The 72089-nt window shown below is 42.6% G+C and overlaps 1 long non-coding RNA gene across 1 annotated transcript; it reads right to left on the bottom strand.

The window, feature by feature from the left end:
* Window positions 1-16550: 16550 nt before the first annotated feature.
* On the bottom strand, window positions 16551-64029 carry LOC128414394 (uncharacterized). The gene is made up of 3 exons (XR_008330651.1): window positions 63905-64029; window positions 19443-19639; window positions 16551-16933 (listed from the first exon to the last, which is right to left on the bottom strand). It is a non-coding gene; the product is annotated as an uncharacterized LOC128414394 (long non-coding RNA).
* Between the last annotated feature and the right edge of the window lie 8060 nt (window positions 64030-72089).

The following is a 72089-nucleotide window of genomic DNA, read 5'->3' as shown; positions in this document are numbered from 1 at the left end:
CAAATCCTAGAGAACTATTACAGGAGTTACAGGGAGACCTTGATCGGTCAGCAAGCAATACAGCAAGGCGTATAAAGCTGCTAAAAGAACGCCTTGGGACAGATACCATCCCCTATGATTTGAGGCCCCTAGAGCAAAGCGAAGAGAAAGGTCACGTAGTAGCCCCTCTTAGAAGAGTATTTGATGCACTTGAGGAGCCTGTGCTGGTTAACGGGCAACCCGGACCACGGCCACCTCGAACTTCGACCCTCCAGTACATTCCATTCACAACTACGGATCTGATGAATTGGAAAACACACACCCCATCTTTCGCAGAAAAACCTCAGGCTATGATGGACTTGGTGACTTCAATAGTAAATACTCATAGTCCTACTTGGACAGATTGCCGCCAACTCCTGAATACTCTGTTCACCACTGAGGAAAGAAGAGACATAATTGAAAAGGCACAGATATATTTGCGTGAGCAGGCCAGAGTGGGAAATATTTTTAATATTGACCGTCATCTCCAGGATAACTTTCCTTTGGAAGATCCTAATTGGGATCCAAACAATGCAATTCACCTGGCCAGGCTTACCACCTACCGCCAGACGCTTGTGCAAGGTATCCGCAGGGCATGCCAGAAGCCCACTAATATGTCTAAAGTCTCAGAAGTAGAACAGAAACCAAATGAGAGTCCGGGAGACTTTTTAGAGAGGCTGCAGGAAGCCTATCGTATATGGACTCCTTTTGACCCTGAAGCCCCTGAAAACAGCAGAATGATTACTGCTACATTTGTGGCCCAGTGTGCTTCTGATATTCGTAAGAAAATTCAGAAATCAGAAGGATGGGAAGGGATGCTGATGAGCCAAATTATGGCCATTGCACGCCGAGTTTATCGGAATAGGGATGAGGCTGAGAAACAAGAGAAGAAGAAGTGGCAGAAGGAAAAGATGGTGATGCTAGCCACAGCAGTGAAGCAAGACTACCGCCCTTTAAATGGAGGGAGAGGGCGGGGAAGGAATCCACCACTGGGAAGGAATCAATGTGCGAATTGCAAGAAGGAGGGTCATTGGAAGCGGGAGTGTCCTGAACCCCTGAGGTTGGAAGAAGTACGCCCAGGCCCAGGCCCAGGCTCCGGCCCAAGAAACCAGGGACGGGGACGGGGAATGATCCGAAATGGAAGATATCAGAGACCTGGACAAGGACAGAGTAGAGACAATTTCATTGGACTGGCAGAGGAGGATTTTACCCAAGACTAGGAACGACCGGACTCCATAAAGTTAGGCTTCCAGGAGCCCACGGTCACGATTCAATTAGGGAGCCATTTAATAGACTTTATGATTGATACTGGGGCTGAATACTCAGTACTCCCAGAACTATTGCAGAAAAAGGCATCCAAAAGTGTAGTCATTAAAAGTGCCACTGGTCAGTCAGCTAAGAGGTCTTTCCTTCAACCTTTGGAATGCCAGATTGGGGGACATCGTTTAACCCATCAGTTTTTGTATATACCTGAGTGTCCAATACCTCTCTTAGGTAGAGATATGCTGTCCAAATTGCAGGCCCAAATCACCTTCACTCCTCAAGGTCCAGAAATGAAACTGCCATCAAAGGCAGCAGGAATAATTACCCTCTCAGTACCTAAGGAACAATCATGGCGCCTAATGTCAGCCCTGCAAGTCCAACCCACATTGGATACAGAATTAAACAAGCTCCTCCAAACCCTACAGGTGCCACCAGGAGTATGGGCCGAAAATAGCCCACCAGGAATGGCTAAGAATATAGCTCCAATTGTAGTAACCCTAAAACCTATGGCTACCCCTGTATCTGTAAAGCAATATCCTTTACCCCGGCGAGCAGCAGAGGGCATCCAGAAACATTTGGACCGCCTATTAAAATATGGTCTGCTTAAGCCCTGCCAATCAGAATGGAACACACCCCTTTTGCCTGTTCGGAAACCTGGGACAGATGAATACAGGCCAGTACAGGACTTGAGGCTCGTAAACCAGGCTATCGAGACCTTGCACCCAAATGTACCAAACCCATATACCCTGCTGAGTTTGATCCCACCAGAAGCAACATTTTTTACTGTATTGGATTTGAAAGATGCATTCTTCTGTTGCCGGCTGGCACCACAGAGCCAACCTATATTTGCCTTCCAGTGGGAAGACCCTTTGACAGGAACAAAAGGCCAGCTAACCTGGACAAGATTGCCCCAGGGATTCAAAAATTCCCCAACTTTATTTGGTACTGCCTTGGCGAAAGATTTAACAAGATACCCCTCAATACCTGGAGAAAAGGTGGTTCTGCAATATGTAGATGACCTTATACTAGCGGCAAAGGATTTTGATACCTGTAAAGAAGGGACAGAGGAACTGCTCCACTTGCTCTGGGAAGCTGGCTACCGAGTTTCCCAGAAAAAGGCACAGTTATGTTTAGAAAAGGTCAAATATTTGGGCTTTGACATCTCACACCAACAACGAGCATTGAGACCAGAGAGGAAAGAAGCTATTTGCCTTATTAAGGAACCTACCACAAGGAAACAACTCAGAGGATTCCTGGGAACAGCAGGGTTTTGTAGACTATGGATACCTGATTTCAGCAGTCTGGCCAAGCCCTTACATGAAAGCACTCGAGGTGCAGAAAAGGACCCATTCGTATGGGGACCTGAGCAGCAACAAGCCTTTTTAGCTATCAAACAACGACTTATGGAGGCCCCAGCCCTTGGACTGCCTAATTCGGAAAAACCCTTTCAGCTGTATGTACATGAACAGAATGGGATTGCAGCGGCAGTCCTGACCCAGAGATTAGGAAGTTGGAACCGTCCAGTAGCTTATTTGTCAAAACAATTGGACTCAGTAGCAAAAGGATGGCCTCCATGCCTAAGGGCAGTAGCGGCCACTGCAAGCCTTGTCAAAGAAGCTGATAAATTTACCTTTGGCCAGACGATGTATGTGAATGTACCTCATGCTGTTCTGACACTTATGGAATATAAGGGTAGTTATTGGCTAACAAACCCAAGGATGGCTAGATACCAAGGCCTATTGTGTGAAAATCCCAGGATTCATCTACGAGTAGTGAATATGCTCAATCCAGCAACTTTGCTGCCCCTACCAGAGGTAGATGATGAAGAATCACATGATTGTCTCCAAATAATGGATGAAGTTTATTCCAGTAGACCCGATCTGAAAGATGAACCATTGAAAAATCCAGATGTTGTATATTATACTGATGGTAGCAGTTACCTGCATGAGGGTGCCAGACGAGCAGGATATGCTGTGGTCACCAATGAGGAAGTTGTGGAAGCTGAAGCTTTGCCTGCTGGCACCTCAGCACAAAAGGCTGAACTTATAGGTTTAACTAGAGCTCTGCAATTGGCAGCCGGATGTAAGGCAAACATCTATACTGATTCTAAATATGCCTTCTTAACCCTGCATGCACATGGAGCTCTATGGAAAGAAAGAGGTCTAATAGGAGCCCACGGGAAGGCCTTGAAATATGGACCTGAAGTAGAAATCCTGTTGGAAGCAGTATGGGCTCCAGAACAGATTGCTGTAATGCACTGCAAAGGTCATGGACGTGGAAGGGATCCAATAACCAGAGGAAATCATGCTGCTGACAAAGCAGCCCGAGAGGCAGCCCAAAAGCCTGTGGGAGGATTTATAGCAGCCCTCATACCAGAGGTAGTTCCAGAAGAAGTTAAACCTCACTATACCCCAGAAGAGAGGAAGTGGGCTGAACAGGAAGGGGCGATTGTGAAGGACGGTTGGATGATCCTGCCAGACAATAGGATTTATGTACCTCATCACCTAGCAGGTACAATTGTAAGAAATTATCATGAATCTACTCACCTTGGCGGTACTGCAACCAGAGAGAGTCTCAGTCGGAAGTTGTATATTATTAACCTATCACAATTAGCAACTTGCATTTCCCAGAAATGTGTTCTTTGTGCTAAAAACAATCCCAGGCAGGGACCGGTACAACCTCCTGGAATCCAACATGTGGGATACGTCCCCATGGAAAGCCTAATTGTGGACTTCACAGAGCTGGTCCCTTCTAAGGGATTCAAGCATCTCCTTGTGTTTGTAGATACTCTTACCGGATGGGTTGAAGCTTTTCCCACCAGAACTGAAAAGGCGCGAGAGGTAACTAAGAGACTCCTCACTGAATTGATCCCAAGGTTTGGATTACCTAGATGCATTGGAAGTGATAATGGGCCAGCGTTCATTGATCAAGTAGTACAAGAAGTATGTCGAGTCCTACAAGTGAAGTGGAGACTGCATGCAGCATATAGGCCTCAGAGTTCAGGGAAAACTGAAAGAATGAATCGGACTCTGAAAACCCAATTGGCAAAATTAACCCAGGAAACAGGATTGGGATGGGTAGATGTGTTACCCATAACACTGTTTCGTGTTCGGTGCGCACCCACAAAAAGACTTAAGTTGTCACCTTTTGAGCTCCTGTATGGGAGGCCGCCCTCCTTTGTTCAGGATATTCCAGCTGACCTCAAACAAATAGGAGACTATGTGACACAGGGACAAGTGCAATCTCTCTCCCGTGTTTTTGTTTCTCTTAACAGGTGGGCCCTCGAGCGCACGCCGTGCAGCATTGCCGAGCCGATTCATCAGTTCCAGGCTGGCGATAGCGTATGGGTGAAAGAGTGGAAACGCGATCCACTTGCACCTAAGTGGCGTGGACCTTACACCATCTTGCTCTCTACTCCAACAGCGGTGAAGGTAGCTGAGGTGACCCCCTGGATTCATCACTCCCGTTTGAAGAAGTCCGAAGGCAGTTGGACGTGCAAAGGTGACCCCTCTAATCCTTTAAAACTGACTCTCTCCAAAAACCCCTGTATCTAGCCCTACGGGGAACGGGCTAGGTCACGGGCAACATCAGACGACCGGCCTGCTGCAGCCACAACCTGGAAGCTGGCTGACCTGCGCACGCCTGAAGCTTGAGGAGCGTCTGAACCAGCGATTGTGAACGGGAAGATTCTCTTATACAATTGATTGACTGCCCCCCCCTGTGGAACAATTATCAGAGATATTACTCATTGGGGATCCTTGGGACATATGTTTTGGTCTTGGTGGTTCCCCATTTCTGTCACTGGGGGAATTATATTGGGACTAATATTTTTTTGTTATCACAATAAGGTAATCTTTTGTGGAAGGAATGCATATACTAGACATCAACATGATTTTATTATTAATCCTGATCCCTTGGGAAGGGGAAGGGTCCTTGAATTTGAGCAAATTTGCTAAATATGGATTCCGCCATGACCACAATATGTGGGTAGGCTTAGCTGAGATGGTAGCCAATGTTACAAATAGGACCAATTGCCTTGTTTGCTCTCTTGGGCCAGATGATTCAGAGGGAGGTATGCCCTTATTACCAATACCATTAAATGCCATTGGTATGGTAAGCGAAATGCCACACCAAACAGAAGTACAGAATTTCCCCGGATGGAACTCAACTAAACCAATACGAGTTATACCTGTACAAGGGGAATTCTGTGTACATAAATCATCAGAGGCAGCTGATTCTACCATGATAGGCTCTTCTCATTGCCACTATACTTGGGATTATATTAAGAATAGTCAAACCTGGGCAAACGGTACTACCTATCGAACTCGGAATACCTTGCCCTGTGCACCTCCTTTTATTCATGCATGGAAAATGGTGTGGAACATAACTATGACAGAAAAAGGCAATCTAACATACTGCACTGTGAGCTCTATGCCCCTTTTGATATTTCGCCTTATGCACTCCACGTACCAAAAACCTCAGACCCGATGGTTGTGGTGGATATGTGGAGAATGGGCATACAAGAAACTCCCTTCCAAATGGAGTGGGACTTGTTTCCTGGGATGGGTATTACCACCAATGTGGATTATGCCCACTAGTTCAGCCAAGCGTACACGAAGAAACGCTGATATTTCTCATATAGCAGGAGGAAGTACCCAAAGTTGGAGCGATACTGATGATTGGCCACCAGAGCGCATTATAGCCTATTATGAACCTGCCTCCTGGAATCCTGATGAGCTCATACAAGGGGCTCGAGATCCTATTTATAATCTAAACAGAATAATTCGATTGCAAGCAGTAGTGGAACTTGTAACCAATGCAACGGCCCAGAGTTTGAGACTTATTGCACAACAGTTGGATGAAAGTAGAGCCGCCATTTTGCAGCTGAAAATGGGAATGGATTATGTACTTGCCAGGCAGGGAGGCCTATGTGGAGTCTTGAACTTGACAGGGAATGCCTGTTGCTTTAACATTTCTGATAATGGTGAGGCAATCCGTGTGTTGGCCACAAAGATGGAGAATATAGCACATGTCCCAGTACAAACATGGGAAGGATGGGATATGGGATGGCTCACCAACTGGTTACCAAATGTCGCAGGACTCAAAGGGATACTATTGTCTTGCTTGTTTTTCTTGACGGTAGTAGTAATGGTTTTGTGTATGGTGCCATGTATCATTTCATGTTTTAGAAGTACAATTAGCAAGATGATTTCAAATGAAACTTTACCTCATATCATGGCCCTATACAGAGCTTTACCTCAGGAATATGATGAAGGTCAAGCTATCAAGGACACTTGGGAAGGTCCTTGAGCTTGAAAGGGGGGAATGAGGCATCTGATCATAGCCTGCATTTTTAATCAAGGCTTATATTTTGATCAGATTCCTGTATTCCAAAAATGAGCTTAAATTCACAAATGTTTCTTTCGAGACAGGACACCAGCAGGCAAGGTCTTTGTCAGAGGCCCCTTTGGTTTATTGTGGTCATAAAACAGGCTGGGAACAAAAGGTCACACTGACCATACAAATGATAGAAGACAATCAAGGTTGCAAAAACAAATAGTGCCTCCCATTAAACTTGAGCCACATCTTCCTAAGGTTAAAAGGGCAAGAGCTAATACAAACAGCAGCTGGCCAAGGGAAGAGGCCTCTCTCTCTCTCTCTGTGAAACTGCTTTGAAGCTTCAGAGAATTTAGAAAACTTATAGAACTTAGCTTTTACTAAGTTCCTTTTTACTTAAACAAGATCTTTGCTTCTAAAAATCTATATATGTTATATGTATGAAATATTGGCTTAAATGTAATTATGCAAAGGATTTAGAAAGTAAGATTCTTATTTCATAGAATCATAGAATCATAGAAGAAGTTGGAATAGACCATGAGGGCCATTGAGTCCGGACCCCTGCCAGACAGAGAGACGCCATCGGAGCACTCCTGACATATGGTTGTCAAGCCTCTGCTTAATGACCTCCAAAGATAAAATTAGCCACCATCTGTTTTGGAGTGAATAGGGCAATAGGGCAAAAGATGAAATGTTAGTTAAGGCGCCTAGTCTAGGGCAAAAGGTTATTTGGTAATTAAGGTGCCTTGTAGAGGTTAATGGCTATTTATTTGCCAATTATAAATAGAAGGAAATATAGCTCTTTGTCTCCCATAAAAGGTAATAGGAAATGGGTGTATCTTTTATGATTGGTTCTAGCAAACAGCCAATAGGAATTTTAACCAGGCTGATTGGACAGAGGCAGCCAAAGGAGGAGCAAGGGGGCTGAGCTGAGGGAATATAAGTGCTGGCCATAAGGGCAGGAAGGCAGGCCAGAGCTTGGTAACCATATACCACTGTGCCTCTCATTTATTTGTCTGACAAATAAATTATTATTTTAATTTCTCTATTGCTGCGTTGAATATTTCATTCCAGCTAAGCGTTAACCACAAGCAGGGTGCTACAAACCCTTCTTAATCAGAATAGCTTAATCAGAATTGTTTCAATGGTGCAAGATCGTCATAGTGGAATTGCATATGTTTATGTGCTGGGTTTTTTTGCTTTTTTAAAAAAGTATCAGCGACCATTTGAGTTGCCATGCAATGTGATGCAAGCTGCAATGTGATAAAAGTGGCAAGATGCAGTCACTTGACCCATCTGGTGGCTCTGGAGGTGAAGATCTGTGGGATAAAAGGTGGGTTCAAAACCCAGCTAAGTGTGCTAATTCTGATAATAGCTTTGAATGCGTCTAGTAGAAAATGGAGGAGCTGGCAAGAATTATTTACATGTATGAATTTTTGATTTGACTGTAAAAGGGGTGTAACAATTTCTGCATTTATGCGAGCAAGAACGCTAACACTATCCCTTGGGCTTGTAATAGGGAGGGGTGGTAGAGAGGATATAAGTAGATAAAAGCCTGCAATCATAAAAGCCTGTAAAAGCCTATTTTTAAAAGCCTGTAGCCATGAGTCTTATGAAAAAATCATGAGCATTTGGACTTTCATTCTTTAAAATGTTCCTAGCCCTCAGGTTTGCACAGATAAGTTCAATGGTGTGACTGTACTAAGCTAATATGCATAATTTATTCCCATTTCAGAAAGCATGTTTTCCAGGTAGGTGGGAAGGAGAGCCCAAGAAATCCAAGGTCCACTGGTTACAGAGGACCAAATTTCTGCAGGGTTGTTTGGAGGATAAAGGGCGGGAAGGGGAAAACATAAGTTAACACTGAGCTCAGGGAGAAGGGGCAGGATAAAAGTGTAAATTAATTCAGAGAGAAAGTGATTTCTGATATGCTAGGAGAGCTTTTTAAAAAATGAAGAAGGGATGTAGCTCGGCGGTGGGGCAGCCATTTTGGACGCAGAAGGTTCAGTTCCAGAATTGCCAGGTAGGTCTGGAAGAGACTTCTGCCTGGAGATCTGCTGTTAGTCAATGCATGCAATATTGAGCTAGAAGGACCCATGCTCTGATTGAGTACAAGGCAGCTTCCTTGTTCCTAACTGCCCCACTTGTAGTCACTACATGAATTTAACTGAAACAGGCACTCTGGTTTTTATACATGCATTGAGAAGGCTTGGAAACCATGTTGGATGCCCCAACCACTTAGCCACCGTAGGTCTGCATAGCCAGCCACAGCCTTTGTTATTTTTCAAAGTCTCTAATTCTGGCTAGAGGCAATTCTTGCATTTTCTCCTTCTGCAGCAGCAGATGGAAGCTTTGCGAATGTGCGGAGGGTTGGCTCTTCTGTCTGCTGCTCACTCTGGGGGTGGGCTCATGGGGTGCGGCAGCTAACTCACCATCTATCTGGCAAGCCCCCCCTTACAGTTTATTATTTTGATTATCTGAGTTGTAGGCAATCCTGGATCCTGTGACAGAAGCTTTGTAGATAGAGTCCATGCTGTTTTAAGGTGTGTGTGCATGTGTGTGAAGATTGCTAAGTTTTGTCTTTTTGAATTGCGATCAGCTTTCAGGTAAGCATCTTGTACGTTTTATATTTTATTTCTTTGCATGAAAACTACTGTGGGCCAGACTTAGGCATGCAGGTAAAGTGCACCTGTGAATGAAAAGCAGCTCAGGGGAAGCTACAGCAGACACAGGATCATAGCAAAGGGGAGTTTAACTCTTCCTGTACCTGTCAACAAGAATCTCCACTCTGATGCTGTTATTTGCATTTCAAGTGATGTTCCCATTCATGGTTTAGAACACGGAAGGAGAATTGGTGGCCCTCTAGATGTTACTGGACCACAACTCCTATCATCCTTGATCACTGGCCATGCTGGCTGGGGCTGATGGGAGACACTGAGGGGGGATTGTTTTTGTTTGTTACTGTGTTGTACATTTTTGTGTTTTTATATTGTAAACTTTCCTGTGATCCTCTGATGAATGCTGGTATAGAAATTGGGGGGGGGGGGCTCAAGCAAAAGATTAAAAATTAAAATAGAATCTATCAACATCCAGATGACTACAAGTTCCCTCATCCGTTGTTTAGCAGTTGCTCAAACTTCACCCATGCTTCTATTTACATAATAGAAAAATTGTACACTAACTGTGTCCATTGAATTAGCACCTAATATGGCTCAAACAAATTTGGCCAATTGTGCAAAGTATAAAGAGCAATGTTTTTTTAAGGGTATGACAGGCTGTTTCCTCAGGCTAGAGCTGCCAAGTTTAGCTCACAGAACTTGTCTTCATAACCATTTTTATAGCAAGTCAAGTTGCAGCAAGAAAAATACCAATTTTGAGCCTGGGATCCTATAGCTAATCCCACTTGTTTTTCCTTAGTGGAAGCAACATATGTGCAGTATACACAGGCGTCTCCGATACTTGGAAGCCATAGCCTCAAGAGCAATAGCTATACCAGTTGCTCAAATATTCTTCTGAATGTCATCCAGACTCACCTTCTGGAAGGAAATTGATCTGGAAAAACCTCACAAGAACTGTAGTCCTTCATCATGGCGCTTTAGTACAGAAATGTGATCTGTGGGGAGTCATACACAACTTCCCTACTTTCTGTGTTTTCCAGCATGGTTCAAAGTTTTGATGGATGTCCATTTGATGCACTTTCAATTAGGAGCTTCTGTGGAGAAATGGAAAGCTGCTCAGATTAAAAGCATCTGTCTTATGCTGAGTAAGACCACCGGTCCATCTGGCTCAGTATAGTCTATGTCAGCCTCTTCCAACTTGGTGTCTTCCAATATATTTTGGACTACAACTTCCATCAGTCCTATCCAGCTTTGCTAATGGTCAGGGAAGATGGCAGCTGTAGTCCCAGACATCTGCAGGACACCAAATTGGAGAAGGCTGGTCTGCAATAGTGCTGTGCTGAAAGCTCTTCCAATTTCTCAAAGGCTTTCTTTTCATGTGGAAGAAGACTTGTGTTTTTCTGCTTCATTCTTAGGAATGTCTCCTTAATTTTGGTGAGTGTCATCCATTTGTGTTCAAGATTTTCCCTGGGCTGCCTCTGCCTGAGATATCTGTTAGAAGAAACCCTCCTTTAGAACAAACTCTGGTACACAGTGATTCCTCCCAGCATATTTTATGGTGGGGGCACAACAATTTGTGCTCTCAGTCAGTCCAAAACAACAACGCAACATTTTAAAACACTGCTGTACAAACTACTGTAGCTTTGGGGAGTCACTGTGCTTCAAAAGCACTGCTTGATCTTGTTCATTACTCATCTACTACATAATAACTAAAAATAGAATGGGTTTGCACGAGTAAAAATTTACCGACCGCTCCTGTTCCTGCTGTCCAGGGCAGAAAAATCCTGGCGGCTGTGCTGCAAAAAAACAATTCACTGAAGCAGACGGTTCCATCTCAGTGGAACTCAGCCGATTATAGGCTTGAATAACCCATGTAATAACAGCAAGTTGTATGGCAAGTCCAGAAGAGGCCAGGCAGATATCACCTTGACCTCTCCTAACTGGAATCCAATAGGCAATTATTCATCCTTCTCCGAACATCTGAAGCAATCACTTGGAGTGGGGTGGACAAATGCTGAGGTAGCATCTTGGAGCAGCAGTTGACCAGAGAGGCAAGACAGTATGTAGCTAGACAGTGGGAGGAGAAGAGGCTCCTAATTGAAAACAGGGGACACAGTTGAAATGCCAGCACAAAAGAAATGTCGCTCCTACAGTACCCAACTCAAATTACAGAGGCAGTGAACAGAAATGAGTGACAAAAATATTTTTTATCTGAGAAGTGGTGGATATGAAGACAAAATATCAAGTCTTAAAGAGAATTCATTAGTGGCTAATTGTGAATTCATTGCCTGGGGACCACAAGGAAGCAGTTTCAACATTATGCTGTTACTATTTTGCAATTGCAGACTTTCCCCACCCATAGAAGCCCTTGAATATGTGGTATGCAGATTCCAAAAAAGAACAAAATCCATTTAAAGCACTAGGAGGAAGCATAAAATATTTGTTGTATTTCTGATAGGGAATCCCTTCTAAAGACAAAAAGCATGCCATGCCTAACAGAGGCAATATGACTTGACGTAATTACATATGGCCTCCAGCAAGATGCCAACAGTTTTCACAGGTGCTCCCCATCATTATCAAAGCTGTTCAACTAAAATCACCTATTGCTGAGTCCCATTAAATGTCATCTATTTTCTAATGCTCAATTTTTACTATTATATGTTTATAAATTACAGATGTGTTATAATCGGGCAGCTATAGGAGGAAGTTCTTGTGTAGCTTTATTAATTATCATTTTATTGTTTTGTCCTTGACAGCAGCTGTAATTAATTTGTAAATCGTGCCTATTCTTGCTTAGAACTATGAATATTTTTAAGGGAAGGATTCTAGCAATGTGGGATATATTCAGTGGACCTTCAATCTGAGGCTGTCCAAAATGTTGCCTCCAAAGTTCTGAAAAAATTTGGTGGCTTTTTTGAGGGTAGGATTGCTTGTTTGTTAAATCAGAGCAACATAGGATTTAAAGCATTTAACTTCATCTTTAAAATACTCTGCTGATCTGCTTTAACAAAAACAAAACAATCCTGTTGTCTCCTGTGCTCCACATGTAACATTTTGGACATTCTCACTTCTTGCAAAACCCATGGACCTACCCCAGCAATTGGGAGCCTCTGGCCCTATTGGCTTACTTCTGCCCAACAGGCCCCTAATTGGGCATGTGTGGCTGTTTCCCCCAAGCTACACCCACCTGCTTCACCCCTGATGTTATGGCCTACCTGGAGTGAGGGGACCTCAGATTCCAGTCTGCCAGGCTGAAAAGCCCCCCACCCCCTAATCTAGAGAAACATGGAAATAGAGGGAAAGGTAGACCTATATGGTACATAAAAGTACAGAAACAATTTAGTGACACGAAACTTTGCGGGGACCCTAATTTGATTTGGCAAAGATTAATGGCATCATCCTTTGCCTTGTGAGCCAGTGTGGTGTAGTGGTTAAGAGCAGTAGCCTTGTAATCTGGGGAACCAGGTTCGCGTCTCCGCTCCTCCACATGCAGCTGCTGGGTCACACTTCTCTGAAGTCTCTCAGCCCCACTCACCTCACAGAGTGTTTGTTGTGGGGGAGGAAGGGAAAGGAGAATGTTAGCCGCTTTGAGACTCCTTAAAGGGAGTGAAAGGCGGGATATCAAATCCAAACTCTTCTTCTTCTTCTTCTTGTGGACAGGGGAGACCCCTGAATCACCCCAATTCATCTCATTTATCCCTCATACAGATCCAATGCACACTTGTAGAATTTACTAGCATTCCCCCCATAGCCACTCAAAGAATTATTTACCAAACCATCAGCGTCCTCGTTTTCAACTTTTCTTTCTTCTGTTGTTCCTAGTGCACAAGGACACCGAATGCAAATTTGGTCACCGAAAGATTTCTTCTAGCACTCAACTTTAAGACGTGGGCATTTCTCAACAACAGGTGAAATATGACATTCCATAAACAAGCATGCCCTTGCTGTGAAAGAAGTTTCAACAGATAATACGCCTTGAAAAAAGATTTCAAATGCTGCGTAGAATTTAATATCGACAAAGCAACTACTTTAGTAAGGCAGCCCGTGTTTACAACTCAATCAGATTTCGCGGAGTTCAGAGGCAAGCATCCCAGTGATTTCTATGGGAACCAAGTCAGGCATTTTCCTTGAAGGTCCAACTTTCTTAAGAATTTGAGGGCACAGTAACACTACAGAGGGATGTTAGCAGTGGAGTCTGGTCCAGGAGGGCAAGTGGAGCTCTGCCCCACCAACTACAATCGGCTCTAAGCCTGTTCCCACCTGCCTGCCTTCTTGCATAGATCCAGTCCAGAGGATGACATCCCTTGGTAGCTTCCATTTCCTCCATCTCTGTGTTTCTCCTTTAAAAACCAGGAGGGAGCTGGATTGGGGCAAAATTAGAATTAGTTGGTTCTGCAATCATTGACTCTGTCACCACCTACAAATGGGCACTAGTCACCACTGCATGCTAGCGATGAGGAACAGAAGTTGCAAGGATTATTCCTCCGCTCTTCCCCTTTAGTAGTATTGCTAAATTATAAAGAGGTGCTGACAGACAGTATTGAACAATAATTAGACTGGTGTTTCATTCTTCAGTCATTGTATTTAAAAACTTGGAAATGTTTATCCAAGGCACACAGAGGGCTAGTGGGAAATAAGTTTCCTTATTACTGCAGAAAATGGGGGGAGTAATAAGAAACCACCCGTAGGAGGAAAATGACTCCATGTGTGATTAGCTCATAAATAATTATGGATTTGTTTTATTCATTACTAATCTTTAATTTAGTTTATGAAATTTATTTATCACTTCGCGCAACTGAAATGAGTCCCAAAGGAGGTTTAGGTTATATCTACACCATATGTCTAAAGCACTCTTATAGCACTTTAACAGGCATGGGTTGTCCCAAAAGATTCATGGGAACTGTAGTTTGTTAAGGGTGCTGGGAATTATAGTTCTGTGGGAGATCTCCTGACAAGTCTCAGCACACTTAAAAGACTGTTGAAGTGGAGACTGTGGAATGCACAAAAATGTATATGTTTCCAGCAAAAGTACAATGTGGATGTGGGTTTTCAAGAAAAGTAAGATAACAAATTAATAAGATACCCAGAAAAGCAATACAAACACAGTAAAAAAAAATCTGCACACAAAATAATAAAAAACAAGAATAACCACCCTACCTAACACAGGAATGATGACTAGAAACAGCTGCTATAATTTGGACCATTAATACAGTTCAAATGCCAGAGAAAATAAAAATGTTTTTGCCTGGCGCCAGAAAGATAACAGAGTCAGCGCCAGGTGAACTTCCCAGGGGACAGCATTCCATAATGGGGGACTGCACTGCCCCAGTGAGGGCCCTTTCCCTCACTGCCACCCTCAAAACATCTTTTGGAGGAGACACAAGAGAGAAGAGCCTCAAGGGCAGGCTTCGTTTTTGTTGCTTATAACTGTTTCTCTGTATTTTGTTGCTTTGTTTTGCTTTAAAGAAAAGAGCAAATAGGAGCAGATCTAAAACCAGGCCACTATTTCAGGCCATCAGCTCATTGTCTGATCTTATGGCAAGACTTCAGGAAAGGACCAACTCTAGGAGTTTGTCATAAAGCCAGATGTTACATCTGGGAAGAGTTTGCTTACACCTTGCCATCTGGAACTTTTTAGTGCTCTTGATTGTTTGTTAGTTTGGGGCTTAAGGGGGGGGGGAGGCTCGCTCTAGTAATGATGTTTCACCAATCATGATTATGTACTCTGAATTGCACAAGGGCAGTTGTTGTAAGTACAAGAGTAAAATACAAAACAAAAACATTGATGTTGCCAATGTTGTTCCGGCTCACGTGTGGTAATCAGTGAATGAACAAATAGTTTCCATCTATAGTATGTGTGGAATGCATTTATCTCTCGTCGTAGTATTTCAATATTCTCAACATCATCAAATGACGCACACCTGTCTGTCATGCATTTGCTGCTCTTCTGAACTGTACATAGAATTGATGACCAAAAGGTTGTTCAGTGCTACACCAAGGTTAGCAGGCTAATAGCTTATAATTCTTAGGTTGCAGTAATAATAAAAATAACCCTTATGACAGGCTGAAGAAGCATTGGACTGAGTGCAGGTGCCCCTCTGCTAGGTTCTGTTGGAAGCACCAACACAAACCTCACCCTTCTGTCCACCAGAGATGTGTATTTCTGCTGGAAGAGCCCAGTAGAAGACTCTGAAATGGGGTTTTCTAAAAGGACGGGGTGTGAGGCTGAGGATCCTCTGGAGCTGAGCTGCTTTCACAGCCAGTGCCACCCAATATCAGATAGTCAAACATAGTCAGAATAAAAACATTAAATCACTGTGCAAACAAAATGCAAACAAAAACGTCTGCCTGGTGCCAAAACAATGACAAACTTGCTGCTAGGAAGGCCTCTTTGGGGAGAGTGTTCAATACATGGGGAGCTACCACAGAAAAGACCCATCTCTCACCACCACCCTCCAGACATCTCTTGGATCTCAGGTTCCATGCAAGTTCCTATAGGGAAAGATGATCCTTTAGGTGTAGGGGTCCTGGGCTGTGTAAGGAGTCAAGGGCTGCCATACCTCCCCTGCCTGGTTTTCTCCCCCATGTTTCTCTATAGCTATGTGCTTGACTGTAGGCAGAAGTATGGTCTTCAGCTTAGCATTACAGCATCCATCCAGACTGGCCATCAAGATCCACCAGCATTATTGCACAGGAATGACATCCCTACCTGCCTTCTGGCCCCTCCCCTCCAGGCACTTGGTTTGGTCAGATAGACCTCCTCTCAGTCAATGTCTTCTACTGCCCAAGGGTTCCAAGTGTCCTGGAGTCCCAATAAACAAGCTGATGGAACATTCCAGCCATTTGGAACAGCTTCACTGACAATACCAGAATCCAAAATAATCATAATAAAAGTATACAGAAGCCTTAACTCAGTGGTGAGCACATTCTTGAAGCCCCACTGGGAACTAAGCAGGAGAGGCTTGGGGTGGCGGTAGGGCAATAAATGGCTACCAGGAACCACACAGAGGATGGCTGAACTACTTATTTTTGAGCTGGCACACTTCTGCAGTGCTTAAGAGACCCCAGATCCTTCACCTTTTTTCGACAGCTTCATTATCTACTGTGTTTTAGACGGCACTTGGCAGGGTTGGAAGTTCCAGCAGCCCATCAGAGACTCCCAAAATTATTCCTGCTGAGCCCCAAAAGGTGACTAGCAAAAGCCTACATTGTGGGAGGGGGATGGGTGCTGCAAAGCAGGTGGAGGTGTGGGCATGGAGGCAGCTTAACTTGCCAGCCAGCTGTCCCTTCCTATTGGGCACTCCTGCCCCTGTATTCCCCTAGACCTCCTCCCTTGGGAGAAATCAACTTAAGTCTTCTCCCAGAAAAAGGGTATGTGGCAAATCTGTCCCAGCTACAGAGAGAAAGGAGCAGTCTCTGTTGAGATAAATGGGATGCCTTGTTCTGTCTTATCCTGACTTGCCAAATTATGGGCAACACAAAACGTGGAAAACTTTGTACACCAAGTCAAGGCTCACAGGAGGACCATTGTGGATTACTGCATATACATCAAAGGTCCGAGGTTTCCATTCCTTCTTGGAGCAGCCTTGAAGGGTAAACTTTCTGGGGACAAACCTGTTAACTGCTTGTCCATTGAAGTTATCGCATATGCTTTTCCTGCAATCTTCATATGCTAGTACAGCATTTGGATTATGAATCTGAAATGTAAATAGTCCAGCTTGAGCTGCGTTCAACTTTTTTCCGTCAAAGCACAGCCCTAATTCTATCCTTATGTTTAGAATAACTTTTGCTGAGGTCAGGAGGCTGTGTTTGAACCATAAATTGCGTCTGTTCTGAGACAGTGGGTCTGAGCTCATTTGTCATCCAGAATCTGATCTTGGGCTAATTAAAATAATCACTTCCATGTCACTAGTCAGCCCTGCAGAGCAATCCTTAATTCCACACCATCTGGCTGCAGAATGCCCTGACCATTTGGAGGCACGAGCAAAATCAGAGGCTTTGAAGTTGCATTACGCAGATGAAAAGCTGTGTTTCCTGTTAAAGGCCACTTTTACACATGACTAACCAGCAGAAAATTGGTTCAACCTGGGGGCCCTCTGTGGCAATTGGAATGCTGTTGTCTCTTGGACACTAGGCGCTCTGTGGGTAAGTGTTGGTGGACATGGATGAAACTTCCTTCCTTCCTACCTCCATCAAACAAATTGCCCACATTCAGTTCATGTTTAAAACTGAATCTATCAAATATTCATTTCCCAAAAACAAGGAGACCCAAAACACACCCAGCCTTGGAAATTCACACCAAATTTTGTGATGCAGCTCTCTGCCCAATGTTTACAAAAATGCATAAATAAGAGTGCTTTAAAATGAATATATTAGCAAAAATAACATACTTAGGAGAAGTTGCTTGCAAAAATGTGTGCACTAGTCAAAAGAGCATACAAAAATGTTTTCATTAGCAGAAAATCACACTCTAATGCTAAAGAATTAAATTGCTGCAGAGAAGTGAATTTCAAGTTGGGTAACTGGGAAAGTGAGAGAACCAAAATGGACAAGACTTTTCCATCCCAATCTTAGGCACATATATTTCCCATCCCGTTACTATGCAGACACTATACTTCTGAAGGTATATGAGAGGTTAAAGACTGCATTTTGTACTAGGCAGAAGTTATTATGCAAGATCCATATTTCTGCTGTGCCTCAGACAGTTGAGATTTCCTGGGAGTAGTCATGCTTTGATCTGGAAGTAAGGCTAATTTGCAGCCCTAGATTGGCTGAAGCAAATACTGACAAGCAGAACCATTGCAGCCTGCTGTTTCCAGCCAAATGCACAGTACTGATCATGGATGCAAATGGAGCTGGGCTAGAAAATAAAGACATCCCAGCAGATGGTTCCCGAAATATTCAGACCGCAGCATGTGCCAGTCGAGCCTTTCTGGCGGAAATAAAACTAGTCAAATTGAACATGAATCTCTAGCTATTGACCATTAGCTGTAGCATTTCCTTTTGATGGTTCCTAACGCGACTTCTCACAAATGATTACAGAACAGGGTTAGAATCTCCAACAGGGGGATATGTAAGGCATCTTAGTTGACGCTTCAAGGGCTAGAAAAAAACTGACCAGTGCCATCCTTGGCTGTATTCCTAGCCTATCATACATGGCAACATATTGTGGCCTCCTGGAGCACACTCTACTCTGCATTTTAAGTAGGTAAGAACTGAGCAATATTTCATGTCAAGATGTATTATAGGCAAAATGTCCTCCTCTGCCACTGTTTATTATCTTTGGACTGCTGTTTCTCTAATGTTCTCCGAAGCTTTTATGCAAGTTTCCCTTTGGGTGCACATGCCCCATCCCTATCTCTCCTCCTCACAGCAGAAAACTCATCAACATGCCCTCAGTCTTGTGTCCGGACCATAAAAAAGAGAAAATATCAGTGTGCATGATCAATATATTGAAGATACCTAGTGCCAAAACCACAAACTATCTCACCCAGCAGTTTCACATAAATACGGAACAGATGAGAGGACAAGATGGAGCCCTACAAGCAGTGGTGGGGAACCTCAGGCCTGGGGGCACGAATGACGCCCCATATGCCCCAAGGTGATGTGCAAAATATTAGGAAAAATAACATGCAAACTTACAATTTATATGGGGAAATGACTTGCAAAAACTCTGCATATGAAATAAAGCTGCATACAAAAATGTGTCTACAGTGGTACCTCGGGTTACATACGCTTCAGGTTACATACACTTCAGGTTACAGACTCCGCTAACCCAGAAATATTACCTCGGATTAAGAACCTCACTTCAGGATGAGAACAGAAATCGTGCTATGGCGGCACGGCGGCAGCAGGAGGCCCCATTAGCTAAAGTAGTTCTTCAGTTTCAGGTTAAGAACGGACCTCCAGAACGAATTAAGTACTTAACCCGAGGTACCACTGTATTAGGAGAATTGTGCTAAAGTACCAAAATATTTTCATAATGTCTTTTAAAAAAACAACAGATGAGAAAATGTGGGAAACTACAGCTAGCCATGGAAAACTGAGATAAACCAAAATGGATATATTTACCCATCCCTGGGTATATGCCAACACTCACTCCAGTTGCCACCAGAATTAGAAGCAGGGCTTTTGTCGGCCAGAACATGCCAGAGTGCAGTTCTGGCACCTTTTTTTTGCCTTGCTTTGTCCAAGAAGTCCACTCACCCAGCAAAGGAAGTTCCCAAGCAGCAAGGTTCTCAGCATGGCAGCCAAAGCGGTCTGGACTGGTGGGGGCGAGGTGCACACTGGCACGATGGCGGCCAAAGCAGGTGGCAGATTGAACTGCAAACCCGGCATCTTGTCACGAAATTCTGGTTTCCCTATGGCGTCAGGTTGGCGACTGAGGCGGTGAGTTCCTGCACCTTGTTTTCATAGAAAAAAGCACCGATTAGAAGTTTTCTCTACATTGAAACAAAGAAAGTGTAACAGAGTGCTAGAGAACACTTAAGGAAGTCTTCCCAACCTGATGTTTTGGACTACAACTCCTATCAGCCCCAGCCTGTCAGCAGCTGATGGGAATTGTAGTCCAAAATGTCTGGAGGGCACCTGGTTGGGGAAGGCAGACTTAAGGCAAAAGAGGCAGCGTCTGGTGGAGCTGCAAGGTAAACAAAGAGCTTTCACTTTCTTTTCCTAATGCTGGAGAAGCAAATGAACGAGAGGGTTGAGTATTAAAATGCCACTCAAGTTTAGATTTTATGCTTTCATGCTGCATCTCAATTAATCAAAAGATTTGCCATAAAACCTCAACTGGCAAGGCTGAGAGCGCAGTGGTCATAAAATATGAGCTGATTAATTTCCCCCTAATTTGTATGATAATTAAAATTCCAACTTTTAATTCTGTTAATTGTCCTCCCGCAAGGGGGTTGATTGGGCTTTGCTAAATCACGCTGTGAAAATGTGCTCCCCGCAGGTCTGTCTTTGTTTCTCTTAAAAATGTAACGCTTTCGCATAATTATTCCGTAACTTCTATAGATAAATGTGCGCTTATCTTGGCAGCCTGTTTTGGCATGACTCTAAGCCTAACTTAAGCAGCGCTCATAAATCAAACGCTGAGCATTGTTAGGCATTTCTCATTAGGACTTGACACAACCTCGGGAGTTCACTGTCCCTCTTAATGAATGGCGAAACCCGGAGGATCAGTGGCAGAGGAACTATACAAAACGCAGAATCCTCCTCAGATGAACTACAAACAAGCTGGAAAATATTGTCAGAGTGCAGGACATCACCTCTCCCCGACCCCCCCCCCCCACGCTCTGGTTTTCATCAGCACTACAGGCCTGGATGCAGCGCTGAAATCCCAGCAAATCTCACGCTGTTCATGGAAACAAGAAATAATCCCCGTGCTCTTGGGCTGAGACAAAGTAGCGATGCTTCAGAGAGCCTCCAACTAATGTTTTGCTTGCTGGTCAGATCAAAAGCTTCATTAACCCCTTGCACATTTCCCGTACAGAAGCCGAAAGCACAATGCCTGCAGGGGCCACGGTGGGCTGATCAGAGTAATTGAGGAGGCAAAGAAAAATGGGCAGGTCCTTCCTCTCTAGGGTCCTTATCTACCTCTCTCACACATTCCCCTTTTGGGAATACAGTACAAAGAACATCATAACCTGACCCACCAGTCCCTGAAAGGGCTTACAACAGTTTTGCTACATGTTATATTAACTGGGGGGGGGGTGAGTCTCCTCTCAAATCTCAGTGTGATAAATGCTCCACGCTCAAAGGATTCCTGGACTCAAGCTATTAATCCCCTAGGTTCTTGCCTCTTACATAAGGTGACCAGTCCATCTTCTTCCTGAGAAATTTCATGCCTCACCCCTGAGCTTTCCTTGAGGGGTGGAGGGCATTGTTGCCAGGTCTCTGTCACCTATCTACACAACTCACTAACCAGGACCCATCTCTCATTCACAGCGTCTCTTGCTTGACAGCATAGTGCCTCCATGCCGTCTGCTCAGAGGTTTCTGATACATAATTGTACCACATACACAGGCTAAAGTGAGGATCAAGGTTTTATGAAAGAGTTTCTGAGGAATCAAAGGTCAGAACCTTTTCTCCTTTGGCCACGTTTACTGCTTGCTCATCTAAACTAGTGGCAGGCAATTAAATTTCATCAGGGCCCCAGAAGGCATGACAGCAGCAGAAAGTAAAAAATTATTCCATTTTTAAAAAAAATAAAAAATTACTTGGTTTAGGTTTGGGGTTAACGCTGACTAAAGGAGGGAGCATTTACTAAATCTGAAGGGTGCTCTGGGCCAAGTGCTATTTAAAAATAAGTAAACCTAAGAAGTGAGAGTAGGGGCCCGGAAGCTGCCCATAAACCAGAGCTGGATTACCCAATAGGGCATGAGAAACAGCAAGGTGCTTAAAACAAATAAAATAAACTGACATCTGATTTCAAAAAAGCAACCAAGTAGTCATCTAGAAAATCTGGAAATAAGTTATTTAACTTATTTTTGCATCATTTCAAAAAATGACATTTTATTTTACGGTTTAGAAAGTCATATAATCAGATTGGGAAGGGACCACGAGGGTCGTTCAGTCCAACCCCTTGCAATATTAGTTTTGGTTTTGTTATTATAATTCATATTGTGCAGCTAAAACCACATGCATGTTTGTCTAGGTAAGATGGGATGAAGAGGGGAAATGTGCTAATCTTCAATTATAACCTGACTCTTAACAGGTGAAATTTGGTTACTGAAAAAGTTAATATTCACCACTTTCTTGCTCACTTAGGTACCAGCCACCTTCAGCATTCCAGAATGGCTTTCTCTCGTCAGGACCTCATAGCTAGGACTCTGAGAGATGGCTAGACTCTGCACAAGCTGAGATCCTGGGGACTAACAATCACAGATGCAGTCAGGGAACCTGAACAGTAGGGCTTGTGCTGACACTTTAGGTCAAAAGTTAGAAAAATCGGGTTTTGACAACAACTTTCTCATCCTCAAAGTGGGCAAAGTCAGACCAGCCCTTAAATTAAAACAAAAACAAAAAAACCCTTCCAATTTTTAATGTGTTGGGGCCAATACATGTATCATTCCACTAGCGTTGTTGCTGTTGTTGTTAAATCCTTATTCTGAATGGGTAACTTGAATTTGGGAAAAGGTTCTATTTTAGTTGAGGTTCAACAAAGGCTGCAAAAAATAATAATCCAGGTGTGCTCTACAGTAGTTCTGGGGGAAATAAGGTTCACCTTCCTTTCAGTCCAGGTTCAGGACCAGATTCAGTTTGCTTCCTTGTCACCAGTAGAATTGGAAGCCTGATCACACACAAACACGTGATCGTATTCTTTATATTATAACTCAGTTGGTGATCCAGGCTCCAAAACATCAGGTCTTCCATCTCAATCTACATAACCCACCACTTGAGTTAAAGTACATTCAGACCATGCACCTTTTTATTTAACTAGGTGCGTTCCCCCAAATTGGTGCTCTCCAGATGTTTTGGACTAGAAATCCCATCCGCCCCAGTCGGCATGGCCTATGGTCAGTGGTGATGGAACTTGTAGTCAAAAAAGTCTAGAGGATACTAAGTTGGGGAAACCTGAACTAAAACTACATTAGGTTAGAACACACACCCCTCTCAAATTTCAGATTTCTTCAAGTGAAGTTGCATGCTGTGTTAAAAAAATAATTAACAACATGTTGTTTGCTTGGTAAATAAGCTTTGGGAAGATGCACATCTTTGGTGTTTACCACTGAAGCTATTCTCCCACCTCTCCCATCAATCCCTTGACCTGACTCCAATCTTGCAGCTGTTATAATAATCTTCTAATAGCAATTAACTGGTACTTTCCACACAGAACTTCAATTAGACTTTGATAAACACTTCAGCGACGAAAAGTGTCTGTTTCAGATCCATCAACCATGCCTTAAAAAAACCAAAAACCTCACAATACCTCCAGGCCTGGCATCAATAGCCCTGGCAGTGACCCACTCCCAACTAGATAGAACTTCCAAATTTGCTGTAGTAAGAAAGCGAAACAACAGAAGCTCAAGCTGTTCATTTCCCTCTCCATTTGAAGATGTCCTCTATTGGAAGCAAGGGTGGCAACTTGAATAAAATATTGGGGCCCCAGGAAAGCCCCATCCCATGGGGTATTTTATTGGGGGGAGTTAGCGCTTACGTTTTAAAGGAGTGTCTGATATAAGTCTGGCTTGAAGATTAAGACCTACTGTATAAGGGAAAGCAGGGCCCCTAAAGTCGCTCAGTTAGCTGTCAGGCCACTTGGTCATGATCTTTCACGTTACAGTGAGATGTATTGTATTTCAACAACATATACACTTGCATGTTTACATATAAATTTGCACATGCAGATTTCATGCAAATGCATAAAACCTTTGTCTTCTTTTCTTCACAATGCATATGTGGCCAACTTCCCTAGAGAATTAATGGCTGGGGTGAAATGTGACCCAGTGGTTTTGCTCCCGGCAACCCACCTTTTCCAACTCCCTGCCTTATCAATACATTAGAATTACTCCTGCACGTCCTAATGGAATAGCTGTCCAGCCTTGCCATGCAGTGAGACAGGAAGTAGAAAAGATGTTCCATTTGTTCAAGATATTCTACACACATATTTCTGCCCAAGAGGGCAGAAATGATTCTATAAATCCTGGAATTGTAGCTTGAACGCTGCTCCACCTGTGACCCTCAAATCTACTGCAGACTCTTCCATCACTAGTAATTGGCTATAAATGAGAAAGTGCGAAGCCTGTTTCAGTTCAAGTTGTAAACAAGCTGGTATGATGGAGAAAGCATATCATATGAGCAGAACGTTTCTGCCTCCCCATTCCTGCCATACCAATGCCACAAATTTCTTTGCACAGCATTGCAAGCGCTGGCCTTCTCTAAGCAACATCCCCAAGGATCCAAAACTGACCTTTAGCACATCCCATGAAGAAGACTGCCATCTTGTACCCATATACCACACAAGATAACTTGATGTGATGGGACTTATTCCCTGTGTTTGCCCTGAGGGTCCAGCTCCCTGTTGATTCTCTCCCAACCAATAGTGGGGTGAAATGTGAAAAGCAAGGTCACTATGGAAGAAAGGAGATTACCCCACATATTCATAGGTGCCAGTGTTCAAGGCAAGGGCTGTATCCAAGTAGAGCACCCTGGGCTAAGATTATCACCAAAAGTGAACTCAGCAGAATTATGATATTCAGGCTCCAGCTATAGTCTATTATTAGGTTATCTGGCATGCAAGGAGGCAGCTGCGCAGTGAGACAACCAACTCAGAAAGCACAGCTGAATGCACAAATAGCGAGAGCCCTTTTCAGACCATTGATCTTGCAGGCCCAGCCTCACTGGTGTCTGACTCAGATACACATGGAGAGAGTGAAGGAGGAAGGAGCTGTAATTGCTCCTTTTGCAAATTTTACTTGTGCTCTGTAAGTAAGAGAGACCTTCAGAGACTTGTTAAACCCGCTCATGGAGCCTGCAGTAGCCACCGAAATGAATACAAATGGGTGGAGCAGAGGGGTTTGTAATGTTAAGAGACTCTTGCATGTCACAGTTAACCTTTGGCTGCCAGCTTGCGGATATATCATGGCTAATGAGATAGAGCTATAATAAGGAAATGTTAGAAACAAATAGTAGGCAAAATGTCTCAGGCCGAAAGCCAAGGGAGTGAGGAGGAGTTGTCCTTGGTGCACATTATCTCATCTTAAAGAATATTTACTAGAAATTTCTCAGAAACTTTTCCTTTTCCTGAGGAAATTTCTGAGATTTTTCTTTTTCTCTCATCCCTCTCCCTAGAAAAAGAAGAGCAAATTGCAGAAACTACTCTCAACAATTTCCACAGTTTTTTGTGTGTGGTGAAGCTTCCAACTTCCCTCTGCAATTCCCCAGAAAAACACTAGTTCAGGGACATCATGGAGGTTGTAGATTGGAAACCAGAATGTTAATAACAGCAGTAGCAGCAGGGGGGGAAGTCTGGTGAGATAAAGCTGTCTGGCTCCTGCCACTAATAATGCTCCGCTACACCCCTAAGAACCTGTTCTCCCACCCTGCCAAAATTGGGTGAAATGCCTTCCCAGCACCCACTTCTCTGGCCACAAATAATAAGAGAAAAAACTGGGGCCATTTGCACACAGCTCTAATATTTACCACACCAGCGTACTTAAGAGATTCCAGGCTTTTGTTAATTTTTGCTTCTGGCATTCCTTAAGTGAAGCTCAGTACATCATGACCACTTTGGATGTTGCATTTTTGCAATGCAACTAGTGAGGTGGCATCTTTATAACAGCTAAAGGTCAGATGTGACAGTGAGATGTGTCCTGAGACCTTGAGAGAAGGTGCTATTATGTATAAGGCTCAGAGCTGCTTCACATGTTCTCAGGAGCTGTCCAGTCAGGAGGTGGGATGAGATAACTATCTCAAGTGACAGATGCAGAAGAATGGTAAATTGGTGTTCTCCTGCCTGCCTGCCCTCTGCTTGCTTCATTACTGACCTTGTTATTGGCCACCGGCTGCCAACTGAGCCAGTGAGGTGAAGGTCTCTTCCGGTCTCTCCACCACCTCCTCCCCCCTCAGAGTTTCACTCTGAGGAAAGGCCAATGGGGTGCCGCTGCTGAAGGATACCATAGTCAATGGTATCAAAAGCCACTGAGAGGTTGAGGAGAATTAACAGGGACACATTTCTCCTAGCTCTCTCCCGACAGATGTCAAAATCCAGGGCAACCAAAGCGGTTTCTGCGCCAAAACTAGGCCTAAACCCCACTTAAATGGATCTAGAAAATCATTTTCCTCCAATAGCAGCTGGATCCAGTCCACAACCACACACTCAAGAACCTTACCCAAGAGGAGTAGATTGGCAACTGGCCGGTATGTAATTACTTAAATTTTCCAGGTCTGGGGAGGGCTTTACCAACCCCCCTTCAAGCATGCAGGGACTACCCACTCTCACGGGGAGGTTTTAATCACCTCCCTGGACACAACAGGACTAGACAGTGCTCTGGACACCCCTTGAGAGTCCCCTGCTGTAGCAGCGGAGTCAAGATCCCAGTGGATGCATGCGATTTTAGCATGGCCATGGAAAACTCTGATTGGGTGGCATTTCTCATCAATGATACATGGAAGCTTGGGGGACAACTTGGGGCAGGGCCAGTCCTCAGAGATGCCCCCCCCTATGATTTCCATTGTGAACCCAGAGTGCGGGTGAGGAATCTGCATATCATTAAAAATTATTCATATGCACACCCTTAAGAAATTCCACTTTACCCTCTATTTAGCACCTATCAGTGGTGGAATACTGGGGCAACATGAAGCTGTAAAGAAATGCAGAAACTTTGGTATTTTTATCACAATTTAATCCCCAATTGATAGAACTGCACTGAGTGCGTTATATTAATAATACAGTATGTGCTCTCACCGATAAGACAAGAAAATCAATTGTAATTCCTTTGGCTGTTTTCTCATATATTCTCAACTAGTTAACAGCCAATCTTTTTTTCCTTTTCTTTTTTTGTACAAAGCAGCCAATGAATATTTCATGTCAGACCACAAGTGGTAACTGTATTTGCCAGCTAATGAGATGCTATACGCATGGTCTGGGGCAGAATGGGGGCAAGGCCTGTTTCAGCTTACGTGGCCAGCAGGCTGCAAGGCGAAGGTGACAAATTTAAATTGTGAGATTAATGGATAATGTGGAACGGCAATCATTGCAACACATCCAGAGACCTTTATAAATTGACAGCTACCTTCATCTCATCCTAACAAGCTGCAACACATGAAGTTCTCAAACCATGGGACCAAACACCAGTTTCATCAGCAAATGGAAATACAGGCAGGACTGTGAGACCAGCAGTAGATCTTGTGTGTGGAGGGGAAAGAACCAGACAACTCAAATCCAATTGTTAGGTTTAATTCGTTTGATCAAGAAGTTTAAAGGCAAAGCACTCTTTTGAACAGGAACCAATTAGCTACTATTGACAGTAGTGTGAGGGAGTTCTGTGGCTGTTCAGCTGTCTGAGGAAAGATGGGTGGAATAGTCCTGGCAGGGCAAGTATAGCAGTCCTTTCCTTGCTGCCAGCATCTATTCAGAAGGAGAGGAATTGGGAATGGGAAGGATGCGTGGCAAAGGGATCCCAGGTCCTATGGAACGCTTCTTACATAAAGCTGTATATGCAAAGGCTCCACCACTACAGATTCTCACATTCATTGTGCAGATGCCAGAGGGTGAGTGCAGCCTTGCTCCCAGATCCAATATAAAGCAATCCAGGAGTATTAATGCTGTATACTAATATCATCTATCTACTAATATCAATTCGAGACTTCAAGGGCTTGCACTTCCGAAGCCAAAGCCACACACCATACACACATACTCAAATCACCAGCTTTCCATCCTTACACTATGAGTGACTATCCTAATTAAGTTCTTGCAGCTACATCTATTCTGGACAACTGGAGAATCAGGCAATGTTCTGTTGTGAGCACTGACCTTAGCCGAGACAAGGCTGGAGACATCATGAAAGCGGAGCTCAGGTGCTGTTTCAACAGCAGGCATCCTCAGACTGAGTCTTAGGCATACATAGCAGCTTAGTGGCTCTTCATTTAATAAGCTCCATCTGCTTTAGCATTGGTTGACTTTGATGGAACAGAGGAGACTGTGGTTGACCTAGGGCTTCTGAGCTTCCTCTGAACCTGAGGAAGGCTACACGATGTCTTCAGACTGGAGTGCTGGCATCACAGGTTCTTCCTTTGGAAGTGCTTCCAGTTGGTTAAGTGCTTCTGGAGCTGGCCCTGAGGGCAATTCACTTTCCTACTCTGAATTCTGAATTCTTGTCCTCATCCCCTGAAGAAGGGAAGTTTGACCCCAGGTCATGACAGGCAGCTACAAACTCCTCCTCTTTATCCCACCAGAGACTTGTGGACTCTAGCAAGCTACCTACACAAATATTAAGTAGATCTGATGTTCCCTTTTGGGAAATTCTGCTTTATGCAGTATAATTGACATCTAAGGGCAAAGATTTTATTAGATGTGTGGAGGCCTTTTACAATTCTTGATGACAGGAAGGTAATGAAACTTGGAGCACTTGCAGCAGCAGAGCTGGAAGCCTTCATCTGCCCCAGCTGCAACAAAACATGTCTCTCCCATATCGGTCTCTATAGCCACAGCAGGTGCTATAACTTTCCAACACCTTGACTTCACCCCAAAGGTGCACTCCTCCATTGTCTTCCAAGACAGATGGATGCCAGCAAAAACAGGATGTCACACCTTCCTTTACTTTGGGCTTACTGACCCAGTTGCAGGATATATGAAATGGAATAAAGTGATCATCCAGATTTCACATCCACCCACCTACACAAATATGAAGGTCTGGAAACTGAGAGAACCATGAACCACTCTCCTATTCTGATTATAATTTCTGGTGTGACATGTTCCATTTTAAACATTATTTATACTTTCTTACATTTACACCCCACTTTTCTCCCATCCTGGAATCCAAGGCAGCATCCATGTAGTTCCCTGGCAGTTCCCCACCCAGGCAATGGCCAAAACCAGATGTCCTTAGCTTCAGCCAGATGGTGGCCTCACGTTCCTTCAGACCATACCCTTGAACCTACTGGAACATTAGCTGTTTATGGGGACCTATTGCACATGCAATATAAAAGTAATTGATATCCTAATGTTATTCTGGGATTCATAATGCCTCTAGGAAATCAAGATTGAAGGTACAACCACCTTCAGAAGTAAGTAACAAACCCTTAGCAATTTAAGATGCTCAGTTAGTACAAGCTCACCTGAACCTGGGAGGTCACAAAGCACCCATCAATGTAGACCAGTAAAGTAGTTATACGCAGTGGTAGCCATTTCAAAAGTCTTTATTACAGCGATAAAAAAATGAACAAACCAGCAAACCATAACATTGCCTTTGAGGTCTGAATTTGATAACTTCCACAGAGGCTTGTGATGCTCGTAGTCAGTCATGCTACAAATCTGCCTTCCCAGGACCAAAAGAAAACTCATACTTCCCAAAATGATATATATATATATACACAACATAGCACGAGAATGACATTGTCTTCTGTGGTTATTTTGATTGTATTTAAAATCCCAGTTTGTGTGCTGGTTACTGTTAGCAAAACCCATCTGAAATGCGGATTGGAAAAGAAGGGCATGGAGTTGATAATAAAGAGGAAATGATAGCTTAGAACAGGGACAGCCAAAATGGTAACCTTCAGGTGTGCCCCAGACAACATGACGAGTGTTCAGGTATGATGGGAGGTGTAGTCCACCAATCTCTGGAGGGCATCATATTGGCTACTGGTGTTTTGAAATTATGGTTAAGATCACTTGTTCACCCAGTTCTAAATTCTATTCACTTCCAGCACGTGCTAGAAAGGGGTTCTGCTCCCATTATAGAACTCCTTAAAATAATTCTGCAACTAGTCAGGAAACTAAGGGTTTCTTACACAATCATAAAGGCAAGGAGCTATGTCCAACGGATTGCCTGACGGTGTGCCAATGACTACTGGCTAAAGCACTGTCAGAGCATTCAACTTGCAGCTGATGGTGACAATACTTGCAAAGCTTTTGGACCAACAATCAGAAAAACTGCACCACTGAAAACCTTGTCTGGAGAGCATCAGAGATCCCAGCAAGTAGATGAAGTGATGGGCAGATCACTAGCAAGAATGATACTCATGGGGAAAGTTGGTCTTCAACACAGCAATTGACAGCATCCGGACTCTGCCTACCATCAACCCTCAGGCATGTGGGGAAGCCACAGGGCAGGACAGAATCCCAACAGAAGTGCTGACAGCTGACCTCATGACACACCTCCGCAGCCTCCTCTTGCAGTGCTGTGAAACAAGATCTGTGCCACAAGATCTGTGCAACTCCAGCATTGTGACCATTAGGGACTGGCAGGGCGGTGATGAGTGTTTACCAGGGGAAGGGAGGCTGGAGTCTGACTCAGGAGACGGAGGCAGTGGTCTATGGGGACCTGTATCAGCCAGGATGCAAGAATCGGAGGCAGGGGAAGCTTGAGAGCTGGGGGAAGAGGCAGGCCAGGTAAGTGAAGGGCCGTGTGCTTCCGCACCCTCCCCTGCATCACTGTCTTCCAGGGGAAAATTGAAATGGGATGAGCAGAAGCAGCTTCCACACAGGTGTGGTCTCTGGCTATATGTGCACAGCCCATGAAGGGAAGGTAGACGGGGAGGGGTCTCCAGTTGCTGCAATTGCTCCCTAGAGCAGTTTCCCTATTCCCTGCCTCCAAATTCCCTATTCCCTGGGAATAGCTGCCTAGGTGCTAGATTGCAGTGCATAGGCCTCCAGAGCTGTAGAAGTGACTGCAATAGTTGACAATAAAGAGTTAACTCTCTACCGTGTGCATTCCTTGGTTGGTAAGCGCCCTTAACAGTGACCCTCTACAAGAACAAGCTGTAACAAGCACCATGGAATCTCTCTGCTGAGTACAGTGAGGAAAGCCTTCACCCATGTAGTTCTCAACAGATTACAGTCACTGGCTAACAGGGTCTATCCTGACTCAAAATGCAGCTTTAGAGCTCAGAGGTCAACATTCGACATGATTTTCTCACTGCACCAACAGCAGGAGAAGTGCCAAGAGCAGAGACGCCCCTTGTACATCACCTTTATAGACCCCACAAAGGCCTATGACCTCATCAACTGAAAAGGCAAGGATGAGGCACTTGTAGCCTCCAGGTGTTTTGGATCACAGTTCCTGTCAGCCCCACCCATCATGGGCAATGGTCAGAGATGACAGAAGTTATAGTTGAGCAACATCTGGAGAGCCAAAGTTTCCCCTTCCTTGTTCTATGGGATCACCAACATGGAAAACCAAAACATATACCGCATTTTTCGCTCTATAGGATGCACTTTTCCCCCTCCAAAAATGAAGGGGAAATGTGTGTGCGTCCTATGGAGCGAATGCAGGCTTTCGCTGAAGCCTGGAGAGCGAGAGGGGTCGGTGCGCACCGACCCCTCTCACTCTCCAGGCTTCACGAAGCTATCCGCAAGCCTTCGGAGTGTGGCGGGAGTGCCTGCCGGGCTCCGAAGGCTTGCAGATTGCAGCCTGCAGCTGCAGATAGATCCCGCTGGCTGTCTTGGCTTCTTTGCTTTTGGGGGCTGGGGGGGAATAATTTTTTTTCTTTATTCCCCCCCCCCTAAAAACTAGGTGCGCCCTATGGTCCGGTGCGCCCTATGGAGCGAAAAATACGGTAGGCTGGATCTAGACACATTAAAAAAAACGTTTCAGGAAATCGTATTGTAAAGCTCATAATGGGAAATCATGTCGCTGAAGGATCAAACTCTACAGCATCATCTGTTGTCACAGTGTTGTAACACATTTAAAACACTTTTTTAAAACCAATGTAGCTGAGTCCATAAAGTCACAAACCTTAGCAAAGATTAAATCTGGCACATGAGTAAATCATCTCAGGGTTGAGAGTTCAAGCCCCACCTTGGGCAAAAGATTCCTGCATTGCAGGGGTTGGACTAGATGGCACTCGGGGGTCCCTTCCAACTCTACAGTTCTATGAGTCTATGATCATTTCATCTGGGTGCTCATTCATTTTTTTCATTCAGTTCACATACGCACCCCTCATGCTTTTAAGGCTGTGCCCTGCACTGTCTAAAACCAAGTCAGTGGGTGGTGATGTAAGCAAACATGTTGTAAAGTAAGATGATGGGCTGTTTTATTTGGAAGGCAATAAAGATGTTGCTGCTGAACACCAGTAAATCAGGCTCATTTCCCCCTTGTCATTACAGGCTCCATATCACAACAGTGCTTTATAATTAAAAATTTCCATTAGATCATAAAAAATGCAACTAAGCAATTAACAGTTTTTCATTATACTTATTGTTTAATTAGCAAGTTATGAAGATTGCTTGTTAAAAGCAAGAAACCTACCTTCACGCTTGGAGCAATGAACTCTTACGATTGCATGTGGTAATACAGATACTGCTTAATCTCTGCAGGTTCTCAGTATCCATCTCTTTAAAGGGCAGAAGAGGACGCAAGGGGTGATGTGATGCTCTTGGAAGGGGATGCATTGATTAGAGAAAAGGACTGCTGGAAGCCTCTCGCCTTATACTCAAAGCTCAGTTCAGCTTGGAAGTTGGAAACTCTCCTACTAATCCGGCACACAGCACACTTCACTTACAAAGTGCTTCACTCTCTTTCTAGCATTTGCTCTCCCACTAAACCAGTGAAACAAATCACTGTGGCTATGCAAACTGGGAGTAAGTCCCATTGGAGTCAGAGAGTCCTGGATTGCACCATGAGGACCTGGGTAGAGAAGCAATGCTTTGACCAAACCTGCACAAAGAGTCCACAGCAGAGGTGGGACTTGAATGCAGGTCTTCTAAACCTACTTCCAAGGCCTATCTGCTGGACTATGCTGGCTCTCTCTCAAATACATAGGTAGGTAGATAAGTAGCCGGTGTGGTGAAATGGTTAGAGTGTGTCAGTGTTTGAAAGGGAGAAGGTTCTGACCTCCTTTGCCTGGTCCTCAGACCCTAGTTGGCACAAAGAGTCCTTAAGAAAGAGTACTTTGCAGAATGCTGCTTTTATTCTTAAAAGTCTTCTCCAACCACGACCGACAGCTTTTACAAACACCAAACGCAACCAGCTTTCTACCATCCATCCAACCAACCCACACCCACCACACTAACATTGACCACTCTATATATACAAGTACAATTTTGGTGAAAGGTTGCATGAGTCATTGTAGGCCGCTGACTCATGCTGACTTAGTTCTTTTAGCATTAAAGAAACAGCGGCCATTTTTTAGCTGTGATAGAGTGTTGGACTAGGCCATGGGTAGGCAAACTAAGGCCCGAGGCCAGATCCAGCCCAATCACCTTCTAAATCCAGCCCACAGATGGTCCAGCAATCAGTGTGTATTTACATGAGTAGAATGTGTCCTTTTATTTAAAATGCATCTCTGGGTTATTTGTGGGGCATAGGAATTTGTTCATCCCCCCAAAAAATATAGTCCAGGCCCCCACAAGGTCTGAGGGATGGTGGACCAGCCCCCTGCTGAAAAATATTGCTGACCCCTGGACTAGGACTTGGGAGTCCAGGATTTAAATCCCCACAAAGCCATGAAGCTTAATAGGTGACCTTGGGCTGGTCACTGTCTCTCAGTCTAGCCTACCTCACAGGGTTGTTGTGAGGATAAGATGAGGAGGATCACAGGGATAACCTTGAACTCCTTGGTGGAAAAGGTAATACATAAATGTAATAAATAAATAAATTTGCAGGTGTATATGATGGCATGGGTAGCTTTGATGTATCTGTCCAAGGTTCTGAGCAGAATTTCAGAAGTATAGTACAGTGGTACCTTGGGTTACAGATGCTTCAGGTTACAGATGCTTCAGGTTACAGACTCCGCTAACCCAGAAATAGTACCTTGGGTTAAGAACTTTGCTTCAGGATGAGAACAGAAATCGTGCGGTGGCTGTACGGCGGCGGCAGGAGGCCCCATTAGCTAAAGTGGTACCTCAGGTTAAGAACAGATTCAGGTTAAGAACGAACCTCCAGAACGAATTAAGTTCTTAACCTGAGGTACCACTGTAATCTGGAAGGCAAACGCAAGGCAGGGGATTTTCCACCCACCCCTACACACGCACGCTATCCATGCATTGAATACCTGCACGTATATCATATGTGCAAGTTACTGTTACTATAGTTTGGCAGATATTTAATTTACAGTTAATATCTATTTATGTTCCAAAGTCCATATTTGGGCAAAATGCATGCTATACTGTACATGTAAACAGTCAACACTGGCTATTTCCTTAACCATCACCAGGTTTACTTGACATTTCTGATTTCAGCCAAGTTCATATGTGCAGCCCGTGGGGTAAATGTATCTGTGTGATGGTAGCTGTGCATAGCAAGGCATGAAATGCTCCTTTGTAGGATGCTGACAGTTTTCAGTGCATGCAGCTATTCTTTCTTGCACTTGAAAGCCAGCCACAGAAAAAAGCTCTTAAAGTCATCTCTGTTCTTTCCACCTAAACGCAGCAACTAGGTCTTAATTTTGCATTTATACTGTGTGACAGCAGGCACAGCGCTGTGCCATCTCCCCTTGGAACATGCCTGTGCTTCAACCACCATAAATGCCACTTTAATACTTTTGAAGCCTTCCGCTGTAAATCTCCATATTAATCTCCGAGATTTACAGGAGCCCATTGTCTTGTGAAATGCACAGAATATAATATTTCATAATCCCACAACATAGTAAAGGGCACTAACTCCTAAATGATTATCTGTTAATCTTATTGTACTTTATTCCTGTCATTAGCTATTACTCTCAGCAGCCTAATGAAATAAAAAACAGAAGCAGAAATTAAGGAATGGCCGACTTGAGGCTGGAAACTTGGTATATCAAACGGTGCTCTGAATGGGCGGGGTTGGGATGGCATGGGAAGGGCAGACCAGCCGGACCCTGGAATGTAAGAACAGAAAAAGAGGCTTCCAGTAGCCTCTGATAACTGTTTTCTGGAAATGACTCTGGGGGCAGGAGCAGAACCACTGAAGCACATTGCCCCCACCTCCCTCCAGGAGGCTACTATGGCCAACTATATTGAAAGCTGCTGAGAGGTCAAGGAGAACGAGCAAGGTCACAGTCCCCCTGTCTCTTTCCTGCCAAATATCATCAACCAGGGCAACCAAGGAAGCTTCTGTGCCATGGCCAGGCCTGAAGCCGGGCTGGAATGGACCCAAGTAATCCATTTCCTCCATGCATGCATGCATGCATGCCTGAACCTCAACCACCACTACCTTCTCCTTGCCCAAAAGGGTTTGTGTCAGTCCTGATTACTGGCGTGCTAAGCTTTCATGTGAATAGACTAGCATACGTGGTGTGTGCACATGTAAATGTGACAGGATGAGCATTACGCATGGGCCACATCATGAAAGAAATCAAATCTTACAGATAAATGTCCCGTGCCTTTGATGGATGAATTGGCCTTGCATAATGCAACAGATCCAGTGGGATTTGCGTTATAAGCAAGTTTAATTTGCTGTGTGATTTATGATTAGAATTCATCTAATGTCGACCAGAAACCCCAGTATAGAATGTCTTACTGCTTGTCACAGCCTGTGATTAACCTGTGAAATGTTTTCATTTGGACCTAAATGAAGAAAGGGGCTCAGGGAGCTTTTCTTTGCCTGGAACTGATACAGAGACACTTTGTGAATAAATATTTTGGCTTTAGTAATCATCAGACATGACTTTGGGACTTCGGTTTCTCCTTACCATTGCATGATATGAAGTGGTGTGGTGGATCCAATAATAAGGTTTTGGGTGGCTGGGTTTCTAATAATACATAGCACATGTGCACACACACACACACACACACAGAGAGAGAGAGAGAGAGAGAGAGAGAGATTCATTTAAAAAGCTTACAATGGAAAATGAATTCACATATCATGCAAACATTATGGCTTTAAAGCATATTTTAAAAACTGGAAACACAATCACACAACACTTATTTGAAAAACGAAAAAGGTTTAAGGCTTTAAAACTAGTTCCCAAGATGTTATCAATGGATATTTTGCACATTCTGTTCTTCAAAGTCTACTTCTCCTCGCGCTTAAATTTAAGCAGATTCTAGAAAAGAAACTTATGTCTGCTCCATCTTGAAATCTCTTGATTTGGCAGAACTGCTCTACACATAGTCAAACTGATACATTTTCAGTTGTTCTACCTCTTTTTCACCACATGGGGCCCAACAAGCCTTAACTATGGAGGAATTACGGTGATTGTTAACCTTGGGAGCTGATATTTGAGTTTGGATATCTATGCTCTATATAAGGAATGAATGTGCAAATCTACCCCACGACTTCCAGACACAAACAAGAGTTAATACCTTCTAGGGCAGTAAGGTTCCTTTAAAAAAACAAAACCTACTGATCTAAAATTATGTGAATTTTGAATTTCTGACTGAGGCATGGGGATTCAGAATAAACTAGTTTCTGTTGAAATACCTTCCATTTCATCTAATTTTAGTTTAAAAAGATTTAAAGAGCCACCTTTATTGCTTTAAAAACTTGTGGACTGAAAATATGGTCTGAAAACCTGTAAATGGACAGAGAGGTTAATGACAGCCCAGAACATGTACCAGACAGCCCATTTTAAGAGCCAAATGCCCCCTTGTCAGTCTTCCAAATCTTGTTTCCAGTTTTAAAACATTAGCACTTCTTATCTTGCTGTTGTTAATTGTGGAGTTTAAAAGCCCCTTCCTCTGACAGAAGAACAGAGTCTTTTAAATCTAAAAAGTTTGTCATGCCATCATTGGCAGTGGATGAGAAGAGCATCAAGGTGCACCTGTTACAAGTTCTACAACTCCTCAACTAGAGGATCTTTCTTTATAAATTTCTATCTTACACAAACAGAACCCTTTTAAGTGCAGCGGAGTTTAGCAGGATTTTCAGAAAATTACTTGTCTAGCTGAAGTAACACTGCTTTGGGGGTAACATGTGCACTTTTGGTCCCCACCTTCCACTCAGCTCTAACCTGTGAGGTAACACTGACTTTCCCAGGACATACCAGAATTAGAGAAGCCACCCCAGTTTCTGATTTGATCCTCAAATGTCCCATTTTCCTCCTCCATTGCCACTTCTGAGCTCAGGGAGGAAGATGAACCAGCGCTTGTGGCCAGCATTTTCATGTGAGTCAGCTGGCTCCCGTGAGATCACGACATCCTGATTTTCATAAGAGTAATGTTGGAAGGTACGTAGATATGTTTTCAGCAAGTGACAAAATACCAGGTGCCTGTATGACTTCAACAGGAATGGTGTCCAAAATACCGGGCCTCTAACCTTGCTTCACATAGAAACTAAATGAATATAAGATAATTATGGGACAGTTAGAGGAGGGTTTCTTGGCATGATCACAGTGATCTGTGATGTGTGTGTGAAGGACAGGATGGTCCCTTCAGGTAACCTGGTCTTAGATGGTTTGGGACTTTATGCCTTAACGCTAATACCTTGAATTTAGCTTGGCAAGATACTGACAGCCAGTGCAGAGCTTTCATCACCATCGTAATATGCTGATGTGGAGCTGTTCTGACCAAAAGTCAGGCTGCAGCATTCTGCATTTTTTGACAATAGTGGATTACAAGAGCTGTTGGCCTGAGTCCATATGAGTCAGATTCATATGTGCCCACCTTTAAGTGCAGCAGAGCTGCTGAAAAGCAATTTTAATCAAAACATCAATAACTTGCTTTGTGTGTTTTCTGCAGCCTCCTATAAACATGCAGGAACATGTCTACTATCTAGAGATGAATAATTCCATGGCATTTTAATAGACATTTTCATGCATTGTAGCAATAGCGAAGGGTACCACTACCACTAAACTTTTAGTGGCAGTGGTGAATTGAACACGCCTAATTTATTTATATAGATTTTCAAAAAGATGTGAAAAGGTGCCTTCTCTTTCCACTGGGTCACCCATCCCAAAGTAATCGGCACCAGCGGGGCTGCACAAAGCTGCGTCTTTACTAGCAATCTGCGGTTAAGATGAAACCTCCCCTTATTGATCACAAGCACTTTCAATCAACTCAAATAATAAGAGGAAAGAAGGTCTGAATTTTTAATACGGCAAAATTGCCGAGGGTGAGTGCAAGGGTGTTGCTGATATAGATAGCAGCATCCACCCAAAGTAATAGTTTAATATGTTTATGGCAGCACTAATATCTAGCTGACTGCTCTTTTTTCCTTCCTGGTGCCTGGGTTCAGGGATTTACTGCTGCTATGCATGTATTGCCTTGGCTTTTCACGGTGTAAAACAGTTGCATCTCTTCAATGTTCCTAAACTGCGTGTGGTGCTTCACCCTCAACAGTACTGAGTGTCTCAGGTTGGGGGGGGGGGAGGGAGAGAAATCTAAGCTCTTAAATCTCTATGCAGGTTGGACCTCTGTGTGTGCGCACATGTATCTCATTCATGTTTCACTATAAGGGAAATGCCATTAATTAAGTACAGCATCTTAGCACTAGTGAAGAGGAGCTTTTCAGGCAAAATTGTGAGAGCCCTTGAAAAAAAATTGGCATCTGCTTTACTGCTTATGCCAATGCAAGTAAAGCCGTTATGAGAGGGTTCTTGATACAACAGGATGCAATAAAGAAAAGAAGCCAAAATGAAAAGAAAGATAAAATATTGGAAAAAATAAAAGATAGTGAGAAGAAATTGAGAGCAAAACCAAAGTCGCAAGAGATTTTGAAAGAAATAAAGCTATACCAAGTACAATATATGAAAATGATGAATCAGGAAATAGAATGGAAAATTAAACAAATGAGACAAAAGACATTTGAATCAGCTAATAAATGTGGGAAGTTGCTAGCGTGGCAAATGAAAAAAAGACAAAAATTAAATACTATTACAAACCTAGAAGTGGAAGGAAGGAACACACAGAACCCAGCCGAGATTAAAAAATGTTTCCAGAGGTACTTCAAACAATTATACACACAAGGGCCGCAGAAAGAAGTTGACATAGATCGATTTTTGAAGATAAATGGATTACAAAAAATTCCTCAAGAAAGTAAATTAATGTTGAACTGTAAAATATCTGAACAGGAAATAGAAGATGCCATTCAGAACATGCAATTGGGCAAATCTCCAGGACCAGATGGACTGACTTCAAGATATTACAGAACTTTAAAACAATGGTTAGTACAACCTTTAAAAGAAGTCTGTAATGAAATACTGGAAGGGAAAAAGGTACCAGAATCGTGGAAAGAAACATATATTACACTTATACCGAAAACAGAAACTGAAAAAACTCAGCTTAAGAACTACCGCCCCATATCACTACTTAATGTGGATTACAAAATTTTTGCAGATATTTTGGCTAAGAGATTTAAAAAAGTGTTGATGGAAGAGATTCATAAAGACCAAGCAGGCTTTCTTCCGAGTAGACATTTGTCTGATAATTTGAGGAATATAATTAACATCCTGGAAAAGTTAGAAGTGAATATTAACACCAAAGCAGTTCTAATATTTGTAGATGCGGAGAAAGCCTTTGACAATATTTCTTGGAGTTTTATGAAGAAAAATCTACAGGGGATGGGGGTGGGAGAAGGATTTGGAAACGGTATAAGTGCAATTTACTCTGAACAAAAGGCCAAGTTAATTGTTAATAATGAGGTGACGGAGGAATTTAAGATAGAGAAAGGGAAACGACAAGGTTGCCCAATTTCCCCATTGCTTTTTATATCAGTCCTGGAGGTTTTGCTGAATATGATTAGAAGAGATCAGTTAGTTAAAGGTATACAAGTCGGAGCTAAATAGTATAAATTGAGAGCATTTGCAGACGATTTAGTACTGACATTACAGGAACCAGAATCTAGTACCAAAAGAGTTTTGGAACTGATTTAAGATCTTGGTCAGGTTGCTGGATTCAAATTGAACAAACTAAAAACAAAGGTTTTGGGGAAAAATTTAACAGAGAATGAAAGAGAGAGGTTTCAGAATGAGACAGGTTTAACAGTGGTTTAAAAAGTGAAATACTTGGGGATTAACATGACAGCCAAAAACGTGAATTTATTTAAAGATAATTATGAAAAATGTTGGGCGGAAGTGAAAAAAGACTTAGAAATTTGGTCAAACTTGAAGCTTTCACTGCTAGGCCGTATAGCTGCGATAAAGATGAATGTATTGCCAAGAATGTTATTTTTGTTTCAAGTATTGCAAATTGTAGACAAGATGGACTGTTTCAAGAAGTGGCAGAGAGATATTTCTAGATTTGTCTGGCAGGGCAAGAAGCCCAGAATAAAATTTAAAATACTAACTGACGCAAAGGAAAGAGGTGGATTTGCCCTGCCAGACCTTAAACTGTATTATGAATCAGCAGCTTTCTGCTGGTTGAAAGAATGGCTACTCCTTGAGAATACAGACATTTTGGATTTGGAAGGTTTTAACAATGTATTTGGTTGGCATGCATATCTGTGGTATGATAAGGTCAAAGCACATAAAGCATTTAAAAATCATATTGTTAGGAAAGCACTATTTAATGTCTGGATAAGATATAAAGATTTATTTGAAAACAAAACCCCAAGGTGGTTATCACCAATGGAAGCAAAGGCCTTGAAAAAACTCAATATGGAGGCCAAATGGCTGAAATATTGGGAAATTTTGGAACAAGCAGGAGACAAATTGAAATTGCAGAGTTATGAAAAACTAAAGAATAAAGTGCGAGATTGGCTTCATTATTATCAAATAATGGAGGCATATAATCAGGACAAAAAAATTGGATTCCAGGTGGAAAAATCAAAATTGGAAACAGAACTGTTAGAGCCCAAAACTAAGATTTTGTCAAGGATGTATAACTTGCTGTTGAAATGGAATACTCAGGATGAAATGGTAAAATCTGCTATGATTAAGTGGGCACAAGATGTTGGACATAATATGTTCGCTGACTGGGAACAGTTATGGACCACAGGTATGAAGTTTACGGCATGCAATGCCTTAAGAGAGAATATTATGAAAATGATATACAGGTGGTACATGACCCCAGTCAAGCTGGCAAAAATTTATCACTTGCCTGATAACAAATGTTGGAAATGTAAAGAAACAGAAGGTACATTCTTTCACCTTTGGTGGACGTGCCCAAGGATTAAGGTTTTCTGGGAGATGATATATAATGAATTGAAAAAGGTATTTAAATATACCTTCTTGAAGAAACCAGAGGCCTTTCTTCTGGGCATAGTCGGCCAACAGGTGCTAAAGAAGGACAGAACTTTTTTTATGTATGCCACAACAGCAGCAAGAATACTTATCGCAAAGTATTGGAAGACACAAGACCTACCCACCCTGGAAGAATGGCAGATGAAGGTGATGGACTATATGGAATTGGCAGAAATGACCGGCAGAATCCGAGACCAGGGAGAAGAGTCGGTGGAAGAAGATTGGAAGAAATTTAAAGACTATTTACAGAAATATTGTAAAATTAATGAATGTTAGAATGATGTTGGATTAAAAGTTATGTGGTTTTTAGCTATAATGCTATAAGGAGTATGAAAAAATGGACTATTAACAAGCAAAAATCTAATGTTATATTGTTTTAAGATTAAAGATTAGGATAAGCAAAGAGGGGAAGGATTTGCTGAACTGACAAATTAAACTGGAATACAAAAAGGGAGGTTAGAGGAGGTCCGGGAATTAAGTAAATGAAAGAATGTAATGGAAAGATGGAACTGTTTTTTATTTGTATTTTTCTTTTTCTTTTTTCATTTTGTAAAACTTTAATAAATATTTTATAAAAAAAAGAAAAGAAAAAAAATTGGCATCTGAAGAATGAAAGAAGTGGTTCTGGTGATTTTAAAAAGCTGACTTTAAAAGGGTACGTTGTTTTAAAAGGGACCATAACACAAAAGGAGGAGTAAAGGAACTTTGAGGTCCTTTATGCTCTCATAGCTCCATTCGCCTTCGGCAGACTGACTCCGTCTCCCTCTCTTTCTCAGTCTGTCTTTTCTCTCATCCCATCCACCCCCCCCCTCACTGGAATGTTTCATGTGTTCCTTAGTTTTCAGATCCAATAGCCTTATAGATGTTTTGGGTTTATCTGTGAAATGCAGGACATCTCAGCTTTTCTGTTATTATTAGTACAATGAGCAGCAATCACAATTATTATTGTTTATCTCTCTCCCCATCCACCCACTCAATTTTATCCAGAGATGTAGATGAATAAGACTCTGGCCACATTTACACCGTGCATTTAAAGCACTATGACACCATTTTAAACAGTCATGGCTTCCCCCCAAAGGATTCTGGGAGCTGTAGGTTGTTAAAAGGGGGTTAAGAGCTGTTAGCAGATCTCTATTTCCCCTCATAGATCTACAATTCTTAGAGTTCCCTGAGAAGAGGGATTAATTGTTAAACCATAGAATTACAGAGTTGGAAGAGACCCCAAGGGTCATCTAGCAATGCAGGAATCTCAACTAAAGCATCCATGACAGATGACCATCCAACCGCGGCTTAAAAACCTCCAAGGAATGAGAGTCCACAACCTCCTGAGGGGGACCGTTCCACTGCCAAACAGCTCTTACTGTCAGAAAGTTCTTTCTTGTAACTTCTTGTAACTTGAAACCATTGGTTCGAGTCCTACCCTCCAGAGCAGGAGAAAACAAGCTTGTTCCCTCTTCCATGTGGCTGCCCTTTAGATATTTGAAGATAGCTACCATATTACCTCTCAGTCTCCTCTGTTCCAGGCTAAACATACCCAGATCTTTCAATTGCTCCTCACAAGGCCTGGTTTCACAAAGCTCACCTGGAGGTTGGATTATGTTGTATCTTAATGGGCACTAATTCTGATTTGTTCACGGAGAGGTTATATGCCAATGAGCATTCATCCTGATTTGCTTGTGGGTGTTTAGATGTCTTCCTGTTCATCATTCATTCAACCCACACACTTCTATGCACTTCCCTGTCACTTACCTAACTGCAAAGCAGCTTTGTTGTGCTAGAGTGACAGAGCGCTTCAATATGCTTTAATTGCACAAACCCAAATTTCCCACATGTGTTTGAATCCCTCCCTACTAGCCATTTGGAGGTGACTTTGGTTTACAATGACTCAAAAGGTTGAATTACAACCCACTTCCCTGAGCCACTTTCTGCAGAAATTAGAGATACAGAAGACCTGGAACCAAGTCAGAGGAAAGGGGACATTGTGGAAGTGGGTTGGGGAGAAAAGGAACAAGCAGGGGAAAGGTTAAGGAAGGGGTGGTTGATCACTCAGTCCACATCACATTTGTACGTGTTCAACCATAAATCTGTTCTGCTGCCATTAATCTGAAAGGTATTTTTAAAACCCACATGAAAACTTGCATTTAATGAGATATTTCCTCTCAAAATATGCATTTCTAAACTACTGTATGCATTTTTTTTACACTTTATTTGCTGGAGAACTGCATTGCAAAATTCAGAGACATGCGAATTTCAAAGGCTTGCTGTGTTGTTTTTATTTTATTATTTTTTAAATAAAATTTACACACTGTTTGATTGTAAAAAAAAAAAGTTCAGCAATGTTAAAATCAATAATAATCTAAAAACCTATCAAAATGTGCACCAGCACTCTACATCTTTGGGTAAGGTAAAGGGGACCCCTGACCATTAGGTCCAGTCATGGCCGACTCTGGGGTTGCGGCACTCATCTCGCTTTACTGGCCGAGGGAGCTGGCGTACAGCTTCCAGGGCATGTGGCCAGCATGACCAAGCCGCTTCTGGCGAACCAGAGCAGTGCAAGGAAACGCCATTTACCTTCCCGCTGGAGTGGTACCTATTTATCTACTTGCACTTTGATGTGATTTCGAACTGCTAGGTTGGCAGGAGCTGGGACCGAGCAATGGGAGCTCACCCCGTCGCAGGGATTTGAACCGCCGACCTTCTGATCGGCAAGTCCTGATCGGCATCCCACATCTTTGGGTAGGCTTGTCTAAACAAAAAGGTTTTCAGCAGCTGCTGAAAAAAATACAGTGAAGGCACCTGTCCGACATCAAGAGACAGGGAGTTCCAAAGTTTAGGTCCAAAATAAACTAGGGTATGCCAGGGTAAAGTATGCATAGATGTGCATATGTTAGTGAAAATAATATCTAAAAATGAATTGTATTAGGCAAAATTGCTTACAAAATGTGTATATGAGGAGAAATGTACACTAAAATGCTGAGGAATGTTTGTGAAGCAAAGCAAGGCTCAGGACTAACTACACTGACTGCACTGATACCAAAAGGCCTGCCTATGTTCCAAACATACAGCCCACAGAAAGTAGAATCCAAGCTTTTAAGGTAGGCCCACTTTTCAAGAGCTGTCAGGATGATGTATATGTGTACTCAGTCTGTTATGCCTCTCTCTACAGCACGAGGACACTAAATTCCTAATGAAAACGGTAACTGAGTTGGCAGTTGGGAGAAAAATACATTTGACAGAGCTTTCCCTATGTAGATAAAAAGAGGTGCTATTCTGCCTGCCGAAATCCTAATAAACATTGATTTTATAACACAGGAACTCGTCCACTGGCCAAAGCTGCCTGTAAAACTTTTATGTCACCACTATTGCTGAATCCTGTCTGGAAGTGTACATTTTATAGAGTTGATTTTTATCCCCTAAATTGCGTTCAATGAATTTTCCAGCAAGTAGACATTCCAAATTAGTTTCCCTTTTCAGCCACCTGCATTTCTGAAGGTGAAATGCCTTTGCTTCCTGCAAACTACCTGTGCTGGCAGCATTCAGGCTGCTGCCGGTGATCTATTTTACATTTGATAGCTTCTGATGCATTCCTCTGGACAGCACATGTGTTATATCCCTTTAGCTGTGATGGTATCAGGAGCCCCATTATGGTGAACAGTGTGTATACATGTGGAGAAGGTGATAAAGCCTTTTGCAGCTTAACTGGGACTCCAAAATGGGCTCCGAGAGCCAGATCAAGGGTTTCTAGGTTACTGGCAGGTTCTTGTGCATTTCCTCCGATAACTCAGTTGGTGAGAGTGTACTGCTGATAACACCAAGGTCACAGGTTTGATTCCCCCGATGGGAAAGCTGCATATTCCTGCATGACAGGGGGTTGGACTAGATTATTCTTTGGGTTCCCTTCCAACTCGACCATTCTATGATTCTATCTATGATTCTATGATTCTATGATTCCATGACTATTACCCAAGGCGTGATGTGACAGGACATCTACCCAAGGAAGCGTTGCATGCAAAAGCCTGCTGTTAGAACGGCAGAAAGTGCAAATGTGCTGACCTCATTCTGTGCCACGTCCCCATTCATATTTAATCCGTGATGGATCCTCACAGATTAATAATTGATGCAGCTGATTGAGCTTTGTCTTTTTGTTTTTGATGCCTGGCTAGATCAAACGCATGAATTTCATTCTGAAGTGCGCAGACTGTTGACAAATAAAATGGAGAGTTTGTTTTAAAGTTAAATTGCAACCATTTATATGAAAATGCCTTAGGTTGCTCGTGCCCCCCTCCCCTCTTCTGCACAACTATATTTTATAGCGCATCCATATTTTATGCAAATATTGGTTGCAGACATACCGCAGAAAGCCATACATACATTACAAACATAGATTTCTTATGAAACAAACATGAATTGCCTGGCATCTGAGCGACAGTAATGCCTGATTAGCTGCTGTACTATTTAATATTTGATGTATGCTTCATGATTATTCAAAAACAGTGCAAGGAAAACTCAGGATGGTCCGCTGAAGCTACTACGTCTTCTAGCCGAATCACTCAAAACTCAGGACACATCCCCTTCGCCAGCATTTAGAAGCAAAGTTGCTTTAGTGAGGCTGCCAGGAAATAGCAGAGCCAGCCTGTTTACTCACAGCTTGGGTAGCAAACTGTAGCAATTGAGAATCATCCAAATTCAGCAGCAGGAAGCAGTTGTGCCTAAGGAATAATCTAGGGAAAGGTTCCCTAATACTTTCCAAATATCTGCAAATATTGCAGTGTTTACATATCTTCTGTTATGTCTGAAAATTACCCTTTGCAAATCCAGAGTTTCCATAGAGTTAGACTTTAAAAATAAGACTGTACTGGTGATGTGAATTATTATTATTATTATTATTATCATCATCATCATCATCATCATCATCTGGGCAGCTGTGCGCATTACTTTTCTTAAAGAGTATTAAACTTCTGCGGTACAACACATAAGCTGTATCTACACATGTACAAGTGTCTGTGTGAAAGGGTTACACTTGTTGATATGTACAGCTCTGCTTTATGTGAACATGAGTACACAGATTACACACTTGTCAAATGCAACATGTGAACACACTTCTGTACAACACCAGTTCACCTATCTTTCTCCAGCATCCCTATCCAGGGTCATATCCACACTATATATTTAGAGCACTATAGTACCACTTTTGGCAGTCAAAGTGTAGCTCCCAACATTCTCTGTGGCTGTTAAAGTAGCACAACAGTATTTTAACTGTACCGTGTGGATGGGACCCAGGTTGGACATAGACCAACATAAGCTCAGAGCTCATGCCACTTGATGAAGCAGGAGGAAGGCTGGGCTGAGAAATGGAAAGCATATATAGACCTTTCATTCTTCATACCAAATAGATGTAGTAAGTGCCCATGTGGCAACAGAAGAGGGAGGGAGTACAGCCTTGGTAAACATATGAGCAGCAGTGGATTGGGATATCGTGACATCGTCCTGGTGGTGGCGCCACACTTGTTGGGATGGAGTGGTGATGACAAAGTCAGGGGAGCTGGCAATCCTGCAGGTATGCATATACAGTGGTACCTCAGGTTACATACGTTTCAGGTTACATACGCTTCAGGTTACAGACTCTGTTAACCCAGAAATATTACCTTGGGTTAAGAACTTTGCTTCAGGATGAGAACAGAAATCATGCAGTGGCGGCACAGCGGCAGCAGGAGGCCCCATTAGCTAAAGTGGTGCTTCAGGTTAAGAACAGTTTCAGGTTAAGAACAGACCTCCAGAACGAATTAAGTTCTTAACCCGAGGTACCACTGTACCTGCAAAGCTCTGCAACCAACCCAGAGCTCCCTGACCTTGCTGCTGCCACCTTACCCAATTCCCATCTCAAGGAGCCCAGCACTGCTGTCTGGGGGAGAATGCCACTGCCTCTGTCCTTCCTCATATGTCACCACTGCAAACGAGGATCTGCCTCTATGAATCACAGCGCCTGTGAGAGGAAAGCCCATGTCTCTGCTTTGTTTTGTTTTAATTATTATACATTGGCAGGCTGGAGGAAATTTGCCTTGAGCTATAAGCTCAGGATGTGATGCCACAATTACTGTACTGATTCACTACAAAGTGAACTGAAGAGTCCCTCAGGGAGATACACCAGGGAGCTGCAATGTCCCTTGTCTGCCTGTCACACATTTGCCCAGTGTTTGGAGATGTGTGTTTACATGGATGAGGAAGGGATATGAGTTCACCATTGGGCTGGGGGCAGGGGAATTAGAATCGGTTTGCATTTTAGGACAAACTAATGTGCAGTTCTCAATCAGTGTACAAGCTGAAACACAGCCACCCTTTGAAATGTGCATTTCTCTGAATTTTGCAATGTATTCCTCCGGCCAGGTAATGTGCACAAAAATGCATTTACTAGGGTAAAGTGTTCACATGAATGTCTATGTTTCTGAAGGTAGCATTAGAAATGCATTTTCTTTGGGAACTTGCTTTGCAAAATTGTGTACTTTGCAGTCGAAATCTTGATTTTTAATGAGGACTTTAAAAAATCACAAACTGATATTGAAATGAGGAGCACTGAAAAATGAGGAACTGAGAGAAACCAAAACTGAGTCACCCATCCCTAGTTCACAGTATTCTGGCTAGTGATGGGATTTTCTGATAATCCTGATGTCAAAGTACACCTGATACCTTCAGTATACAGCTTTTGACAAATGCTGAAGACATACCTCTTTACCCTGGCTTCTGACATTCGAGATGCGTATTTTTAGGTCTTACCTTATTTCTGCAATTGTTAGTTGCTTTAAACTGTTTTTAATATTGTATTTTAATTGTTGTAACCCACCCAGGGACCTTGGGTGAATGACAGGTAAATTATTACACTTCTTATATGCATTTCTGTGCACATAATATTAGACCCATACTCATATATACCCCACATTTCCTGCATAGAAACAGAAGCAGACAACAATGCATATCACTGCATAAAAATATTAATACTCATAAATTATGTTGTAGAAATACAGTGCAGCATGCGGCTTAACTCTGCTTTACAGAATAAAAGTGATATATGCAGTTTTGCATATAATTTTGGTATGATTAATTAAAAAAAAATACACCCAACATAGAAAGAGTTTCTCAGACATAAGTGGTCACTCAGCACAAGAGACAATTCAATGCGAGCAAATTCAGTTGGGTCAGAACTGCCAGATTCCACATAGAAATCTGTTTAAAATGGTTCCCTCATCTATCCCTAACTGGATCTCTGAAAGGCTGTTGCCTGTGCCACCATTGCAGATGTTAAGTGTAATTTGTTTGGGGTAGGTTGTTTTATTACGCATTTAACTTAGGTGCAATGCCCCTGGTGTAAAGGTAAATACCATTAAGAAACACAGAAGTGCCAGCAAAAGCCTCTTCGGGTTACATGGGAATTGCTGTGCTTCTTCCTTAAGTTTTATATAAGTACAGATAGGCTTGGCTGATACCATTAAGGGTCATTATGTGGAAACAGATTGGAGTCAAACAATTTGTTGCCTTGTTTTGCCTATTCCATAGATTGTGTTGATATAGCTGCAATAACAGCACTGTTTACTTTAGCAGATCATTACTGAGGCCTATCATGAAATGCTTTGGCCCTTTAAACTTTATTACCAATTTATATTACTTACATTATTTTGTGGGGCAGTCATTCCCCAAAGTGTTATATTCCCATTAATTTCTTTTGTCTAATGCATGCTTTACATTGCAAAACATGAAGCAACGGTCATATTTCTACTTTATGGTTGCTCATTCTTCAACTCCTGGTGCAGCAGATTAAACGGAGACCTCTCTGTTCATTTTGGAACCGAGTCTCTCTCCACGGTGAATTGCAGTTGCCAAAGTCTGTGGATTTCAGAGAGTCTACTGTTGTTCAAGGACACAGGCGCATGCTTCATATGAATACGCTGCAGGAAGATGCTCTCAATTTGAAAAAAAGGCAGGTAACCTAAGCTGTGACTTCCATTCCTTTTGCTCTTTCAACTGATGATATTCCACAGCTACATGTGAAGATTGTAGGGCAAGAACAAGCTAAGCTGGGCTCCTGCAGGCCAACACCAATGGCGTGATGCAAGCACTGGCACAGTACCTCCACCTGACAAATGTGCAGGTGGGCAGAAATGCTACCAGGAAGATCTCTGCCAGAAGCAATCAGTGGAAGACCCTGGAATAGGAGGGTTCTGGGAACTGGGATCAGAAGGGGATAAGATGGCCTGGGATCTATTAGATCCTCAATTGGTTTTTACTTCCATCATGGGATAGTATAGACCAGCACTTGATCACTGTGTTAGCTCCAGGCTGGCATAACAATTTATTGAGATATTCCCCAATTTACTTGTGAAATAATAATAATAATAATAATAATAATAATAATAATAATATCTTACTTTATCAGGGAGCGATCAACCTAACTTTTGCAAATACAAGAGACTCTCTTTCCTGACTTGCTAATTATTCAAAGTTTTTTTGATGCATCTCATACCATGCTGGTAGACAAATGCAACCTGCAACAAATAGTTGCAAGTATGAGATGTTTCTGTTCAGGGTTCCAGGCAGTCAGGCAGCAAGACATATCCTCCTCCAGGGCTGCACAGACACCATACATTTAAAGCACATTCTCCCCCCCCAAAAAAATTTCTGGGAACTGTTATTCCTTAGGGTGTTCGGAATTGTATCTCTGTGAGAAGTAAACTACAGATCCCAGGATTCTTTGGTTAGGGGAATGTGCTATATTTATATTTATATTTATTATTTATATTATTTATATTCCACCCTTCATCCAAAGATCACAGGGCGGTTAACAACATAAAAATACATAATATACATACATATTATGTTATACATAATATAACAACAACAACAGCCTATAACCCCCCTCCCACAAACATATTTAAAAGGCCAAAGGCCTGGGATAAGAGGATTTTTTTTGCCTGGGACCTAAAGATATGTAATGAAAGCACTGGGCGAGTCTCTCTAGGGAGAGCACCCCACAGGTGGGGAGCCACCACAGAAAAGGCTCGTTCTCATGCTGCAATGAGCTTCTTATTCGGACATTGTTCCTTTCACTTCAGACCAGGAGGTCAGAAAATATGGCATGCAGCCCAGTCATTTGAGAGCCACAATCTCCCCTCAAGTGCTTAGACTCAGCAGAAGCCTTTTAAGTCCACTCCAGCACATAGAAATGTGCAAAAATAACTTCCCCCACAACACAGAGCAGATGTCTTGCCATAGTTTCATCTACTGTTTCATCAATAAATTTTACAGATATCTTGGATAATGAATTCCAGAGGAGTAATCTGCTTGCTAGCACAGGACTCTGAGGAATATCTTTGTGCAATGAAATCTGCCCCACCCCCACGCACCCTGAGGAACATCTCTGTGAGGCTTGGGATGCACTGGGCCTGCTACTGTTGACAGTAAACTTCCTTTCACTTTGCGTTTGACTAATTTATTTTGTTTTGCATTGTGGACCCTCCTCACTTGATTAAAAATCCGTCCGTCTGCCCTGTATGTGTCTGCATAAACTTTTTGGCCTGTTTGAAAATGTTGTGCCACATGTCTGAGAGTAAGACTGCCTTTTGCTTAGAGACTAATGCTTCCTCCATTCTTGTCCTCCACACATAAATTCTGCCGCAGGAAAACCATCACGGAGCCAGCCTTATCAAACAGAAGCAGAGACCCTTTGGTAGCAAGCCTCTCTCTCCATTTCAGAGATTCCACTTGGCTCTTCTGTAGCTGCCTTGGATATTAAAAAATGAAAGCCACTAATAATTTTAAGCTCTTTAATGCATCCTACAGCATTGTGAGCAATAGAAAATTTCCCCTAAAAAGAAGGGGGAAGTGGAGAGGAAACCATGAAGGCAGCCTTTTCATCTTCTAAACTGATTTTATTACGGCAGTAACAAGAGCAATTTCAGTTAAAAGGCTCTTGTCAGGCAACAGTAACTGTAGATTATGGCTGCCTGAGAAACAGTCTCAGCCAAACACAAATTTTGGGATTACTGTTTTTTGGGATATATTTTTTTAGAGCATTTACTGTGGAAAGAAAAAAAGGGGGGTAGATACTTTCCACTGAATATAGCCAGATTTTTATCTTAATGTATAACAAAGTCAGTTAATTAAACCACAGGTGGTCAAGGCTACCAGAACTTATTTTTGATAACAGCAAAGAGATTTCAGATCTCTCTCTCTCGCTCTCTCTCTACCTTGTTCTCAACTCCCTGCCCCAGTACGTTATCAGCCATGCTGTTAAAAAGCTGGCATCCTCCAAGGGAAAATAGATGCAACAACATGACCTTAGCTGAGCTCATGTTCAGGAAACCTGAGCAGTCACAGAACTTCCAGTTTCTCCTCCAGAGCAATGGCAGCCCAATTAGAAGCCATGTTAGGTGTAAGAAGCCAGGCAGAGGGCAATGCGATGGCATCTCATGTATCCCAGTTCCAAACACAGGAGCTTTTCCAAAAGGGGGCTGTCAGGTGCATTCTTCTGCCTTAGCTCTAAGGCTGAAGAATTTACATTTTGAATATCAAAGTTGATTTATACAGCTATGTAACTATAATACTTATCACTGTGGAAAAAAAGATAGAGACTTCACTTTGATTTTATTCGGACCCATAAATCATTCTTCCATTTCCCCCCGAAGCCATTTTGATCATATTTCCTACCCAAATACCTATCTGACATATTAATGTGCAGCTTTGCTCTACCACAACAGTAAAGATGCAGGAGGCATATGCACAAGCAGTTTTTATGTCTCCCCCGCCTCCTTTCTTCACCCCCCTCAACCTTCCTCTTTTTTTCTTTTTTGCTAAGTGGATGGGAAATTAGACATCTTGTCTAGGTTATGCGGTGGTAAACATTATCAAGTCACTTTGTGGGGTCTCTCCCCAAACAAAGGATTTTGAAGATAAATATATATATTTTTAATGAGGGCTATAGAGATTTCCAGTTCCGGAAGGATAGTGGGGAAGAATCTGTAACTCTGGCAGAGCACATATGTTGCATGCAGAAGACTCAGACTCAAAGCCAGGGGGCAGGTTGGGGTGAGAAAGGCTGATATTCAAGCAATCCATGTCTGCATCTGGAATGGAAGATTGAGTTTGGGAGAAGATAGCAAACATTCAGATGAGCTGTTTTGGGTGCTATGCAGGTTTCAGGTTGTAGCGAATTTCCTGGGAGGGAGAAACACAATCAGTTCATTAAGTTAGCTTCATAGCTGAGTGTGTCTTTGGCTTCCCACCTTGAAATCCAACTCTTCTGTCATTGTATCTTATAAGGAGAAGGATGGTTGGAAGTGGCTCTCTTGGCTGTGAGTCCTGGAAGACCTGCTCCCTGCCTTGCAGGCATTTTTCCCACCTGGCTTGGGAGGGTGGGACCTTGACTGACTCCAGCTACGAAAAGCTGAAGCGACTGAACAGACTTTTGGGTTGGGGTCTAGTTTAGGGGGGGGTTATTGCTGTTGTTATTGCCATAATTGTTGAAGATGTTTAAAATTGGCGCAGGCTGGGTGCAGGCAGTTAGTGACTGTGCCATGTGCCAGCCCCTCTTCAACTTGGGAATTGCAGTTGTCCTATCAGACAGTCCTTGGGTCTGCAGCTGCAGTTGCTGAATGCCAAGTTAGCTCTGAGTAGGACCTCCCTCATCTATGATCTGATTATGGATGAGGAGGCCAATCTGGTCGGTATCACTGAGATCTGGGTAGGTGAGCAGGGTGGAGTTGGTCTCTCTCAGCTGTGTCCTCCTGAGTACTCAGTGCATCATCAGGGCAGACTTGAGAGTTGCTGTGGTCTACAGAAATTCCATCTCTCTCTCTCTCTCTCTCTCTCTCTCTCTCTCTCTCTCTCTCTCTCTCTCTCCAGGTTCTCTGTACAGTTTGGGGCTTTACAGTGTTTGTTCCTGGCACCGCCCAGCAGTTTCCCTGCCTGAGCTGACAAAGCTAGTCTCAGAGATGGTGTTGAGGGCTCCCAGACTGCTGATCTGGGAGGGACTTCAACATTCATGCTGATGTGACTGACTGTGGGGTGGTTCAGGACTTCATGGCTGCCATGATGACCACGAGGCTGTCCTAACATGTCACTGACCCAATGCATGTGGCAGGCCACACTCTGGACCTTGTTTCTCAACTGGGCAGGAACAGCATGAACTGAAATGATGACCCTAAGATTCACCAGGTTCTCAGTAAAATCTCTACTCATGAGCAGTCCTTTGTTCCTTGAAGCCTCCCTCCCAGGCTACAAAATGCCCACTATCATGCAAATTTCCAAGATGGGAACTGTTATTATAGACTCCCCTTGTCAATCATTTCCCCCTCCCCTCAGGTTACGGGATCAAGGAAGGTTGGAGCCTTTAAATTTCCCACCCCCAGAAAGAGATCTGCCATTCTGCAGATAAGCCATGGAAGATACCTATGCTTGAGGCACTTGCCAACACTTCAAATTAACCCTATATTCTCCACATGAACAAACCAGAAAACTATGCATCCCCTTGCCAGATGCAGCAAGACATACAGGTAGGACATACTTTTCCATACGATGCACAGATATGTAACCAAGCAGTTCAGTTCCTTCACAATCTCATACAGAAAATGCATTCTTCTCTGTATAAGAAATGTCATATCAGTAGTGTTTGATCTGTGATGTCCACCATACAAGCCATCACTTGATACTGCACTCACCAAATGATGATTTGGATGCCCTGGGTATTTGCACAAAGAAGCTGAGAGATAACATGAGAGATAACATGTGTGCCTACACAGAGGCCTCTTCTCTACTCCAATGTGTCTACCACCTCTATTAAACTCTGTGAGCGTGAGAGGCCACGAGTGCCAGTGATAGCCAGCAAGCTAGGCCTGCTTGCAAATAGATTTGAAAATGTGTGCAAGCCCATTTTCAAAATTCACAGAAGTGCCTTTGAAAAATGTGACCTGCATTATCATTTTCCATTATTACCCTCTATGACCCTCACGGGTATAGACTGAAGGACATGCAAAGTCTGAGAAGACAGAGTCTGAATGTCTAAGCAAGTTGCAGGTGCTTTTAAAGTAACTTTCAAAAAGCTAAATACAATTCTCTGATGTTTAGTTTTAAAGAAGTGTTCCCTTGCATGACTAGTTTTATGCGGGAGAGAATTTTTAATGCTGAGTTATAAACCCCCAGAGGAGTGTTGCTAATAAAAATGCTGACAGACCCTTAACTACAGCAGCATGCATGGATGGGGCTGCGGTAACAAAGGGGGGAATAGAGCAGTCATCTCTAACTATTCTTTCTTTCTGGTATATTGCATCTTTGAGAGAAACAGACCACGGGCTGAATATTGTGGTTCCTTCCTGCACTTCCAAATCTAGCTCTGAAAATTCTGGCAGCCAAACTAAAATCAGTACTGATTTTGATGCATCATTATGGACCAATAATTTTTTACCGATGTCAGGTCAAGAATACAGGTGTTTGCAAATTTACCCAGGGGTCTCAAAACCTGCAAACTACAAGGTCAGATGCTGACCTGAACATCTGTACTATGTAAACAGTACACATGTTCTATCAGTTGTACACATAGTGCTCCTGGCCAGGACCAGCCCTATTGTTGGGCATAGTGATACACAGAGGGCAGATGCGGGAAGAAATCATTTCGTTTCCCTCTGCTGGAGGGCAAAGATATGTGCTACACCTGCTAAACTGGCCTGCTGCCCTCAGGTGGCCATAGCAGATTATGCTGGTGCTTATGCTGTCGTGAACTAAACAAGGTCAATGCAACTTTTTATACTGTCATGATACGAAAAATTGCCTATGTCATTAATATGTACTATTCTGTATGCTCTTAGAGTACAAAAATAGCAATTACAGTGATGGCAACCAAAAGGAAGCTTCTTTGGGAATAAGCTTGCTTGTTCAGCAGGAAATCACAAACAGGCTACAGCAAGCGGAGTTGACTCAGATAAGTGTTTCCACTGAGAATAGCTAATCGGGCCAAATTAGCTATTATGGCATAACTGCTGTATGACTAATTTGCACAGTCCACAGTGGCTGATGATTATCTAATACAGCTCTTCTACCACATGCGTGGAAGTCTAATGGGGAAACCAGCTGCATCACGAGACGTTCAAGATTAACAAAGACTGCAAGAGTGTTGATAGTTGTTCAATGTGGTGCAGCTCCCTCCAAAATAGGAACAGAGGGGTAAGTTACCTATCTGGCAATTTATCAAGTGCACCCATTTCTTTGCCACTTGAAAAGCCCCGTTGACCAGCAAGCTGCTTTCTTGCCCTCATCTATCAGAAAGCACCCAGTGGATCTCATCTTGTATTTTGAGGGAGAAATCTTGCTTGGGCCTCTTCAAGATGTTACTGTTAAGCATTAAGTAAAAATGCATTTGAGGATGTTTGTGATAGCTCTGCCCCACCATGGCTATTGCCACCATCCTCCCAAGTATTGGAAGGCAATGTTATGAGACCTGTGCAGTCATGGGACCTGCATATTCGAGGGTCTAGACCACAGATGGAGAACCTTTGGCCCTCCTGGTGTTTGTTGGATTGGATTACATCTCCCCTCATGTCTGAGTGATGGCCATGCTGGCTGGGGTTAGTGGGAATTCAAGTCCAGCAACATCTGGAGAACTACAGCTCCCCCTTGTCCTGGCCTAAACTATAGTTATAACTAACCATAGTTTCTCCAGGTTTGGATATAGCAAATAACTGTGATTAGTTGAGAATTAGTGCAAAAGCTTCTAATCTCCTTGTGACTGTGTCAAAAGCCCATGGTGAACCTGGACTCATTCCAATAGATTATTGTTAAGCTATTGTTTAGCACTGCATCCAAGTACAACCAATGTGTCTGAAGCAAAGTGATTGGTGCCTATGTTTGTAACAGTCACTCAGCATGCATAAGCAGTCAGTTGCCACCATTATAGGTGTCCATGATCCTAAAGCATCATCACAAATAATAGAATCTGCAAGTATTCCCCACCATCACTAGCTCTCTCACGCTCTGTGTGTGCTGTAAATAATGACAGAATTCTCTTCTAGGCAGATTTTGGGTGAGGATCAGAAGATCTAGGCTGATATTCTCACTCTGCTATAGATTTGCTATCCATCCAGTTCATACATGAGATAACAGAGTAATTGGATTTGAACCAACGGACTGAAGTCAATGGGCCTCATCAGCTTAAATCCAAGTATTTCACTTCAGGTGGTTTATGGATTGCAGCCTTTGGACAAAATAGTGCTTCAGTTCATCAGCTCTCCATTCTGCCTCCAGAGCACATTTAGTGGGAAAACATTAAATTATATAGCATTCAGATTGGAGTACAGAGGGCCCTTCCTTGTGTTGTACCCATTACTTGAGGGCATCTCAGGGAGAACGGAAATGGTTTCAACTCAGATTTATTCCATCCCTATCTCACAATATGAAGGCATGTTGTGCTGAGCAAGTGGTGCTTAAGGGTGTGTTGGCAGGACCTTTCAAGAACAGCTGTTATTTCATCCCTTGTGGTACCTCTGCAGGTTTCGCTTCTAGGTTTTATTTGCAAACTGTCACTTAAAGATGTGGCACTTGAAAAGAGATCTTTTAGGTAGCCTAGAGGGAAGGGATGCAGCTTAGCGGGAGAGCATGCGCTAGACATGCAAATGGTCCCAGGTTCAGTCCATGGCATGTCCAGATAGGGCTGAGAAAATTCCCCTCTGAACCCCTGAAGAGCTGCTGCCAAGTCAGTGTGGGGCAAGACGGAGCAGTGCTCTGACTCTGCATAAGGCACTTTCTTATGTAACCACACCAACTCGGTGCTTGGACTACAATCCCCATCACCCTTTGCACTGGCTGGGGCTGCTGGGAGTTGTAGACCAAAACTTCTGGAGGGCATCAGGTTGGGGAAGGCTGCTGTAAAAGCCTGATGCAATGGAGAAAAGGATAGGAAATAAAAACAGGAGGTCATCAGCTATCTGTGCAGCATGGCAGCAATGTCTTAGTAGAGGAATGATGTAGCTGGAGGAGGAAGTTAATAAAAATTTCTCACTCGCAGCCTCAGTATATTGCTTTGCGTATTGTGAAAGATGCTGACAGCTGAATTCTGGTGACCATGATACATGTTTTTCCAGGCAAGGGGAAGTGAAATGTTAAAAGGCCTCTTTTTCTTATTATCACTCAGCAGATAGATAACCGTAGCAATTAAAGTCTGGCAAGGCAATAGCCTTGGATGAATCTCATCTAAGCAACATTAAAGCAGAGCGATGCTGAGAGGCTACTAAGAGCACATTTGCACTGGCCGTTTTTCAGGGGTCAGATGTTCATCTGACCTCCACAGTCCACACCGCACCTGCGTCTGCACTGCAGACTGAGGTAAGGAGAGTTACAGCGCAGTCTCCACAAGGTCGGAAAATGAGGTTTTCCTAGGAAGAAACTTCCCACTGCTATGCGGTGAGATTTAAGGAAGTAATCATAACAAAGCTAACCATTCTGTGCTTGCTGTTGCAAAAACTGGCAGAGGCCTCAGGGCACAGCCTGTGTTCTTCTGCAAGGTTATTTTTTTATCCTTCCACAGCTGTGGATGCTCTGTACTTCTGATATTACTGACCTTACCTGTACCTTTTCCACTTTTATTACACACTTTTTAAAAAAACAAAAAAAACACCGAATGAGCAGAACAGCACACATTACTCAAAGTGTGGATGTTCTATCAAGTTATATAGAAATAGCACATAGAAATACTACCCTTGTCCTGTATGCATTCCCTCATCATTCCAATGGTCTCTAATATAGGGTTGCCATATTTCAAAAGGTAAAATTCCTAAGACCTACAAAGTTGTTGAGCTTTCTTTTAGGGAGACCCCAAAATTGTTGAGCTTTTTTATAAACATGCCAAAATTATTGAGCTTTTTTGGGGAACAAACCCAAATTGTTGAGCTTTGTGGTTTTAATCTTTTGGAGCTGTTTACACTGCTTTTTCCATTGCACTGCCATACCTATGGGTTTCCCCTGACAATTCGGCAAAATTCATCCCTGGTGCCATTTTAACACCCAAAAGCGTATCAGGATATTCCTGATATATGGCAAGCCTGCTCTAATACATTGAGATTTTGATAACTGCAGTATGTCTCACCAGTACTTACAATGTATAATCCACAAGAATTCCAAGATTCCTTTTTAAACCATACTTATTATTTCCTATTTTCATTTGTAAAGAATATTAACACATTGGAGAACATTAGTACCAAAATGGCCCAGATTTACCAAATGATTTTATCCCATTCTCAAGAACAAAATATATCCCAAGCACACTCAAGTACCTGTGAGAGTCACCTTGGAGTAGATGTGAGGAGAGAAGGGCAAAAGAAGAATCTGAGGCCTGCTTCTGACCAGCTTCAGAAACAAAGAATTTGTTCCCTCATAAGGTTCTCCTTTGTACGTATTCCAAAGCTCTTCTGTGTGATCTGGAATGACACCTGTCTACTCTAAGCCTGTTTGGAGCAAGTTGCTTTCAGAAAGGCTGCTTAAATGGATTGTTGAATATGCCAAGTCTGTGGCACGCAATGATATGATGAAGCCATATGCTAATTGTGTGCAAAATTCTAATGCTGGGTAAGTACAACTCTAACCGCATGAAGCAGCAAACATCTACAACTTCTGAGATAATGAACATGAAGCACTTTGGCCACTCAGACACTCAAAACAAACTATGTAATTGTTTAGTAGCAGTGGTGGTGGCAGCAGTAGTTTCAATAGTGGTGACCTAACTACATGTTTACCAAGAGCAGCCCTATTTTGTTGCCTGTTGCTGGCAAATCACTGTCACTAATTTTCCTTTCTGGGATCCCTTTTCATATTTTAATCATATTTGTGTGAGCAGCGAGTGCTATCATTTTTCAAGTTTTAGTTCCCCTTCCAGCTTCTAGAAGAGGACAGCCATGTCTCCTACTTTAGGATAGTCCTCTTTCTGAAGATAGCATTTATTTGAAGAGTTGTCCAGTCCAGTTGTCCTGGTCCAGAAACTGCCACAGGTAAAAGGCATTCCTGGCCAAAGAGGTCACCTGGGCCTCTAGTGACAAAAAGCTGCAGTCACACAACATCTGGAGGACCACAGGTTCTCCATCCCTCACCCAGAGTAAGGATGGATGGATCAGCCTATTTCTAGTCCATCCTTGAACCCTCCAGTTGTATCTTTGGCTACCTGTACTTATAGTCTGACCTGAACCATTGCAAGCCCTGGACAAAGCCTTCTTTCTTCCTCAAACATAAGAGTCTCTGTGGTTGTGTTTGAGAGGGGAGCCAGATCAGTCTACAGTACACATTTTAACACCTTTTTGTATTTTTTAAAATCATGAACTGCATTACACAGTTCAGAGAACTGCAAAGTCCAAAGGTAATTATGATCCTATCTGTATATTATTAGTTTGGGAGGAGCAAATCAGGTTGGTCCACTTACACATGTAGACCAAATGAGATTCTCCTCCATCCACAAACCTGCATTCCCCAACTCATTTAATCCAATAGGACAAACAGGCCTTCTCCAGAGTAAGAGGGTTATGGAGAGCAGCCTCAGATCAGATTCTGACTTAGGGGAGCAATTTATGAAAGTGCATATTTCCTCTCCATTTTTCAAACATTACCCCTGTTCAGTAAAAAGAAATATGTTTGTTTACTTCAGCTCTTCCCCCCCTTGTTCCCCCCCCAAAGCAGATTTAATGAAGCAAACTAGGAGGAGGGGCCCTAAACCTTCATAAGGATCAAAGGAACAGGCAGACCAGCAATTGATCTGACAAGGTGATTAAGAGCCAAGCAGCCGTGACAAATAGCCCTTCAGAGGAAGTTAGCCTTTGTGGGAGTGACTCGATATGACCCCAAGGTAGGATAATTATGTTAAAAAGTCAAGAATTGCCCAGCACACATTTGAACATTTCCATTTCCTTACTTTCCTGAACATAATTAAATAGCTCTATCAGATCAAAATCTCCATTTGGAAATGAAATTAAGTCTTTACTACTATGTAAAGTTTGTGGGAAATGTGATAATATGAAATCTGTGCCAAAGGAGACAGGCTTGCTGTGCCAAGGTATTAAAAGACCAGGGTCTAGACAGTTTTTGCTGCTGGTCCAATAAAAGAGATCCCCTGACTTATTCTGTAGGACTTTACAGAATATGCTGGCCTATTAAAGCTTACATTTAGGCAAATTCAATCTGGGATCCCAAGAGCACATTCCTGGGGTGGGGAGTAGTTTCACTACAAATGGTTTTGAAAAAATAAATGGGTTAAGTCCTAGTACTAAGGTTGAACAAATAGGCAAGTAAAACTTGGACTGCAATCATATATGCATTTACCTGATAATAAGCCCCACTGAACACAATGGAACTTCTGTGTACTCATACATATATATTGTGCTGCATAACAGCTAAAAGTTGCTGACATGCATGACCAAAGGGGGAGGGAAAGTTTGCTGCAGACAGTCTCTTAGGATTTAGTGAATTCCAGACCATTCCTTGGAACCTTCCTTTGTGATCTTTGCTCTTCCCCACTTGTCTGCTCTCTCACACTCTCTCAGTCACTGCTTATCCTCTCCTCTTCCTGCCTTCCCTTCCTCTGCTCTCTTCCCACCACTGATTTTTATTATTATTAATATAGCACCATCAATGAATATGACACTTTACCAAATAACATAAATAAAAGACAGGTCCCGATCCTAACTCCTGAGAAGGGGTAGCATAATTCCACACACACCCTCCATGGTTTCTTACAGAGAAAAATGGGGAGGGGAAATGATCAAAAGAATCCATCCCCCTAAGTAGGCCATTTCTAAGTAGAGAGTTTCTGGAAATAGGGGTGGCATCTGCTGGTAGTCATTATTTTGACTGGCTAAGCAAAGGAAATGGGCAGAAGCATCTAGGAACCCACTCAGTCAGTGGAAACATTAATAATGACTGTGTGACAAGTGAAAGACTGGATCTGGGAAGGTTTATGTCCCACTTTGCCCAATGGAGGAGCATCCACTGTACTTTGATGGTAAGAACCAATAGCCACCACACATGAGATCAGAGTTTGCCTGCAGCTCCCATTCAACAGCACCAGCACCACACCTGCTTCTGGCTCCTTCTTAGGTGGCTCTCGGTGCTTCTAAGTTGTTTCCTTGCGCACCTTCCCCATCACCATGCCCATGGGCCCATGAGATCAACAGGGCCCTTTGGCTTTTCTCCTCTCTACTCTCTAGGACCAAACAAGTGTGAAGGCAAGTTCTCTTGTGGGTTTGGTTCCCATGCTGCCACCTGGAAAAGGCTCAAAGGTGCTAGCATTTCCGGCCTGCAAGTTTTCCTACAGTGCTGAAACGCCTTTCCTTTGTTCAAGGAGTGGGCTTGGGGATTGGTCTGAGAGATCTAACAAGGCAGAGACAAGCAGCAGACAAGCAATGTGTATGCACATGTGTGTGTGTGTGTGTGTGTGTGTGTGTGTGTGTGTGTGAGAGAGAGAGAGAGAGAGAGAGAGAGAGAGAGAGAGAGAGAATTGGTTTTTAAAACTGTGTAGTAGTTTTTTCTCCACCTGCCCCCTTTTCTGCATTTTCAGAAATCATTTGAGCAGTGTTCTTTGGCAATCCTCACCTCACCCCCATGAAAAAGATCATATTAAGAGATTATTCTCTGCACAAGGTCATCTTCTGTTATTATTCTACCCCTCTTCCCAAACTGCTTAATGAGGTTCCTTCCTCATTCTGGTTAAATTGGCTGACATAGCCTGGCGAACAACCAATATATTCTGTGTTTCTAAAAGCGATTTCCCCCACCCCCAGAAGTGATTAAAATATTTATATCTAAGAATACTTGAGGCTGTTGCATAATTTCATTGACTCTAACAATGTGGTTTTGTGGAGAGAAATATCTGCAGATGAAAGCTGGCTGTACACACCTGACTCAGGCATTTGGCATGGATTTCCTTTAAATACAGTGGTACCTCGGGTTACAGAGGCTTCAGGTTACAGACTCTGCTAACACAGAAATAGTACCTCGGGTTAAGAACTTTGCTTCAGGATGAGAACAGAAATTGCACGGCTGCGGCACAGCAGCAGTGGGAGGCCCCATTAGCTAAAGTGGTACTTAAGGTTAAGAACAGTTTCAGGTTAAGAATGGACCGCCAGAACGAATTAAGTTCTTAACCTGAGGTACTACTGTATACAGTGCCTGTTTTGAAAGCTTAAAGAATTTGTGGATGTGGGGGTACCAATCTATTCAACTCAAATGGGATTGAAATGGAGGGCAACCAAATGCTTTATCCACAAACCAGTTAAGCTTCACTGCTCAGATTTTATAGCATCATCCTAACCATATTTACTCAGAAGTGCTATTGAATTCCCACAGGCATCTGGTTGGCCACTGCGAGAACAGGATGCTGGACTAGATGGGCCATTGACCTGACCCAACATGCTCTTCTTATGTTCTTAATGAGGCTTACTGGCAGAATAATTCAATTGGAGTTTGAAGGGACTAATTTATTTGAAATTTTCTGACTCCCAATAGTGTAAGAATATGATCAATGAAAAAAATCTCCCTCTGGTCCAGCTTTATATTGCTGAAATATAAAGCTTTGGCTGGCTGGGAGTAGATTTCTGTGTGGAAAGACTATGCTCTATTCACGTCCTGCTATCCAAATGCACATTATACGAAAATTCACTTATCCAAACACAAGTAGTTAATACCCAAACCTTGCTATGCACACCACACATTCAGATATCCAAACAGCCAAACCTGTATACAAATAAGCAGCCTTAAACAAGCCTTACTTTTTGTGTTTTTTGGATTCATGGTAGCCGTTTTGCCAGAAACCATGACGGGAGGGAGAGCAAGGGAGGAAGGGGAGAGATTGAACAAACAAGAAGGTATTTTTTTCCTCCTTTGTTTGCCTTTTTGCAATGTTTCAAAAGGCTTTCCTGGTTTTTTCATCATTTGGGGGCCAAAATTCCATGGTCAGGAACTCATTACAAAATTCTCCATATGAATCAATGGAAATAGTTGACTCATTATGCAAACTCTCACCTAACAAATGAGAATGCATTGTGTTCAGAATAAATTCCTGGGCCAAGGTTTCTTTAATTCCTATGAAATACACCATTAAAGGTGAATAGTTTTGTTATGACAGAGATTTTCATGGACTCAGGCCTACTGATAAGACACATGAAATCTTGGTTCATAAGTATACAAGTGAGAATAAGGTGGGTGTTGAATGGCAATGAGAGTCAAAAATATAGTCAGTGAGAATGATAGCTTAAATCCATGTTCAGTGTGCACCCCTTTTACAGTTGCTGGCTGGTAATGATTGCTGAAGACAAGAGGGATGAATGTGCTTTGAGAAGGAAAGGGAAGGGTAAGGCACCAATTGATACCCTGTACCCATGGGTTCCTATTAACCTGGAGGCAGCCCTGAAAGCAAGAATTGCCTAGTTTTCTCTCTGGACTCAGTGAGGTTACCAATTGCATTGTTCACGCCTTAAGCAAAGTACTTAAACATTTAGGTCTTTGTGGGCAACTGCTGTATGGTTTCTGTATTATTAAGATTCCAACTAAAGTATGTATAATATTTACTGTAATATATAATTATAGCATTTTTAATATGGGATCTAGCTGATGGTGCCAGGCAGAGAGGGAAGCAGAATTCCCTCTGTTTGATTCCCAGATGTGTTGCAGCTGGACTATATCTCCCCACACCTCCCTTGCATTCGCTTTTTTATTTTAAAAAGAACAAAAAACCTTTCTAACCACCTTAGAACATGTTGATGTGCACTTCCAAACAGAGGCTTCCAAACAGACATGTAAATCCTTCCCCTTCCTCTCTGCTTGTGATAATACCTCTCTTTTGTGTATATGCACACGAGCTTATTTCACTCAGGCCAGCTGATATATTTTGACTTTTTTGCCGCTCGTTCATAAATTCCAAAGGCTGGAGCACTGCACAGCAAACTTGCGAAGATACTATCACTCACCTCTCCGCTTCAATAAATCCTGAGCTGATTAAGCTCTGCACCCCGGAGGTGGCAACACAAAGCTCTTCCCGGTGTAGGAAATTGCATAGCAAAGCTGAAAATGGCAATGTGGTCTTCCTGGAACAGGGCTAGAGGCAAAAGAAGAAGAAGAAGAAGAAGAAGAAGAAGAAGAAGAAGAAACATTAAGTAAGTCCGCCATGCACTGTGGTGCCCCCTCATATATCACTTCCACTTTTGAAAGTTCAGGGTCACTGCTTTTTGTCTGAGGCCACAGGACATTCATTCATTTATGTTTGTTGCTTTTCAGACCGGAGGTAGTATTCCAGCCCTGAGGTACGCTTCTGATTGGCGGTACATTTGTTATTACCAAGGAATCGTGAGCATGCAGGGATCATCTATGGTTTGTTTGTTTTTTTAATGAAAATTGAAATAATTCTGGCTACAAATACAGCTCACACGCTATGCTGTGTTACAGCTATTTGTTGCATTTCCCTATTATACTCAATGGAGAGGCACCTGAAGCTTCAGGTTTTCATATTACAGGCAGAGCAGGTGTTGCCCCAAAGTGGCTTGAAGCAAATCAACCTCCTGGTCAAAGTTCCAAAGCAGAATCTGAATCAAATATGTTTATTTTTTTCCCCAGTACACACCCCAAGGAACCAAGAAAAGCAAGGGAGTGCAAAGATTCATTTCATCACTTTGTAGGTCAATACAGACAGCTTTCAAATGTACACTGTGGTAAGCTGTCATTTGGTAGAATATCATCTGTATTCAGCCTGAATATAGTAAGAGGCTGTTAGTCACTTTCCCCTTCTAGAGTATCTCCCCTGATTGTTTCCTAATGGAAGAGAAGTGTTATGCCTCTTTGAAAATTCTTTTTTCCTCCTCTGATGAGAGAGGGAAAGGTGGTTCCCTCCTTCTGAAAGTGTAATTCTGAAAGGCTAATAGGTTCAGACAAACCAGTTAAATGACAAGCATTGATCAACACATTTAGCCTCCGTCCATTGTTCGTAAGGGTATACTCCCTCAGCTTCAGGCTGGCAGCTGTCTTTCATCTCAGTGAGTGCCTGGCTTCATGAAATGTTAAAAACATCCCTCCCTTTGATGGCTCTATCAATACAATATTATCGAACTCCAGTCAAACACAATGAAGACACACTCCTCTCACTGTTGGACCCCAGATGAGTCGTCCACTAGCTGAGTAAAATCTCCATGTTACCTGCTTTTTAGATCATTACAAAAAATCAAGTGAGAGAAGTGTGTGTGTGTGTTGTTACACACCACCCCAATCTCCACAGTGGTCTGATATTCCAGGGGTTACAGGCACTTACCCAGGGTTTCCGTTTCCATTTGGAAATGAGGCACAACAGAGACTGGGGTGATTTTATGATACATGGTTTATTTACACAGATACACAACTTGAGCCTACTGTGGAGAGGTTCACAGCATTACACTCCAAGTGGGTCTCTTGCCTCTCCCATAGGCACAACAGCCTTCAGTCCACAACAGAAATCAGCCATGCTCTCTGTCTCCTTTATACAGCCTGTCCCAGTTTTGTTAGCACATCACTGCCAAATGATAAATACTCTGGCCTTTGGTCTCCTGCAGACTCCTGCTCTAGAGGAAGGAGGCACTCTAAAATGCTGGTGAAGGTGTTGTTTTATTTTAAAAACTGCAAACTGATGTGAAAATGTGGTGAACTGAACTTGGAAAAACAAGAAACAGAGAAAATTCAAAATTGACAGGGCTACATCGTGAAAGCTGCTGAGATCAGAAGCAAATGCAGAGGTTCCCTGTCTGCTATCCATCGTGAGAACTGAGACACAGCTGAAGGCTGCAGCCTTTATTGAACAGCAACAATGGTAAACTGAGCATAAGCACGTAAGGAGAGCTTTGCTGGCTGAGACCAAAGTCTGAAGTCCAGCATTCTCTTCCCAAAGTGACCAGCCAGATGCTTCTGGGAAACTCAAAAGCAATGAGTTCTGACAGCATCACGAGTAATGTTTTTGCCAAAGTACTTTCCAGTTGGAAGAGTTGAGAACAACTCTTGGCTTTGCTTATATCATTTATGAAGTAAGACACAGCATGTCAGCAGAGGTAATGTCATCTGTTTACAGTGTGAGCATTGCACAATTGGAAAACTCAGAATACGAACCCCCCTGAACTCTGAAAACTAGGTTTTGCCAGGAAGATGAAGCAGTCCCTGGTTTTGTCTCTTGGTTCTTTCTCCATGAAGAACATCTTAGAAGAACCACACCCCAAAAGTACAAACTCAAACATGCTCAGTTCCAACTTTCCTAAAGAAACCATCTTTCCCTTTTAGCCACAGGGTGGCAACAACATAAACACATCTGACTCAGACAAGTGATGATGTGAACAATTGCAGACTGGTCTGAAGCTCCCAATTTTTGTGACATGAGAATGAGTTGAGTTAATGAGCAAATAATGTGTGGGTGAAACTCTGCAAATCCTTCTTATTCATGGAAATTGGTGGCTACTGAACATGGCTTATGTAAGTGAGCCTGGGAATTTACTCAACATACATTTACTCGACATTATTTAAGAGCAGCCCCTTTCTACCTGAGCATCACCACCAAGATAGGCTGAAGCTGTTCACTTTATCAACCCAGTATGGTTGGCCATAAAGTATAAACCTGGGTTCTGTGTGACAGTTTTTATCAACTTCTTCCCCAAGGTCACCTTAGCTCTTGAGTTATAAAAGTCTTAGAACCTGTTGTGATTAATTTTGATGAAGAGAAGTCAGTCCATGTTTTTTTCCCCTCTGGCTGCCTGGCTGTTCTGTGATCTGTAACTACACTACATCACCCTGAGTAATGAAAATATGCCCCAACAAGCACTTGGAGAGGGAAAGCTTGAAAAAACAGCTATCCATCATAGCAGCCAGCCTCCGATGCTTCATGTCTTCTTCCATTTATAAGGAGAAGTTGCTCTAGGTAATGGGTTCCCCCTTCTGGTGTCACAAGCATCCCAGTACTCCAAAGGGGTAAAAGCACATGGTTCACCACACCCCAACTGCTGCCTCTGAAGTTATAAAAGGGGGGACAAAGGGTCTATCCAAGGTTAGTCCTATGCAGAGTAAACACATAGAAATTAATGGGCATGAGTAAGTCCTATTAATTCAGTGCATCTACTCTGAGTAGGATTTAGCTGACAAAGGTAACTGACAAAGTTATATTCTCCTGATGGACTTTCCTCCATCATGAATGGAGTGTAATTTGACTGCTCAGTTCTTCTTCCTTACCTCAGAGGGCTACCTTTTATTTCATTTTATTGAGCATGACTGACATATTGCTGAATCAAAAAGTAATTCTAAGCAGTTTACATAATAGTATAAAACAGTCATTTAAAAAAATTATAAACAAACTCTGAAACAGCAGACAATAACATTATCAAGATACTGATAAAATCAACCATTTAAAAAAAAGATTGTATGATTATATGTATTACATATATAAAGCAGCCTGGCTTATAGTTGGTAGGCTATCATCCTTTGCATCATTAGCTGGGAGTCAGCCCTACTGGACAATGCGGGACATATATTGGAGTAAATAGACATAGGATGGCACTGCTAATCTTATATGTATGATGATGACCCAGAAGCTAGAGAATCTCAACGCAGGCTACAGATCTGTCGACCAGTTTTGGAGGCATTCCAGGCCACACTTGTCACATTGTGTATTGTATGGTTACTGGTTATGTCTTTATTTTCACCTCAGTGTGGTATTGGATTATAAGCAAAAGATATTGAATGGCGCAGGCTTTCATCCCATTGGGGTTTTTACAGTGTCAGGTCCCAGCTTGGGTGCATGTACCTCTTATACTCATTTAAAGTGTTAATTTAATAGCTCAATGGGGTATTTCTGGTGTGTGCCTCAGAATGTGTGAGATTCAGAAGCCAGAACTGGGAACTGACAATCCATTTACAGTTCAGTAAATGTGTTTGTATTCTGGAGACGATTCAATGTAATGAAACGTATTCCCAGGTAGGTGTGCATAAGCCTGCAGTTGCAAAAATGCTTTATTGCCTCTGAGCATACTGGCAGGGGTGGGAAGCCTGGATGAGCATGTACAAAGTGCCTCGTGTCTCTGCTCTTCTACTCTAAAAAGGTAAAGGTAAAGGACCCTTGACAGTTACCGGTAAGTCCAGTCGTGAATGACTCTGGGGTTGCGGCGCTCATCTCGCTTTACTGGCCCAGGGAGCTGACATTTGTCCACAGACATTTTTTCTGGATCATGTGGCCAGCATGACTAAGCCACTTCTGGCAAAACCAGAGTAGCACATGGAAACACCATTTACCTTCCCGCCAGAGTGGTACCTATTAATCTACTTGCACTTTGATGTGCTTTCGAACTGCTAGGTTGGCAGGAGCTGGGACCAAGCAATGAGAGCTCATCCCGTCACAGGGATTCGAACTGCCAACCTTCTGATCGGCAAACCCTAGGCTCAGTGGTTTAGACCACAGCACCACCCGCGCTCCCATAACTCCCACATGAGCTCTGATAAACACAAAATGTCTTCTATGGTGGCAGAACTTTAGTGCAATATTCAACAGCTAAGAGAAAATTTTGCTGTTTGGGGTTGTTGTTTCTACTGAAAGTTGAATGCTGACTTCAGTATTTGGCTTTCTGAATCAATATTTGACCTTTGAAACCAGCATCTGACTTAGAAATCAATATGTGAATTTTGTCCCTCATTACCATTAGCCAGATGGCAAGTGTTGTCTAAGCAGTCAGTGCAAAATTGTTATTGGCTTCAGTGAACTACAGAAGACGTTTGACTGTTTAAAGAGAATCCTTTTACATAGTCAATGCAATTAAATCAAATAATGAGAAATATGCTCTGTTCAGATTCTCCAACATGATATAGCTAGCATTCCAATCCTTAATGTGTATTGACTTGTAATGCCAACGTAACGTCCCTTCAAGATGACATTCCCAGAGCATCTTCCAGAGGGGGAAACCCTGGTAATCATATGCAGCAAAAGCAACAGAGAATCTTTTAGCATCTCTGACTAACCAGTTTGCTGTGGCATAAGCTTTTGTGGACTACAGCATCTGACGAAATTAGAGCTCAGTTTATAATTTCTCAGATGTTTTCACCTCCCCCCAAAAAGGCCACTTTGCACAATTTTCTCCAAATGTTCTCTACAATTATTGTGTGTGTGTGTGGCAGCAGCTACCATTTCTACACACACACACTTCCCCATAATGCCCTGTAATGACACTGGTGGTTGTTGTTACAAAACTCTTGGTTGTTTCTGTTTCTCAACCATGTATGTGTCAGTGCAGGAATCAAGCTGTACCCAGGACAAAAAAGGCATAAAAATCAATAGCATCTATCCTTGCATTTGATTTGGGTTCTCATATTTATAGCATCTTGTGGAAGCCTGACTTCAATTCAGTGATGCTCTTGTAAAGTAAATTTTCTCCTGAAGTATACTTGAAAACTGAAATGAAGCACCTCTGACAAGGACTTGAGAAATGCCTATATGAGATCTTATTTTGTGAAACATCTATGTAAAAAGAAGAAGATAGCAGCAGCAGGTGAGTGTGTGTTGGATGCTTCAGATTACACAAAAAGAGTCAACTGAGAATTAGCTGATTGAAAAGGACAATGCATACATAATTATTTTACTAAAGCAGCATAGGGAAAAACAAGACCTTCAGTCCTTACAAATGGCTTTACAGTTTTTGGCGATATCAATTCAGCTCTCAGTGCTCTGCCAGTGGTTATCTCAGGTGGTTGGATGTAGAATAACAGCAGCAGGCCAATAAGTGTGAAGATCCTTGTCCTGAATCTTCACAAAATGGGCACGGTACCATATAGATACATTAAGTGATACTCAAAGGCATCCTTTGCATTTTCTGCATTAATGCTTGCTGGGAATCAGCCAAGTAAGATGGGGCGTTTTCCTGGCACCCACAAGGATATGGCCATTTGGAACACTACAGCATAATCTCCAAAGATGGCATTCTTGATCTGTTGACCTGGCTGCAATACAGAGCTATCAAAAACTGTGCTTATTTTAGGTATACCACCATTATATTTCTCTCTTTTAGTCAAAGCATTCCGGGGGGGGCAGGATATAGATATCGTATCAGATTTTATAGTTACTCAGGCTACTGTTTCTTGGGCAGGAAGATTAGGGTGGGGGGGGACAGACTGAAGGAAATTTAAAAAATGATTATTTATGTGACCTTTTGCTGGATTAATAGAGATCGAGATTAAAAGAGTTAATTGGTGAACCTAACATTAGATTATCATCATGGAATGTGAATGTTTCGAATAATCCAATTAAGGAGAGGAAATTACGATTTGCCCACTTAAAGATATTAGACTCAGACATAATAAATTTGTAAACTTATCTTCTTTTGACTAGTGCTTTTTTACTTTTATTCTGGTTTTCTGCAGGCTTTTAAAAACCTCCTTCCTTTCATTTCCCATGATGGGCATTTTAATTATGAACAATGGTATTTCCTGATTGTTTTTGAATTAGCTAATGTAACATGCATAATAAACCAGCAAATGAATTTTCCAGCTTTTATAGGTACACTGCCTTGAAAAGGAGGTTTGAACAGCTGGAGCAAACATTCTTAGTCACTAAATTATAAATTGCGCTTGTCAAGAGCAAACATTCAGCCCCAGCACTCAAGGAATACATTGGTAAGAAGCTTTCCCATTTATCAGTTTAGCTATTGATCGCTTCTGCAAGGTCATTGAATTCGAGAAGTAATGAATGGAAGACTTGGTTGCTAATACACCAGGCTAATTGTGTTAATAATTTTGCATGCAGGAACTTGATAACACTTAAAAGTGCCCTGAAGCATTAAGGAGCTAATAATGTATGTAGACACTGCTACATTGGCTTTCTGATTACCAATAACCGACTCGCTGGAGGGAACAAGAAGATGGATGGCTCCACCATTCATTTTATTTTAAATAAAAGGTTCAAGAATTATAATACACAGGTGACCTGCACAAGAATTATGATACACAGATGGCGAAGGGCCATAGCTCAATGGTAGAGCATCTGCTTTGCAAGCAAAAGGTCCCAAATTCTGCCCACAGCACCTCTGGGTGGGGTTAGAAGAGAACCCTGAAACTATAGAAAGCTGTTGTCAGCCAGTAAAGACAATAATGATCTCATTGGACCAATAGTCTGACTTAGTAGATTTCTATGTTCCTATGACAAGGTTTTATCCTCCACCCCACCAAATAAGTTTCAATCCTTTGTTCTTTTAGTGGGATTTCTCAAAGAATACCAGTTCAGTATTCTGTGTTTGTTTCAAATTCTAGCCCACGTTTGGGTTCATTTATTTTAGCATCACACTTTATTTCTATTTTTCATTTGCACACTTTTTGGACACTTCAAGTCCCCAAGGGGAAAACCACTGTACATTCTTGCTCTGGCCAATTAGATGTGTAACATATGGAAAGAGAAGTGCTATTAATGCACTTAGAATAATTTATTGTTCACTAGAGCTGAGCAAATAATTTGGCAATTTATTAAACAAATTAATCCTCTTACCGCCCGTGGCATGCCCCTCAGCAGATTGTAATTTACTTGAGCCTATTAGTTATGTAAATGCAGCCCATGAATGCCCTTTCCATTAATGCAATGGTCATGAGTATGCTAAATTCTGGGTAGGTATCAGGGCCTGTGTGCGAGTGAGAGGGTGATTTATCATGCATGTTGTTTCTTGCTTGCCGATTTCATGCAACATCTTCCAAACCACTGATTTTTCACTTTGATAAGCTAGCATTCTCAGGACCAACAATTGTGCCAGCAGGTCCCCTGGTGAGACGCTAAGATGACAAGTCAGGAGGCAGGCATTATATATCATGGTGTGATTGGATGTAGGAAAACCAGCTGATACCAGCAGTTTACAGGTGCAGATGTTCTCTCTGTGTCTGAGACTGAGTAGCTGCAGTTTCCTGTTGTGGCCTAAGAAGGCATTGCTGCTGCATCTAGAATTGCTTATGTGGCCCAGCAACTGCCTTTATGGTGCCATGATAAGCTGCATTTAATTTCTCAAGTTACTGTGTCCTCAGGCTCCATCAGTTCAATACAACTTAGCTTTCACAGTTCTCTCAAGTTTCAACAGCGATTATGCTTTTGATCACTACAATTTTTGATAGTAGTCAATTTAATAGGTTGGGGAA

Source organism: Podarcis raffonei, chromosome 5, assembly GCF_027172205.1.
Source record: "Podarcis raffonei isolate rPodRaf1 chromosome 5, rPodRaf1.pri, whole genome shotgun sequence".
In the NCBI taxonomy this organism is placed as follows: Eukaryota; Metazoa; Chordata; class Lepidosauria; order Squamata; family Lacertidae; genus Podarcis; species Podarcis raffonei.
This window is presented reverse-complemented; position numbering and strand designations above follow the sequence as displayed.